The following is a 72089-nucleotide window of genomic DNA, read 5'->3' as shown; positions in this document are numbered from 1 at the left end:
AATTTAACTACGATTAATTAATTAATTTTTTTGGTATTTCTCTGTCAAACCAACGGCTAGGTCACTTAGGAATTTGAGGGAGGTTGTCCGTGCATGCACATTCTTTAATTAGAGAACCCCAAATTCTTTCAGTTTGTTAGACACCGTTTAGAATGAAGAAAAATAATTTTTTAAATTTTGTAATTTTTATAATACGAGTATTGTATTGTACTCTTGAGATAATAATGCAAATAATATAAAAAAATAAATTTATTCTACTTAACCTAGGGCGCGAGTCGCGATTTGTACTTTTATTTTATTTTTACTTTTTCGTAAATTTAATGGAGCGCGAGGCGTGCTTAAGAATAGGTCAAATTGGGCGTGGGTCGCGCCTAGGTTGTAATGCGTGGGGCGTGCTTAGTGAAGGCAAAATAAGGGCGCAGGCGCGCTCTCAAGTAGAAATAGTAGGGTGAACTTTTTAGGGTCAGGTCATGGGAGGGCAGTGAGTAGGTTGAGCAAATCGTATGCAGTTAAACAATAGCAGAAAATTTTCGAAAAATCCTAAACAGTGAAAACAGTAGAGGTGTTTTGTGAATAGTGAAAACAATTTTGTTATTCTAATCACGCTATACGTAAGAAAGCAAGATGGCAAGCGGCGCCATTTGATAACTATATTTTAATAATGTAAAAACAGTGTTTCAACAATTCTAAAACATGCATATCAATCAATAATAATACTCTCAAATATCATGTGATAAAGAGGAGTAATCGTGTTCTCCACTCTTGCTTGTACGTATTTAACACGAATCTAAACTAAACTAACTATTGCACTAATGAGAGAGTAATATAATACGATAAAAACAGTAGATTTATTAAGCTAAAATAGTAGATTAAAAGATGAGATAAAGGATTAGAGAAGACTTAATCCACTATGCAATTCGATTGACCATTAGGTAGATTATTGAATTGCATATTGATCCCTAGTGAACACCAAGTCCTCTAGGATCAAGACTTCACTAGCATGAGAGTTTAGCTCCACCACAAATCTCTTTGGTAGTGGCTCTAAAATCTTGTTCTCTGTTATGAGATCTATCTCTAGTTAATCATAGCAAAGAACTTAAAGTTTATGTAAAACAATAAAATCTAATGGTGAATCATCCTCACATGGCTTCATAAACCTCCTCTAATAGAGGTTTTAGCCTTTTGTCATTGGATTTAAACTAACTAAACAATAAACTAAAGACATAATTTAAAGAGAGAATTGAAAGAGAGATTTTATGAGGCTTTTATTGAAGGATTTAATGGAGGCTACAAACTAAACTATTCTAACCTAAACTAAACTACAACTACACTAAACTAATTAGAAACTAAGGGGAGGAAGGAGTGAGAGAGAGAATAAGTTCTGCCTTAACCCTTTTTAGTTTTTATATAGGAGAATATTAGGGTTACATTTTTGTGCATGGGCCAAAAAGGAAGACTTTGGGCCTCTAAAATGAGCCCAAAGTCCATTAGGTTAAGTTTAAAAGGGTCAATTCTACTATAAATTACTTCAGTGCCCTTTTCATCCACTTTTACAACTCTGATTGGGGAAAGGCCAGGTCGCTTTGACATAACGTAGGCCCAATTCCAAGGCCCTAGTTTAAAGATACGTCTATTTAAAATTATGTTGACTTTTCTATTCTTTTTCTATCCGAATTGACTTTGACTTCCCAGTTTTGATTGGGCTTGAAAAAGGCTTAATACACAAAAACACGTAAACACACTACAACAAATAGCCTTTTCAGCAATGAAACTTTTAGCGACGATAGAAAAACGTAGGCAATAATTACTATCAGGGACACTTTTTATCGCCGGTAATAATTTTTTGTCGTAAGGGTAACTGGTGACTTTAGCGACCATTTTATCATCGTAAATAGTACCGTGAGACATATGAAAATTGCAGTTAACTTTTGAGCAATGATAAAAGTGTAGTTAAGTTTAGGTGTTGATAAAATCGTCGGTATTTGTCATAGTATTTTCCACGCTTGTATGGATTGGCAGCTAATTGGGTATCTTTAGTGACACTTGTTCCATCGAAAATTTTCTTCCCAATTTTCGGGCGCTATTTATTTTGGGTATTCCCGCTTATTGTTTTAAGTTTTAAACTTTTGAGTCAAGATTTCAAAACAAATAATTCATAAAATCAATAGAAAGAAAAAAAAAAAGAAAAACCCAAACAATAGAAAAAATAGAAAGAAAAGGAAACATAAAAAATAGAAACAAATGGCTTCTTCCTCCTAACCCCCAACCTCAAAGTCTCTCTGAATCCCTCTATCAATAGCTGTATCTTTACATAATTTAAGGTAACCATTTCAATTTCGTTTAATTTTTTCTTGTAGTTTGCTTCATTATTTTTTGTCTAAATAGGATTGGAACAAAATGAGAATAGAAGTGGGAGATTCGATTTGTTCTACCTTCATCATTCGTTCAACCAAAGCTTGGTAAGCTCTATAATTAAACTTGTTAGTAGAAAGTTCATATTGGAAAGCTATGATTTTTTCTGTTCAATTTCAGTCACTTCACTGCCCAACGGCAAAAATATAATTGTATGGTTTGAATCTGGGTTGAGATTGAAGTAGAATAAAGGACTTAATTTTGTGTTGGTTATAATTTATTTTTTTGTAGTGGTGTCCTAGTAGATACGGATACTGCTTGACTGTATGTTTGCTTGCTTGTGAAATCCTTACTACTGTGCTTTTAATTTTTGTTGTGTGTGATGTTTGGAACAGCTTGCATTCTGGAATTTAAATTATGTGCTAGGCTTCAAAGTATTGGGACATAGTTGGTTTTGCATTCAATTTGTAAGTTAAGGTAGAATTTTCTCTCTAAATAGTAAAATCTTGTGTGGATTTTTTAGTTTGGTTGTCTACTTAATTGCATACCTTATATTATGTGGTGTGTATCACAACTCCCTATGGTGTTGTTTGGATTGTTTCCAGATTGTATGTTGACGAGGCAGAGGATGCAGTGCCCAATAAACAAGAATCAACGAGCACCAACATGCACTAGCTAGACTTCCTCTTGTCGAAATTTCAGGGTATGTAGTCCTTGATTGTAGTATGAATTCATAGTTCATTTGATTTTTCATTTTGTTGCTCACTATGTCATTCAAAATGGGTTTGTGAATTAGCTACTTACAAGATTCTAGTCAATCTAGGAATGTATTGAAAGGCTTCAAAGGTTTCCTTTCTGCATCCAAAAGCACAGCTAAGTATGTCTCCTTTTTACCTGTATATGACACTATAATCATGAAGATAATTGCTGACACAAACTTATACAACATGGTCGATGCAGCCTTAAGCGTTCCAGGAAGTTTCAACCAGAAGATAGGTTGTTTTCGTTGTCATCAGTTACCTCACCAACTGTACGTTTTCTAGATTTCAGAATAAACATCCAATGAATTTTTTTTCTATGTAATGTACGTTTACTGTAGTTGTTTCAAGAAGCACCTACTTCTACACTTGAGAAAGTACCATGGGAACAAGTGGTTGCAATGGCAGACCAAGTATCAAAACAGGCTACAATAGGTATTATTCTCTATTTTTTTTTTGAGAATTTGTGACTTGGGGGATTCTTTTCATATCTACTTGGAGTAATACCTTTAGTAACTATTTGTGGGGGGTAGGTATAGAAGTAATTTTGTTCTGTACTTTGTTAATAATGAGAGGTGAGGCATGAATTTAATTGATGGTATGATGGTTGCATGTGGATTAAGTAATTAAGTGTGGCTTCTTTACTGTTTTAGCTGAGAAATTAGTTGTGGGTGCGGGTTCTGCAAATGTAAGCATAGAGAAATGTGGTAGGATGTTAGGGAAAGTCTATGAGGGAAGTGCGCTATGTTGATTATAAAGGAACATAAATGTTGACTTTTAGCATCAGACTGTGTAGTCCCACACCACCGCAATGCGCCCTCAAAGTTCTATTAGTATTCTATTGTGAAGTGGTCATTAATTGTGGCTATTTCTTCATGCGGCTTTAAAGTATTCCATGGTCTCGGGCTGCTAACAAGTATCCCCATGTGTTGCTCCCAGTATAGCCTTCTCTCAGGTAAGAAAAAGTCCTAGCAGTAAGAAACAGTGTTATCCTCCTCTTTCTAGGACTAGTGTTCATCTTATGGAAATACCTTGGCACAACTTAGGGCCATCTCGTGTTACTACTCAAGATTACATTATTGGGTAGCGAAAAACTCGGGGACGCTCCTTATTTTATCTCATTACTTTTTATCTTATATTTTTAGCATAAAATTTAATTTGTTTTAGCATATAAATTGAGTGGGGACTTAATTTTAAACGTATGCTTGGGAAAATCAACATAGTTATATCTCAAGTTGATTTCCCAATTGTTATTGAGCTTAGCTTTGTACGTGGCATACATCACAATCATGTTGATGAAAAAGAAAATATAGGTAATTTCTAATGGTTCGTCTTCTCCCTATTTTATGATCACTTCCCATCTTAATCACCTATTGATTTATTTAAGTCTTTTTAGACAACTGAGTTAACCAGGAAAGTTACTATGTATACACAGGGCCGGCTCTAGGGGTAGCCAAGAGAGGCAACCAGCTGGGGCCCAAAAAATTTAGCCCAAAACTAGGGCCTCGAATTCGCTGACGACTATGGCCCTATTATCTGTATTTGTGTGTGATTGTTTTTTTCATTAGGGTTTGTATGCATAGTAAGGGGCCTCCACCTTAAGATCTTGGCTAGGGCCTTGAGAAACTCAGGGCCGCCCCTGTGTATACATGTACTTCTGGAATCAAGTCATTCCTCATGGTTGCAAGTCATTACGTACTCATGGTTGTTTTCTATGCAGCTGGGTTGCTCTGGAAAGAGGCAACGACAGAATTGCAAGCATTGGAAGAAACATGAGTGTTTACTTCAAAATGCTTCAGGGGCTCCTACTTTTTCATGGGAATAAAGTTGGTGTTGGACCTACTCTTTCTTCCTGTATCCATGCATTTGTAAAGAAAGTTGTTGAGTGCAATTTAACATTTTTGAGAGAGGCAGTCTTATCATATGGTAATATTCTCCTTCTTTGCCTGTCTTTTCAACAACATCTAATTTGTATAAATATCAGGAGATATAATAGATAGAATTGCATCTTGGTCTTTCATTCTTCTTCTCCTTTTCTTGGGTGCTTAATTGCTTTAGCTTTTTTATAGCATTACTACGTAGTAAAACTTTCTTCTTATTTTTTTTCGATGAATGCACTTGTTGTTGTCTTCAAATTGAATGTCTGAGACTTGTTTGTAGGAATGCAATGATTGAACTTTTAAAAGTTGATGTGCAGAAGAGCTTGAATAACCAGATTAATCAACAGGTAAATGATGCTACCACTAGAATATGGTAATAGCAAATTTGAAAGAGTATAGTAATATACCATCCTTATATGTCAATAGGAAAAAGCGAACAGGTTATACATGAGTCAGAGCTGAAAAGGAAAGACCTTCGAGCAATCAAAACTGACAGTGAAGCAGTCTAGGCAGCATGCTTGTTTTGGATTGTCTTAACACTTACTTTCATGACTTTTCTCATATTTGGTTAAGCTTCTTGGTCGGGTGGTCTAAACTTTATCTTGAATTTAAGTTTTAATTTATTTTTTTATTTACTTAATGTTGTGGCAGGCTTGCCCTAAGGACTTAATAAAGGAGCAAAACAAGGAGTCACTGATCTATAGGTATGTTGATTCACACAAAGCGCTTAAGTATGTATTGTTTTCAAAACTTTCATTACATGAAGGAGATTAAGAGTTTAGAGTGTGTAATGTGATCAAACTAAGAGTGACTAGTGTGGGTCATCTTGTATTAATCTTGCTACTATATAATTTATGTATGATGGACTTACAAGCTCTTAGCTTGTTTTATTCTTTACTGGTTCTTAATATATGGTTGTTATTTTTTTTTATGTCTTTGGCACCAAACTATTAAAGTCTGTAAAGGAATGTCTTTTATTTTTGTTTTTTGTTTTTTTGCAGATGGACTTGTAAAACTACTAAAGGTTGGTCTGACTATTACAAGAGATAGTTGTTTAATCTGGGCAGCGATATGATGTGACGTTCTACTGTTTTATAGAAGCGATTTAGACTGAATAAAATTAATTGGAGGTTGTTAGACTATTTTTCTATATTTTGACCATGTCAAAACTTATATATAGATTGATGTAAATTTTTCTTTTTATATTTAATAAATGTTTATTTCTTGTTTGATATTTGATGTTTTTGTGTTTCAATTGAATGTTAGAAAAAAATAAAAATGATACATGGAAGTGACAAAATAGTGGTTCAAATGGTTCGCATTTGCCGACGATATTAGTGCTGAAAAAATCAAAATTAAAATAATTTAGATGATACAACATTTTAAATTATTTTTATCTTTAGCGACAATAAATATGTTACTAATAACACCTATTTTTTTTTAAAAAAAAAAGGATTTGTAGCGATGATTATAACGTCACTTATAACACTAAAATTTTCAAAAAAAATTTGAAAAATTTTTGACCTTTACTGACGATATAAACGCTGCTAATAAGGTCTTGATAGCGACAATTTTGAAGACGTCGCCAAAAAACCATCTTTTGCGACGTTACTGTATAAATAATAATAAGATGATTTAGCAACGAAATTAAAATTTTGGCTACAATTATTATCGTCGGTGAAGGTATCCTATTTGGCGACGTTGTAAAATTGGGTCACTTTGTATCTTTGCCGACTATAGTTTTAGCGACTATCGGATGACGCTCCAAAAAACGTCGCGAAATCTAATTAACGACGTTTTTGCAATATTCAGCGATGATACTTATGGTCGCCAAAATCCCTATTTCTTGTAGTGACATTACTAACTCTTATTTATTATAAACATAATTGGCCTAAATAGAATACTATTAAGGGGTTTAAACTACACTTTTGGGTACTTATCAGGAATTTTCCCAACTTCTAATGGTTTCCTCTACATCCTAGTACCTGTAGACTATGTATTTAAATGGATTGATGTCATACCATGTCGTAACAATGATAACATAATAGCCATCGGGTTTATAAAAGAAAACATGTTTCCAAGATTCGGTGTTCCAAAAGCTATCATCAGTGATGGTAGATCACATTTTTGTGATTGAGTTTTTGAACATATCATGATAAAATATGGAGTAACCACAAGGTTGCAACTCCATACCATCGTCAAACAAGTGGTAAAGTAGAAGTCTCTAATCGAGAGATTAAATGTATCTTGAAGAAAACAATCAATCCAAATAGGAAATACTGGTCTCTCCATCTGAACGATGCACTATGGGCATACAAAACCACTTTTAAAATAGTTATAGGGATGTCCCCCTACAGGCATGTCTTTGGAAAACCTTGTCATCTGCCAGTTTAATTAGAGCATTGTGCCCTGTGGGCAATAAAAACCTTTAATTATAATCTCGATGCGGCAAGTGAAAAGCATAAACTACAAATAAACGAGATTGAAGAGATTCGAAATGATGCTTATGACCTTTCAAAAGATTACAAAACCAACATGAAAAGGATTTATGACAAGCATATTTTACGAAAACAATTCGAAGTTGGTCAAAAAGTTTTGTTTTATAACTCTAGATTGCATCTTTTTCCAGGAAAACTAAATACTCAATGGACTGGTCCTTTTAATATAAATGAAGTCACCCCTTATGGGACTATTACTTTAAATAATAATAAGAACAACAGTACATTTACAGTCAATGGTCAGCACCTCAAACATTTTCATGAGTTATTGTCTACGGATGTCGAAGAAATCCTTCTCCAAGATCCCATCTACGAGGATTGACTCCTCTTTTCCAATGTATTCCTTTCCCATTCCATTCCATTCCATCTATTACTTTAAGGGGATACATCAATAAGGTAACCGGACCTCTTCACTTTGAAGGTGTGGTTGTAAGTGTCGGAGCCTTAGTCCACAGTATATCTCGCATATTCTTTGTAAAACACTTTTTACTCGTTGTTGGAATAAGTGTAAACCTATGAAGTGAGTATACAATTTTTCTTTTCTTTATTTTACACAACTTTTTCAAAAATGTTTGTTTTCTTTGTGTTGATAATGATAGATTCTCGATACATCAATAGTTAAGTGATTTTTCAAAATGGGCAATGGATTTTACACAGACCAACCCCTAGAACAACGCAATATAGGGGGTGTTTGAGATTAGCTTTGCTTACTAAGGGTCACCTATATCACCGAGCTATTCGCCAGGTCAGGACATTCCATGTCTTGCGCAGTAAATCTCTTAACTCGTGTAGCTGAAGCTCTGTCTGTCTAGATTGGGTTCGCCATAGAACCGATGATAAATGTAAAAACTATTGTTTTACCTTCTCTTAACTAATTATGCTAAGAATAAGTAAAACTAACAAGGATTTACTCTATGATCAAAATTCTACTCTCGTTTATCGTGCAATATGTGGATTAGAGAATTCGTTCCACTCTTAGTTGGTTTAGACGTAAATTTCACTAGTTTTATCAATTCTAACAAAATCAATGAGAGTAATGGATTGTAATTATACTAATATGGTGATTGAACTAATTAATATGTTTTAACTTATACTATAGCAATTAAATATTAAGAAGTGAATATGGAGAAGGAATTAGGGGGATTTGATTTCACTAAGATAAATTCCAAATATGTTAGTGTAGATTATTGCAATCATAACCAATAAAGATTAAGTATTTAATCCATAATTATTCATGGCAATCTCTACCAACTAATAATTAGCATGTGAGGAAGTTTAACCCATTCTCATGGTGAATAAACTAACCTACTAGAGTGAAACTCTTAAATAAACAATAATTCTAACTAACACATCAAGTCTTCATCAAACCTCTCTAATGGAGGTTTAGCTCAGATTCATCAGACTATCATTAATAGAGAAATAAGAAGAAGACATAATAAAGACCAATAACTTGGCTTTATTAATCTAATGGAAGAGAGTCTAAGAATTGAAAACTATATTAAAAACTAAGCATTAAATAATTAACTAAATAAAATCTAGGATAGTCTAAGAGTTTGGCCTTAGTCCTCTTTATATAGGAGAGGGCTAGGTCTACAATTTCGTGTATGGGCATTGGAGTTATGTTTTGGGCCTTGAAAACAAACCCAAAACCTAATTACATATGTCCAAAAAGGGATTCTCTGTTGGAAATTACTGCAATAGCCTTTTTATCCACTTCTGCTCCTCTGATTGGGTCAAAGCCTAGACCATTAGAAAGCTCTTTTTCGAGCTGGTTGTTATGACATATAATAGGCCCAATTCCAAGGTATGAGTCCAAAGATACGGCCTGCGGAAGTTTTGTTCACTTTTCTGCTCTATTTCTACCAACGTTGACTTTGACTTTTCAGCTTTGACCGGGCTTTAAAAAGACTTTTTCTCCTTGAATCTTGGCATTTAGTCACATAACTTCTTAGCAACCAACCTTTGCTCCTTTATCTCACAAAAGTGACATATTTCTTCATTCTCATATTCGACTCCAATGCCTGAAATACACAAAAGCACTTAAACAATACTAACTTTTATTTAATAATCATATAATTGGTCTAAATGTAATATTATTAAGGGGTTAAAACTACAGTTTTGGGCTCTTATCAAACCACCCCCAAACAGCATTTTGCTTCTCCTCATGCAAATATGAGAAATTAAAATAAGTGACCAAAAATAAAGTTCTAACTAATCTCGTTTCGCTGAGTGCTATTGCATTGACCATATGCAATAAGGCCTTAAACCACTAGGAATTCCCTAATGGACGAGTTATAGCCTCGTGAGAGTTTTCCAGAGAAGGTGCTCACAAACTTCATCTAAACTAGAACGACTAAGAAATAAAAATTATTGTTTCCTAATTAATTCTCAGATATCTATACATCTCACTAGCAATAAATACAAAATAATCAATTCAAAATCTAAGCTAATACGTGCATAATAATCAATCATCTACGGATAAACATATATATAATGAACTATACTATGAAATGCAATAACAGGTTCGTTTTTGAAACTTTGAAATAGTGTCCTTAAGTAGGTCCTCACATATATGTTCAGACAAAAACACTCTGATTTTTCCACTCAAGTTTTGCTCACTCCAATGTGCACTGGACACACTTTACCTTACAATCTCAATGGCATACAAGGAAGCCGAGGTCGATCAAACACATCTGCCACTTACTATCATACTAACATATTCCTAATTGAGCTAGATGTCTTTATTAGGTGTTACGGGGATTAGCAAATGGTTTAAGAAGGAAAGAAATGGATATTCAAAAAGAACAAGTCTGAGATAATAGAGTCTTCATATTATGTAACTAGAGAAAACCTTGTTCTTACTTTGCTTCTACACTTTGTTTCCATCCTTAGTCATTTTTTTTTTCTTTTTCTTTAGCTTTTGACTCCTTTGATTCTATTTTTAGAGTTCTAACTTTTTATTTTATTATTTTTTTTCTTTTCTTGGGATGGAAACTTTCTTTTCTTATTTAAATCAACTAACAAATTCTTGATTTCACAGGTCTTTCTCTTTTCTTCATTTCATCTCTATTCTCAGACTCATTAAAAAATGGGTAGGCTGATTTTATTTTTATTTTGTTTTGTAAAAGGGTAAAGGATTTGCGGTTTATGAAAAGGCTAAAGAAATGCTCAGAGGGGCGACTAGCGGAAAATAATTTCATATAGGTTTGAATTTCTGGCTATATTGATCTAAAAAGGGCCTAAATTCTCGCTTAGGATATGGTATAGTGATCAAGTAAGTGGACGTGTGATTTCTCTATTCGGAATTTACTTCTCCCTTGTGTCATTTCTCAAATATTTCACTCATATAAGGCTTTAGGCTATATTCTCACATGATTTGTAAAATAAGTACTCTAGCCTAGATTTAATTTCTGAAACTTACTACCAATACAAACATAGATGCTCATGCAATATATTTATGAAAATATGCAATGATTATTACCTACATATTAACCTAAATTTCTAAAAACTATTCTAATTTAAAAGCTAACGTGAAACTTTTAGATTAATATCATTATGGAGAAAGAAACAATACCAATATTCCTAAGTGCATAGTATAAATACTTATTATTTATATTTTTGAATTTTTTATTAGAAAACATGTGCATATTAAACATATATATATATATATATATATATATATATATATATATATATATATATATATATCCTAATAGGTGCCTTAATTTACGCGTGTTTCTATGCCAGTCCCAAACAAGAACATGCTTTGTCCTCAAAGTATAGAAATAAAAAGGATGGGAAATACCATAGAAATGCGTGAAAATTTAAGAACACCTGCAAAATAAATTCAAAACATACTAATATAGATAAAATAAAAACAGATGCAACTCTATATGAGTTTCACCCGTTATAAGAATAACAAAAATTAAATTGTTTGGGACATAAGCAAACACTAACAAAAAGTAAAACTTACCTCATATCCAGCATTTAAGCGTTGCCCTCTTCTTCTATAAAGAAGTGAGGCTCCTTTGCATCTTGCCATGCCATGACAATTTGCCAGGCCTCACGCCTTTTATCATCTACAATTGCTAACCTGTTAAGCGCCACTTGGTCTGATAAGGTGTAAGGGGCAACCCAATTAGGGTGTAGCCTCCACCCCGGCCAAGTCATTGCACGGAATTAGCGTATTATGCAATTGGTGGGTCTCACAATGTCAGCTCCAACCCAATCCGTGAAACGGGCACAAAACTCAGGAAAGAAACATAACATTATTTGACAAACTAATATAGGCATAAGAAGATACTTATGCCTCATACTATGGGCTCGTGCTAAACTATAAACTAAGGTCTGGGGAAGGTCATAGAGCATACGTCTTGTAGCTAGAGCAAGGAAGACGTTATAAGTGGCGTCATTCACAGAAGAAAATTGTCATTCCCCTAAGATATTTAGCATTATAAAGAACATAATAGTGCCCACATTAAGGGACAAGCTACCAAGGGCTACGTTATATTGCCATTGGTCCTCGACAAGAAAAATCCCTGCCCCATAGGTCTCATGCAAAATCTCATAGTTGTAGATGTACATATTATCTACCCAATAGCCCCATGAGTTTTGGATTTCAGCAGGCATAGACAGTCTAAGAGCAAAGGCCAACAAAAACTTGGTTAAGTCCATTGTTTCATCACCAATGGTGATAGAGAACACTTGTTCTCCATCCATTCGATAAAATAACTTACAATGATCATAAAAATAAGTTGCAAGTGCAGGAGAATATAGTTCATCAGAACTTACCATTAGAGGCTGCTATCCTACCTGTATAATCAAGTCGCGGAACCAAGACCCATAGGTGTCGCTCGCGAACAAATCTTCGAAGGACTGCTCCAGAATGATTCTAGGTGATTTCATAGCAAACAAACTCACCATGGGACTCCTAGAAGTGACTGTGGAAGAACCCACAAATCAGAACTTGCGTTGTGATGAGGTGAAGGTGCGGGCGCGCTCTGGCTTGACAAGAATTCCAGTACCTTGAGGGCGTGCGCGCTCTGAGTATAGGCAAAATAAGGGGTGTGCACGCTCCATGTATTAGAAGTGCTCTGAAGTGAAAGTGACAGTAAAAGTGAGAGATGCAAAGTGAGAGGTGTGGTGTTAAGTTGAGAGTGAACCTTATATTTATAGAGGACTAGTTTCTAAGTTCCACAAGTTGCCCAAATAGTTAAGGCAACAAGATGGAAAAAGAAAATATCTAAATCCAAAATAGAAACAAACAAGATGCATACACCAAAACCAAACCAATATCTTTTTGGCTAGAATTAAAATAGCAATCATCTAATTACTACTCCTTGAGGTTGCACCAAACAACACTATTGAATTCTAGCTACACCACTTTAGCAACATACTCACATAAACCGATCATTATCGAGCAGGCAATAATATTTCGAAAAAAATACGTGGATATGATTAGAGACATTTCTAAATAAATAAGTCCACCCCCAAACAAGTTAGAAGGGTGAAATTCACGATACAAAACATATGTTGGAATTTAAAACAACTTCAAATTTAAAATAACAAATACATAATTCAATATTAACTACTTAACTAAACAATTCGGAATCAAAATCTACTAAAAATAGGGAAAATAATCTTAACACAACAATAATAGAATAAAACTAGCCACGAGATGAGGATAGGCCAGAGTCATCTGTCCTGCATCGACGACGCTCATGCTTCCCAGATTCATCAGAAGAAGAACCCTCATGAAGTGGTTGATAGGGTTATATACTAAAAACATTAATTTTGTATTAACTCTAATTCTTTATACTTTGAATGAGAATCATATGGGCAAATGTTATGCATATTATATATGTTATTAGTTATATGCATGTGTCTAATACTTTGTGTTGTAGATGATATGGTGTGTGGTGACACATAGAAGATCATATCATCAGTACCTTATAAAGTATAAGTAAACGTTCACAACCTAGATAGATTTGGACAAACCATTGGTATGGTTGCAGTATAATCTAGTATTAGTCTATCTTGACTACAGGATTACACTAGTACACTTTGTGTGTATTGAATAGGACCAAGTGAGGTTGTTTCTCTTTATACTGACTATGTAAGAGAACAAACACCTCTGTTATTATGGATGCTTGTCCTCTTAATCCGGATATAATAATGGCACTTACGTGCATTGTACATTGCTTTAAATCATCACTGAGTGAGATTCATTTGTGAATCAACAAACTCGATGGATTGGGTAATGACATTGTATGTAAGGTGTGATGTTGATTATAGAAGGAATCCGTGATCCGCAGGAAGTCGGGATGATGATGTCCCCTTGAGGAGCTTATAAGGATTGTCATGTAAACCCTGCAGGTGGATTTTAATCCGACGTGACAATAAGGTTGAGTGGTACTACTCAAGGACATAAGAAGTTGATTAATGTAGTTGTCAGTAACTTGATTTCATCAACGGGCATTCAATATCTTAAACACAGGGAGATCAACGAGCATATAATATGGAGCCCATAAACATAATACACGTAATTTGAAATTAGGGTGGTAGTGCAACAATGGCCTTTAGTGGAATAAGCCATTTGTTGACAGACTTGGGCCGTGTGTTCTAGGTGAACATGGGTCGCCCAAGCCCGTCAGGAGACCTAACCCTAATTTCTCTTCATGGTCCCTATTGTAGCCTATATAAAGAAACCCTTTTCTCTTGGCCGAAATTGATTCATTCAGTGATTGAAAAACAAAGGCGAGGAAAGAGCGAAAGAAAGGGCTGAAAGATCGTTTCCCACACAACGTCCATTCTAAGGATAGGAATACACCAGAAGATCAAGAGGTTGCTGATTCGTAGAGCTTGGATTCTCAGAGTTATCACAGCTGATCAAAGGTATGATTCTAACCAAAATCATGAACACCCTTTATTCCACTGCGCATGGGTTTTCACGGTTTGTAAATCATTTGATGCCATAATGGTTCTTACAGTGGCTAGCATCGTAGAACTTCTACTTGAAATCTTCATTGTTACTCCATAAATGCATTCATGGTTTCCCCACGCTCATTATCTCGCTGGACAAGAATCTCCATGTTAGCGTGAAGATCCTTATGACTATCAGCTAGCAACCGAAAATTGTTCTGAAGCTCAGTTTGGTTACGGATAATGCCCTTTCCAAAGCTCCGACATCAAAACATGATGTGTCGTCCTCATCTTCCTCATCTGATTCCCTCTCAGCAGCCAAAACCTCAGGCACATTCCACCTCTTCTGAATACATTCCTTGTAAATTCGTGCATTCTCATGCACCTTGAAATTAATCCTATCAGTCTTCGGAACACAACTCTATATCATCATAATCGTAGTAATCAATGTAGGTAAAGGGTCGGTATATACACCAACCGATCTAATCTCACTTAGCAAAAAGTCAAGGATACAAAACTTATACCTCTTCTTCTGAAGGATCTAGAGAACGTATAGGCAATTCGTATTGATGTCACTCACTTTCGTGGAGCTAGTAATATTCCTACCAACCCACTGAGTGATAGCCAATTGGTTCTTTCTCAGAGACGTCTGTCGAACACAATGCGAAGCCAGCATTGTACTGTCCTTCCAAAATAGTCTCCGTCATCAAGGGACCTATCCCACCAAATTGAGATTCCTGCATTGTGAGTATGAGTGGCCTTTGCTCAATGCAAAGAATCTCAGACAACACAACTGTATCCAACTCCCTCCTACTACCACTCACCTTCACAAAAACCCGACGACCCTCAATCTCACTCTTCTTATAAAAATTATACACCAAATCGGTGTGATAAAAATCATATGTTGAATACCACAAACTTCGCCACTTCCTACTAATCATCTCGTTACAGTAAAAGGGTGAGAATTGTGCCCAAGTAAAAACTTGTTCTGGAAGAATCTTTGGTTGTGTAGGAGCCATTGGGTTTTGGATTTTGAATTTGGGGTGAAGTAAGGTGGGGAAGAGTGTAATCAATCGAAAATTTGGAGTGGGTCGCGGTGGTTGTTGTTTTTTTTTTTTTATTTATTTATTTATTTATTTATTTATTTATTTTTTTGTTCGATATCGTGGAGGCGGAGAAGAAACTCGCGAGGGGTTTTCCTTTCACTGTTTTGGGTTTTGTAAAATCACGTGCGAAACACGTGCATATGTAGGGAACCCTTTTGGGCCTAAGCCCAAAACAAATTCCAAAATACCCATTCTGTCCTATGCCTCGTAAAATTAGAACTAAAATCTCAATTTGTTAACAGTCCGATTTTGGCGAATGAGCTATGAAAACGATCAGCAGAGAAAATACAATCCAATGATCTATAGAAAACTCAAATCTAACCGTGGTTGACATATAAAAAGATGGAAAACACCTCGGAACGCGTAAATAACATAAGTTATATGATCATAAGAAATCTAAATTCATAGATAGTGTCAACCCGAATCAAAATACGACAAAACGGCATAAACAACAAGAATAGGAAGCTGAGTGATCAAAAAAGGAAAGACCAAACACCCCACCCCCAAACAAATTTTTGAATACATAGTTTAGAAATTTTGTTTTAAAAACGTGGGTCTTTTAGAGTCAGATTCCCGAGACTTGCTATACTACTGTTTATAGGGTTTTAATATTTTTTTATTTTTTATGAATAAGTTGTTAATTTAAGGAAAACAATAAAATAATAAAGAAATAAATCACTCCATAGAGAAACATGACTCAAAAACCAAGAAAGCATGCAAGAGTGGAAAGCGTGATTTACGTTAAACGTGGACTTAGGATCCGGTACTTACAACCACATACTCCAAAGGAGGGCCCGGTTACCTTAATGGTGTACTCCCATAATATAAGATTGGAATGGAGTACACCGAAGAATAAATGAGTCTTTTATAGTCAGATACTCGAGATTTTATCTAAAACATGTAGTAACCTGCAGTTGATCATATATTAACAACCTAAAAAGTTGCGGGTCTGTCCATACATAATTAACACGTAATGCACCACCAAACAGAATCAAGCACCAAGATGTCCTATGACATGGTGAAGCAGAATGAGAGTGAATACTTGTAGATCTAGAACCTAACCTAATAGGCAATTTCTCCTGTTTTCCCCAACGAAAAGTTGGCCAAGTGAATGATTGTGCGAAAATGGATGTTTGTGGAAAATATGGTGGATATGGATAAGTTTTATAAGTAAGGAATGGAAGAAATGAGAATGTGGGTCTATCACAAAACTCATTGGTGGCGTGGGTTGGTATAATCACACAACTGAAAATAAAAGTTTCAGGTGTCTTCTTAGGTAGTATTTTCTTACTAGGAGAGTTTAGAAATTCATGAAGCACAGGAGAAACAAGAGGGTCAAGTGCAAACTCAAGGTTCCTTTGAAAAGGTAGAAAGTTAGGAATATTGGTGATGGAAGGTGAATAAGTGACATTAGGATGTGATGTGGGTGAATGGATGTTGATAGGGAGGGACTCGCAAGGTGGCAAAGAAGAGTTGCAAAAGAGTCGGAGGAAATCTTCCTCGATTTCATCTACGTCTAGGGAGTTGAAACTGTGATCTTTGTCTTCTACCATAAGAGGGGTATCTACTAGTGTGGGGACAAAAGCGTCGGAGTCGGAACTTCCGAAGGAAAAGAATTGGTGCATCTGATTATCAGGAAACGTGTTGTTGAAATAATCTTGAGCTAAGCTCTCAATCATGCTAACTTCTCCATCAATAGTCGTATCGGGTAACTGTTTCATCATTTTGAAAACATTTACCTAAACAAAAAGATGGCCAAAGGACATGGACATAGAGCCATCGTGGCAGTTTATAAGCGCATTGGCAGTTGCCAAGAAGGGACGCCCTAAAATGATAGGAATAGAGTCGTTAACGACTTCTATGTCTAGGATAACGAAGTCTTCTAAATAGTAAAAATCTTGAACTTTAACCAGCACGCTTTCAACCATACCCTTAGAATACTTAATAGAATGATCAGCTAATTGCAATGTCATTTTAGTTGGTTGCATCTCTTGTAGACCTATTTGTTTATATAGATAATACGGGAGTAAGTTAACACTCGCCCCCAGGTCTAATAGAGCAGTTGTCGTGTGAGTATCCCCTAAGGTGCATTGTACAGTAGGACGACCAGGGTCCTTGTACTTAACGATTCCATTATGTTCAGATAGGGTAGGAATCTGTTAAGTTAAAAAGGCATCTTTTGGAATGTTCTTTTTCCGCCTAGTAGTGGACAACTCTTTTAAAAACTTAGCATGTTGTGGTGGTTTTTTAATAGCTTCAAGAAAAGGTAGGTTTATCGTTAGATTTTTAAAAACTTCCCTAATCTTGTCAAAATTTGTATCCTTGTTTAACATGGCTAGTCTCTGGAGAAACGGTGGTTTCTCTCTATATTTAGCATATGGATCAACAGGAGTTGTAACCTTGGTCGCTTTCCTCTTGGGTTGTGGTTTAACTGGTACCTCTATAGGGGTAGGATCTTCAGTTTCTATTTTGGTATCTAGTAACTTTTCATTTTCATTGACCATTGGTGGTGTATCAATGGGCATAGTTACGGCGTTATCAACCACTCTGCCAAAACAGAGAGTGGTGATGGCTTTTAACTCACCTACGTTTAAATTTTCATTACTAGTATTACTGGTTACTACAAAAGCTGTGTTTGGCGTTCTAAGATTAGGTATAGCTTGACCTGGAAATACACCTTTCGGTTGGTTTTTCTCGTGGGTTAACTGTTGTATGGAATGATTAATGGATTGTAAAATTTGTTGGTTAGCTTGCATGTAGGCTTCGAAACGATCCGATTGTGAAGGTGTAGTTACCATAGGTGGTGTGACAAGAACTATCTCACATTGATTATTAACGGGTGGGTTGTGATAGTTATTATTAATTGGTACGATACCTCTATTGTTATTATAATTATTATAATTACCTTGTCCTTGTCCTTGTCGTGGTGGAGCTTGGTTATAGTTGTTCGGTGGCCTAACATTTTGATTATTAAACCCTGGAGGTGTAACTTGTTGATTATTTCTCCAACTGAAGTTGGGATTTTGTCTCCAAGTTGTGTTAGGTTCGCTATTAATGGAACAAACATTGTCCGGGTGTGCGGATGGTTGTTCATAGACTAGAAGACAATAGGAGTCGGGGTGCTCAGGACTCAAACAGAAATTACATGGAATAGAGTTGACGTTCATGATAGGAGTAGGCTTTCGTTGGATAAAAATAGCTTCTACGTTTTTAGTGAGAGATTCGATTAAAGTTTTAAGCTATGGATTTGATTTAACCTCAAACATACTGGCAGCCTTAACTGTGGAAGAAGTATTATTAGAGTGGGGGATGTCATTACCCCCAGTTATTTTGACGCTTAGATTGATCCTCTAAAAACCTATAAGCCTTTTAGGCACCTTTACTAAGGAAACTACCCCCAGTCATTATATCAAGAACCTCTTTATGGTAATGTAAAAGCCCTTTGCAAAAGGCTCGAACAAGTGTATCTTTTGCAAAGTTATGATGTGGACACTTGATGAGAAGATCAGTGAAACGATTCCAGGCCTCTAAAAAGGATTCATGAGGATTCTGGCGGAAGAAATGAATCTTTTGAAGCAATTTATCTGTCTTCAGCAGTGGGTAAAACTGTTCCATGAACAATTGAACGAGGTTGGCCCATGAGTCCACAGAATTAGGCGATTGGGCAGTTAACCAAGATGATGCCTTATCGGCTAGGGTGAAAGGAAACACCCTAAGTTTAATTTGTTCTGAACCTATGGTAGGATAATGAAATGTGGTAAGAACTTGTCCAATCCTATGCATATGCTGATAAGACTTCTCGTGGTCTAACCCATGAAAAACTGGTAACAAATTAAATATATTCGGGGGAATTTGAAAATCCCCGACTAGGTCTGCAAGAACGATGCAAGACTTAGGGCTATCGTTAAGGGCTTTGTAACAGTCAGAGAGAGGAGTCTCTGTTGTTTCAGCCATTAAAGCAGGTATAGTGTGTTATATTCTAGATAGGCGTGTGCATTGACGTTTACGATAAAGAACAGAAGATGGTTTACTTGTACTAGACCTTAATCTCATGCAAGGCTAAGTCTAATATTAAAGAAACACGAACAACAGTCAAAACAACACTGATATGCTAGAATTAAAAACTCCTTTGACATAATAGGCGAGGAGTAGAAGAAGGAGTACCTGAATGCCTCCTTGCTATGCGTTTGAATAACATCTTGTATACGCAATCTCAGTGTATGTAAGAAGTTGGAAAAACTGAATAACTTGAACGAAGAGAGTTGGAAACTAACCTGTGAAAAATTGGGCTTTCGTCAGAAGGGGCACGGGTGCACTCTTACTTGACATGGATTCTAGTAACATGAGGGCGGGCGCGTTTCTGAAATAGAGTACCTAAGGTGCGGGCACGCTCAGGGTAGTATTTAAAAAAAAAATTATTTTCTAAACCAAACAAACACAGTTAGAACCAAACAAGGGTGGGTGGGTTTAATGGGGATTTGGTAGGATCGAAAATACTAAAGGAAACAAATCTAAACAAAATTAACTAAGATGGCAGCGGCGCCATTTGATAAATGTAAAAATTATTGTTTTACCTACTCTTAACTAATTATGCTAAGAATAAGTAAAACTAACAAGGATTTATTATATGATCAAAATTATACTCTCGTTTATTGTGTAATATGTGGAGTAGAGAATTCGTTCCACTCCTAGTTGGTTTAGAAGTAAATTTCACTAGTTTTATCAATTCTAACAAAATCAATGAAAGTAATAGATTGTAATTATACTAATATTGTGATTGAACTAATTAAGATGTTTTAACTTATATTATACCAATTAAATACTAAGAAGTGAATATGGAGCAGGAATTAGGGGGATTTGATTTCACTAAGATAAATTCATAATATGCTAGTGTAGATTATTACAATCTTAACCAATAAAGATTAAGTATTTTATCCCTAATTATTCATGGCAATCTCTACCAACTAATAATTAGCATATGAGGAAGTTTAATTCATTCTCATGGTGAATAAACTAACCTACTAGAGTGAAACTATTAAATAAGCAATAATTCTAACTAACACATCAAGTTTTCATCAAACCCCTCTAATGGAGGTTTAGCTCAGATTCATCAGACTATCATTAATAGAGAAATAATAAGAAGACATAATGAAGAACAATAATTTGGCTTTATTAATCTAATGGAAGAAAGTCTAAGAATTGAAAACTATATTAAAAACAAAGTACTAAATAATTAACTAAGTAAAATCTATGAGAGTCTAAGAGTTTGGCCTTAGATCTCTTTATATAGGAGAGGGCTAGGTCTACAATTTCGTGTATGGGCTTTGGAACTATGTTTTAGGCCATGAAAACAAGCCCAAAACCTAATTACATATGTCCAAAAAGGGATTCTCCGCTGGAATTTACTGCAATAGCCTTTTCATCCACTTTTGCTCCTCTGATTGGGTCAACACCTAGAGCATTAGAAAGCTCTTTCTAAGCTGGTTGTTTTGACATATAATAGGTCCAATTCCGAGGTCTGAGTCCAAAGATACGGCCTGCGGAAGTTCTGTTAACTTTTCTTCTCTATTTCTGCCCACGTTGACTTTGACTTTTCAGCTTTGACCGGGCTTTTAAAAGGCTTTTTCTCCTTGAATCTTGGCCTTTAGTCATAGAACTTCTTAGCAACCAACCTTTGCTCATTTATCTCGCAAAAGTGACATATTTCTTCTCATATTCGACTCCTATGTCTGAAATACACAAAAGCACGTAAACAGTACTAACTATTATTTAATAATCACATAATTGGTCTAAATGTAATATTATTAAGGGGTTAAAACTACAGTTTTGGGCTCTTATCAGCCGACACGAAAGTTACCTAAAATTATCTATTATGATTTGTTTTCAAGTAGTAACATCTAGAATAACAGCTTTTGAGTATGAGTTTCTCAAAACATCTCTCCATAGTTTTCAAAACCAAAGGATATAAAAATGAAAGTTATACGTCCGGATTTTAACCAAAATGATACCGAATTAACTTATAATTTTATCTTCTTGGCAAAATCTCTATATGGATAGAGATATATTTTGAATGAGAAAACCAACTAAAAAAAAAGAAAAAAAAAAGATGAGGTGTCTTCAAACGAAAGTTAAACAAATAAAGTAACCCAAAAGTGATACTATTCTCTGTTTAATTCTATCTTTTGCCTCCACCTCTCTATTTTGTCTTGAGAATCTGACGTTAAAAGACTCAAAATTTATCAAAATTTTCAAAATTTGTTTTCTTAAAAATCTTTCCCCTCTTGTTTAAATCTTTTTCCCTTCTAAATCTCTCTCGTTTCTCAAAAACTTTTCAAAAATGTCTTCTGTAGCAAGCAGAAACCCTCCACCTAGCAAGACCAGATGGATCAGTTTCAATTATTGTGTGCAAACACTTCCTAAAAAATTACAGCTTAAGATATGAACACATATACCAAAAAACATTCGTGGTTTAGGTAAGAGTTCATACGCACGTAACAGACGAGCTATGAGAGAAGGCTGGTGCTCGAATTGTCAAATACCAACTTGCCCCGGTCTTCAACCTCATAATAATTCTATTTATAAAGTCTACATGTGTTATCCCCCAGTGTATTACGCTCGGTCTAAGAGAGTAATCCAGCCATTTGGTTACGATTAACTCAAGTTTTCAAAAACTTCCAAGTCATGGGGATCTAACTTAAAACGACCCACCTTTTTAAAATTTATGTCAAACTTATTCAAAACCCAAAAAAATTAATTAAACTTTTCTTTCTGTTATTTGTACATATTTCCATACAGTTCCTGTATAGTTCTTTCCATCATCTGTTTTTCATCCACCGTTGGATGTGAGTGTACCTTATACTATTATGTTGCATTTTTTATGCTAATCATTTTGGTACCTCACGGGTCAAGATTGGAGTAACGAAGCGTGGATCGGCTCTTGAAGATTGGCAAAGCACTGAGGACAAGATTGGAATTTCCTGATTTCATTTGGGCTTGGGCCAAAATTTCAACTTCATTAAAGAGGCATGTGCAAGGTACGTGCCATCAAACTACTTAGCCCACACGACTGCCCACATTCCATCTTCTCCATCACGAAAATCCCCAACCCTAGTTGCCTACACCCACTCGCGATCACCCCTATCCAACTCGCAACCGTGACTTCACCTCAACACAGCTCCACCCAATTTTTGTTTACAGCCTTCTCCATTTTCAACCCCCATTTCAACTTAAAACCCCAATTTTATCAATCCCTACTCTAAATGGCTCAAGTTCTTAAAATTATGCCAGAGTAAAATTTTCAAAACCTCTTCAATTCCAATCTGTTTGAAGTGCACTTTAGGGCTGAGATTAGAAGAAGAGAATGGGAACCCTTGGTTTTGTTGGGAGATGCGGCTTATTCTCCCTCTCTTACTCTTTCATTTTATAACTGCATGCTTAGAGGGGAGGATGACCGTATCACGGTTCTCAAGGACGGTCGCTCACTGGAGCTCACCAAGGAGGTGGTGAGTGGAGTTTTGGGGATTCTTCTGAAGGCTTATGTTCAGACGGAATAGTCCCCAAACATAAGACCATCGACGTGATGATGGTAGAGACACTTCTTGAGGTGGTTAAAACCCCAAGTCTCACTGCCTACAACCTGCTAGGCTCAGTAAGGCGATGCTTCATCTTTTATGGATTCTTCAAGAATAGAAGAATTGTTTCTGCATCGTCTCCTTTATCTTTGAGCAACTCTGCATATCAAAGAAGTTAACCGCCCCTCTACCAGTGCTGGTCACCAGGATCATGTAGCACTGGGGGTTCTATGCCACAGACGCCCTAGTAGAGGTCAAGGACGCTCTCACAGGTCCTATCTGTGCCAACTACATCCAGAAGTTATAGCTTCCGCCTAAAGCCAGAGCCGCGGAGCAAGCACGCCCAACTGAGAAAGTGGATTACTTCGCTGAAGATGCCACTCGACAGTTCACTCAGTCCATGGACGGAATTCACTTCCTCCATGGAGGCTAGAGGATTTTGCATTAGTATCTCCACCAGCCCAGGGAAACTCAAGGGAACACTATAGCTGAATAGCGGACCATCCGAGAGGAGCAGCGGTCCTTCCAGCAGAAGCAGCGATGTTTTCAGCACAGTGTCACTAGAAAATTGCAGAGCATCAGAGACACACTCCCGCATGGTGATAGACATGCCAGGTCCCGACGTCAGCAAGGAGAAGGATCTTCTAGATGTCGAGACAAGTCACGCACGGATTCTGACTAAGATTCTCCCTAGTGTCCGTATAGTTGGATTTATTTATTTTTCTGTTTCTTTCTTACGTGTATGACGTAGTATAAGTTTAATTATATGCTTAATATTATTTGCTTGTTTTGTTTTTCTTGTGAAATTTGGTATATGAGTAGAAAGTAAAACAAATACATCATGCCAAAATTTTCTATTTTTTTTTTCATGCATTTCATATATGTTTTCAAAAATACAAAAATCCAAAAAGATTTTATAGTAGAATAAATATCCATAGTATAATAAACAATGTATTTCTCGTTCTATATCAAACAACCCACACCCCAAACTTATTTAGGGGTGGCGTATTTTTATCATGAAGAACAAAATACAAGTGTATCGCCGTTTTTGCTCATGTTTCTATGGTAATCTCTTTCCTCGTCTCTTCATACTTTGAGGACAAAGCACAGTTCTATTTGGGGGTGGTATAGTAACATTTTGCAAAAACTAGACATTTTCTATATAGTAGATATAATAGTATATTTTTTCATTTCTAAATTTTTTTCAAAAAAAACCAAAAATATTTTTCCGTTTAGTATGAAAAAGTCTTGTTTCCTTTTTCTATGATGAATAAAAAGTTTAGAAGTCTCATTATAGCAATAGAGTAAGGACTTATTCTTCTTACTTAGACTAATATATGTACAATAGTTTCTACATCTTTTCATCAATGGCATGCATCAGCATTTGTTTGTATATAGCAGTGAGTTTCTGAAGCCAAGGTTAAAACAATTAAGTTACATATCCTGTGAGAATCTAGCCAAAAGCCTCATCTAAATGATTATTGAGTGATGACACAAAAGATACCCGGATAGAAAGACCACACATCCACTTGCTTGATCACCCCGCCATATCCTAAGAGAGAATTTAAGCCCTTTTTGGATCGATATAGCCAAATAAACGTTAAAAACCCAAAAAGATAGTTTTCCTCTAGTTACCCCTCTTGGGCCTTCACCTTTTTCTATAAAGCCTTTTTATTCTTCACCAAAAATTCCGAACCCGCTACAAACCATAATAAAAAGCTTACCCAGCTGATAAGTTGAGAACTGGATGGATATCAGAAAAAGAGTAGAGAAGACCTTGTACAAAAATAGAACAGTTATTTGCTTCAAAAGGAAATAAAATTTAAAAAAAAAAAAAAAGACCCATCGAAAACCAAAACTCCAAAAAAATCAAAGGAGTCAAAAAAATCAAATCTCCCAAAAGTTCAAAATCAAAAGGAGATGATATCAGAAACAAAAGCAAAGTTAAAACTCCCAAAATTCAAAATCATATGGAGTCACAAAGGTTAAAGGCTAAAAGAATGTATCACAATTCGGAAGCAAAAGAACAAAACGATGTTCTTCTCTGGTTACAAGTATCGTGAAGACCCAGTTTCTCGACTTATCAGATTTTGTTTTGTCCTTCCTTTTTCTTTCTAAATCATCACCCTAGCCCCGTAACTCCTAATAAAAGACCTCTAGCATAGAATGGTGTGATAGTAAGTGGCAAGCGTGATCAATCGACCCCGATTTCTTTGGACGTCATTTGAGTATGCGAGGAAAATAACTTCCCAATGCACTTGATAGAACAAACCTTGAGTGAATCTATCAGAGAGTTGTGATTGCAAGACACCCCTATGAGCACCCACCTTGAGGACGCTTTCCAAAAGCCTCGGAAACAATTCAACTCTACTTTTACATTTCATTGCTCATGTTTTGCACATTTATCTTTGGGGATGGTTATATGAACTCCACCTTATAGCGACTCCAAAGTTACTCCACTCATAAAAATGAACTTACAAAATGAACTGAGGACTAATTTTTTGTGGATGTGTACATCTCATGATGGAGAACACCCCCACCAAAAATCAGCTCAATTGAATATGTCTAACCTTGTCAAAAATTGTATCGAAATTAAAAAAATCTGGACCGTTGGATAATTTCATAACTTTCTAAATGATTTTTGATGAGGTTGTACATCTTCAAATGAGCTGATTTTTTGTGAGGATGATCTCTATTGTGTGGAAAACATCTCCACCAAAAATCAGCTTCTAGTTCATTGAGTTAAGTGGTGGAGTTCATTTGGAGTTCGTTTTAGTGGAGTTCATATAACCATCCCCTTTATCTTTAGATGATTAAATTACTATATGTATGTTATTCTAAGTTCAAATGAGCTTGTCTTTATTCACCGCTAATGATATGTATGAACTTCTGAGAATAAATAAGGAAACAAGACCCTTTGTACTAAATAGAAGAAGTTTGTGAGTACATTCACTGAAAAACTCTCACGAGACTTAAAGCTCGTCCACTAGGGAATTCCTAGTAGGTTAAGGCCTTGTTGCATATGGTTAATGCAATCGCACTTTGTGAAACGATATTAGTATAACTTATAATAAATCACTCATTTGTGAACTTAGTTTTTTCTCTTATCCTTGCTTGAGGACAAGCAAGATGCTATTTGGGGGTGGTGATCAGCTCCCAAATGTGCATTTTATTACCCGTATATTGCTTCATTACAACCCTACGTTTAAGAAAAAGACAACTCATAGCTTTTATTTATTGCCTTTTTCAGGTTATAGAGTATTTCAGATCACTTATCATAAAAGCTGCATCTTAACACCAAAAGGAGCCTTAATCACGCTTATTAGGAAGACCAGAAGTTGTTATGGACGTGTTGAAAAAGTCAAAGTCAACGGTCAAAGTTAAAAGTCAAGGTCAAAGGTCAAAACCCTTAACTCAGAAGACCAGAGATGGAGGCCCTTATCTCAAAATATGACATTCTCCCAAAACCTACCTTGGTCAAGAAGAAATTAATAAAGCAAAAGAAAAAGCAAACGCAAAAGTGAAGTGTGAGGTGTCTCATTTGTAATAGAGAAGGGCAAATCTGTAAAAGGCAAAAGTAGGAGTATATAATCCAAAAGTTAGGGAAAGAGAAAACATCCATTGTTTTAGGATCCAAACGATTTGATTTGTTTAATTTCTTGTCTAGTTTTTCAATTCAAGTTTTTATTTTATTGTTTTTTTTATTTCGTTTCAATCAAAACTTGTTATTTTACTTGTTCTTATATCAATCTTCAATCATGTCTTGTTGTTCTTATTTCAATCTTCAATCAATCTTTCTTTTAATGTTTTCAAGTCATTTCCATACCAACAACTAAAGCTTTCATGTTCTCATTAGCTTAAAACCAATCAAATACACACAAGAGTCTACCTTTCTTCTTCACAACTCCCACACTCAAACTCTAAACAATTTAGGATGCACCTTACTTCTACACAAACTCTTTTGAAATTACACACCACTTACTCAGCTATAGGCATAAAGTAGGGGATATAATCTAAAAGTTAGGGAGAGAGAAGGCATCCATTACATTTAGGGTCCAAACCAATTGGTTTGTACGAGTAGAGAATGAACCTAGACTTAATCTAGTGTCATGTAGGATTTATTTTCTTGTCTTGTTTTTCAATTAAATCATTTACTTTCTTGTTTTTACATTTTAAATCAATCAATCAATCTTATTTCTTTGTGTTATTTCTTCAATCAATCATTTCCTTCTATTTGCTTTCAAGTTTATGTCTTTTCAATCTTCAAAATAACTTTAGTTTTCAATGTTCTTCATAGCTTAAAACCAAAACTTGTCCTAACTAAGATCCTACCTTCCTTTCTTCAACTCCTAACCATTCAAACTCTAAACAATCTAGGATGAACCTCACTTCTTTCAAACTTTTGAAGTTACTACCACCATCTACATCTTCAAATGGCACCGCCGTCATGGATTGAAGGAGCAAGAATGCTTGGTTGAGCATCTAAGGAGAGAAGCAACCTTCTCATCTTTTCACTTCTTGTTTTCCTTATTTTTTCCATTTTCGTTATTTTATTGCATTATTTTTCTCTACTGACTTACTTTTTTGCGATACAAGGTTTAGAAATCAAAATATGGAGAGGAGCTGAAGTTGCTGCCGCGAGATGACACAACTTGGTCGAAGCCAGCGGATGACCGCGCTAGGGATTGTTCACGACCGCCGGTCCACCTAAGCACACCACCATCCAGTTTTTTCCTGTTCCAGATGTTTTTCAAAGTTGAGTTAAACTCAAAGCCTGGATTCTATAATAAAGTAGGATAAATCAGTGGAACTTGTTTTTAAGAGTTAGAGATAAAAAGAAAAACTAAAAAAAAAAATAGGAAAAATGGTTTTTGATTGATTTTTATGGATGAACATGAGTTGAACTTGGTTGAAGTTGTATACATACCAGGGGATTAGAGTTTTCATTGCTTTGGGAAGTTCAAGTGTGTGAGGCAAGTTGTGAATCATAGCTCACACACTTTGAATAGACTTGGTAATCAACACTCTAAGTCCATTTAACTCTAGTTAATCTAGATAATCAATCAAAACTAGTTAATCTATTAGATTAGTATAGTATTAATTTAGTTTTAAGTTTTGGGCCATTGAAGGCAAAGTTGTTTAATTATAAAAAAAAAACCTAACTTGTGGGCTTTTTAAGGGCATTATTTGTAACTTAAAACAGGGTAAAGCTCAAAAGGTTGGGCCTGATTCTCAGATCACGCTCCAACCGACGTAGCCTTCTCCTCAAACAGCATGTAAACACGGCTTGAAAGGTAAATTCTAAACCTCCTCGAAGCCCAAGTAAGAGGATACCTTATGTATTCAAGCATGCTTACGTGATTGTTTGAAATTTAATTTCCGTACTGTAATTTACATTCGCACATAAGGCTGAACCCAAGCCACATAACAACCATTGGGAAGTCATTCCCTAATGTAGGTAAATTGGACGTTGCTTGATTCTTGAAGCCCTATACCAAAAAAATGAATTAAAATCAACTAACTAAAGCGTAAAGTAGTCACGCTCCTCCAGAAAAGGACAAAAATATAGCCACGAGGATTTAGAGTAATCAGTTACCAGATTCTGAAGGACCAACTACCTTCCTCACTCCCCTCTCCCAGATTCATCATGAGTGAGATTCTTAGTAGCACACCACTTGGGGAAGTGACTACCTACTCTTCTGAGACGTGTAGTAGAGCCATTCTAATCTTGTGCCCAATTGTTCCTTTGAACAGGGCATAGTAAACTATAGACCATGCAAATATTTTCAAAAATCTAAAAAAATGAATTTCTACTATTCGTGCATCATCATTGATTGATCATTCATGTCCTATCAATATGCATCACTACCGTCATGGAATTACAATGCAAACCCAGAACCTTGTTCTTTTTGCGGTAGTCCTTATCACTGGTTATCTCATTGTCCATCATATACCAAATTCGAGTCTACTACAGGAAATCTTTTCGATTACAAACCTCAATTTTCAAACTTCCCAAGTACCCAATACACTCAAAAGTTTTCCAGTCATGCGGATAATTCATGGAATTCCACCATAAATAATCAACCACCATTCATCTATCCATATGGTCAATCAGAGTGTGGTTTCACCCAAAACCCATTACCATCCATATCAAATTCATATTCTACTACACCATCCATTACAGACCAACTCTACCAGGAAATGGCCAAGCAAACAATACTAACTCAACAAATAGCAACTACCTTATGTTTTCTCCAATCCAATTCAAATAATGCCACATCTGATACTAATATTCTTCCCTCCAGTTCAGAACCCAACCAACAAGATAAACAAGGTGTTACTATAACAAACCCCATTGCTAAAACACATCCTGATTTTAATGACCAATTAAAAACCCATCATCCTCCACCTGACTATAGTGTGACTTCCAGATCTTATGATGATGACTATATGCCTGAAGTCATAGTTTCTCTTACATGCCTTAATATATCATCACCCATAACTAAGAAAACTCTGGCAGAAGAAACTCAAGAGCATGTATTGGACTCGACACATTTGGAAAATGGCATTGAGAAAATTTATGAAGATCTAGGCAGAGAGGACAAAGAAAATGAAGTGCTTAGAAAAGAGGAAGTAAAATCTATGGTGGAAAATGGATCTCAATTTAGTTTGGCCGTTAAAGACCTATCGGTGGAACAAATGTGTGACATCCTTACTATTGTAGATAAGAACCATAATCTTGTGGAAACGCCAAAACTAGATGAAAAATTCTTAAAGTCCTCGAGATCATGTGAAGAACCACCACCCAACCATCATCATCCTTATTTAACACCTCTTGAAATCCAAACTCCATTCATAAAAAATCCACCAAATTATGAGGACTATACCACGAAACCATTTCAAAGAAACCTCAAATTCGCACTTAAGCCAATTGCCTTTGAGATCATTCATAATTTTATAAACCTTCCCAGTAAAGAGACTTTGCCCAATATACAAACGCAAGAGTCCATCATTTCGGTAGTTGAGAAACCTAGTGTGTCCTATTCCTTCTCATTTGAGCCTCATGAAAGACATATACTACCAACCTCTCACTATTTTGGACAATTCAAACATGATGGGTTATTGCATAAGTTTCATGACTGGTTACACAAACATTCTCTTATCATTCTGCATCTTACACTCCAAATACATCATTTCATTCTGTTTGGGGGTGTATGCTTTCATATGTTTTTCTATAAAGATCTCCAACTATTTTAACTATTAGTATATAGTTAACAACATATCATCCATCTCATATGCATAGCCTTGGAGAATCTGACTTAAAACGACCCCACATATAGTCTTGAATATCTTACTATAAAAGATTCATATTATGTTTTCTCGATGCATTCCATGGGAGTACATCATTAAGGTAACCGGGCCCTCCTCTTGGAGTGTGTGGTTGTAAGTGCCGGAACCTTAGTCCACGTATATCTCACATATTCTTTGTAAAACACTTTTTATTCGTCGTTTGAGTAAGTGTGATCCTATGGAGCGAGTATACAATTTTATTTTTCTTACATTTCTTTGTCAAAATAGTTGTTTTTCTCCGTTCTCATAATGAAAGATTCTCTATACATCAATAGTTCTATGATTTTCTAAAAACAAAACGGGCAATGGATTCTACCTAGACCAACCTTAGAAGTATCCAATCTCCATTATTCTAAGGGTGGTTTGAGGATCAGTTATGTGTTACTAAAGGTCGCCCATATCATCATGTACTTTCTGTCTCAGCTTAAACCATATAGATACCAATTGTCCCTTGCTCACCAACATATCATCACGTCAACCATCAAATACATTGAGACAAAGACAAGGTACCTACAACAATCAAAACAGAGCATTGGTTCCCATCCCATTTTAACCAGAACTATCAAAATCCACCAAAGAGACCTAGTTCCAGCACCCACTAATGTCCAATAAGCTAAACCCATCCATTATGTCTTGTGCAGTAAATCCTCCAACATAAATAACCAAAGCCACAATCTGACTGGATTGGGTTCAATAAAGAGCCGACGCGAAAGTTGCCTGAGATTTTGTTTTCAAAAACTAGCAATAAGAATCACGGCTTTTGAGTACGAGTATCTTAAAACATCTCTCCATAGATTTCAAAACTAGAGGATATTAAAAATGAAAATTATATACCCCAGAGTAACCAAAATGATATCGGATTCACGTATAATTTTATCTTCTTATCAAAACCTCTATATGGTTAGAGATATCTTTTGTTTGGGAAAACCAACTAAAAAATAATAATACGAGGCGTCTCCAAACGAGAATTAAACAAATAGAGTAACCCAATGTGATACTATTATCTATTTAATTCTATCTTTTGCCTCCACCACTCTATTTGCACTCCCGCGTAGTGATAGACACCCTAGGACCCGACGTCATCAAGGAGAAGGATCTTCTAGACGTTGTGACGAGTTACGCATGGATTCTGACTAGGTGGCTCCCTAGTCTTCGTATAGATAGTTTATTATCTTTAGTTGTTGTTTATTTTTCTTTATTATGACGTGTAATTATACGTTTAATATTATATATGCTTGTTTTATTTGTTTTCTTGTGGAATTTGGCATATGAGTAGAAGGTAATACAGATACATCATGCCAAAATTTTCCATTTTTCTTTCATGCATTTCATATATGTTTTAAAAAATACAAAAACCTAAAAAGATTTCATAGTAGAATAAATATCCCTAGTATAATAAGCCATGTATTTCTCGTTCTATATCAAACAACCCACGCCCCAAACTTATTTGCGGGTGACGAATTTTCATCAAGAATAACAAAATACAGGTGTATTGTCGTTTTTGCTCATGCTTCTATGGTAGTCTCTTTTCTTATCTCTTCATACTTTGAGGGTAACACATAGTTCTATTTGGAGGTGGTATAGTAACATTTTGCAAAAACTAGGCATTTTCTATATAGTAGATATAATAGTATATTTCTTCCTTTCTAAAAAAAATTTCAATAAAGACCAAAAATATTTTTCTAGTTAGTATTAAAAAGTCTTGGTTCCTTTTTCTATGATGAATAAAAAGTTTATAAGTTTCATTATAGCAATAGAGTAAGGTCTTGTTCTTTGTACTTAGATTAATATACGTACAATAGTTTCTGCAAAAAAGAAAAGAAAAGAAAAGAAAGACCTATCAAAATCCAAAACTCCAAAAAAATCAAAGGAGTCAAAAATCAATTCTCCCAAAAGTTCAAAATCAAAAGGAGACAATATCAGAAAGAAAAAGAAACAAAAGCAAAGTTAGAACTCCCAAAATTCAAAATCATATGGAGTCACAAAACCAAAGGGCTAAAAGAATATATCATAATTCGAAAGCAAAAGAATAAAATGAGGTTCTTCTCTGGTTAGAAGTATATTGAAGACCCAATTTATCAACTTATCAGATTTTGTTTTTCCATTCTTTTTTCTTTCTAAACCATCACCCTAGCCTCGTAACTCCTAATAAAAGACTTTTAGCTCAATTAGGAATAGGATGGTATGATAGTAAGTGGCAAGCGTGATCAAACAACCCCAATTTCTTTGGACAATATTTGAGTATGTGAGGAATATAAGTGGCCGCTACACTCGAGAGAATGAACCTTGAGTGAATCTATCAGAGAGTTATGATTGCAACACACCCCTATGAGAACCCACCTTGAGGACACTCTCCAAAATTCTTGGAAACAACTCTATTTTTGCATTTCATTGCTTGTGTTTTGCACATTTATCTTTAGGTGATTAAATTATTGTACATATGTTATTCTAAATTCAAAGGAGTTTGTCCTTAATCCCTGCTAATGAGATGTATGGACTTCTGAGAATAAATAAGGAAACAAGACTCTTTGTACTAAATAGAAGAGGTTTTTGAGTACCTTCACTGGAAAACTCTCACGAGGCTTAAAGCTCATCCACTAGGGAATTCCTAGTGGTTTAAGGTCTTGTTGTATATGATCAATGTAATCGCACTCCGTGAAACGAGATTAGTATAACTTATAATAAATCACTCATTTGTGATCTTAGTTTTTTCTCTCATCCTTGCTTGAGGACAAGCAAGATGTTATTTGGGGGTGGTGATCAGCTCTCAAATGTGCATTTTATTACCCTTACATTACTGTATTACAGCCCTTCTTACGTTTCATAAAAAGATAACTCATAGCTTTTATTGCCTTTTTTAGGTTATAGAGAAATTCAGACCACTTATCATAAAAGCTGCGTCTTAGCACCAAAATGAGCCTTAATCAAGCTTATTATAAAGATCAGAAGCTGCTATGAAAAAGTCCTAGAAAAGTCAAAGTCAAAGGTCAAAGCCCTCAACTTAGGAGACCAGAGATGGAGGCCCTTATCTCAAAATATGGCATTCTCCAAAACGTATCTTGGTCAAGAAGAAATCAAAAAGCAAAATGAAAAGCAAAAGCATAAAGTGAAGTGTGAGGTGTCTCAAATATAATGGAGAAAGGCAAATCAGTAAAAGGCATAAAGTAGGGCTATATAATCTATAAGTGAAGGAGGGATAAGGCATCCATTACATTTAGGGTCCAAACTAATTGGTTTGTAGGAGTAGAGAATGAACCTAGACTTAATCTAGTGTCATGTAGGATTTATTTTCTTGTCTAGTTTTTCAATTAAGTCATTTACTTTCTTATTTTTTTAATTCAATCTTGTTCTTATTTTTTCATTTTTAATCAATCAATCAATCTTATTTCTTTGTGTTATTTCTTTAATCAAACATTTCCTTCTATTTGCTTCCAAGTTTATGTTTTTTCAATCTTCAAAACAACTTTAGTTTTCAATGTTCTTCATAGCTTAGAACAAAAACTTGTCCTAACTAATATCCTACCTTCCTTTTTAGAACTCCCAACCATTCAAACTCTAAACAATATAGGATAAACCTCACTTCTTACAAACTTTTGAAGTTACTACCACCATCTACAGCTTCACCAACCGACGTCGCGTTCTCCTCAAGCAGCGTCTAAGCACGGCTTGAGAGGTAAATTCTAAACCTCCTCGAAGCCCATGTAAGAGGATACCTTGTGTGTTCAAGCATGCTTATGTGATTGTTTGAAATTTAATTTCCGCACTGCAATTTACATTCGCACATAAGGCTGAACCCGAGTCACATAACAACCATTGGGAAGTCATTCCCCAATGTAGGTAAATTGAATGTTGCTTGATTCTTGGAGCCCTAGACCAAAAAATGAATTAAAATCAATCAACTTGAGCCCAAAGTAGTCATGCTCTTCCAGAAAAGGACAAAAATATAGCCACGAGGATTTAGAGTAATCAGTTACCAGATTCCAGTGGATCAACAACCTTCCTCACTCCCCTCCCCCACATTCATTATGAGTGAGATTCTTGGTAGCACACCACTTGGTGAAATGACTGCCTACTCTTCTGAGACATGTAGTAGAGCCATCCTAGTCTCGCGCCCAATTGTTCCCTTGAACAGGCCATAGTAAATTATAGACCAAAGCAAAGTTTTCAAAACTCCATACTTACAAAAACGAATTTCGATTGCTTGGGCATACTTTGCATCGTTTGTGCATGTTAGGATAGTTTTGATATCTTACTAAAATTGTATGATACTGCGTTCAGGCACTACAAGTATTAGCAATAATAAAACTTACGTAGGAGAGCACATCGTCCTAAACAATCTCCTATTTTTAGTCTTCTATCTACTGATAAGCACCCAAAAGTGCATTTTAAACCCTTTAATAGTACTCTAGTTAAGCCAATTATGTTTATAATAAATGAGAGTTAGTACAGTTTACGTGTTTTTGTGCATTCCAGGACTTGAAGTTGATTAGGTGACTAAAAGCACCACTTTTGCGTGGAAAATGAGTCAAGATGATTGCCAAGGAAGTTCTACATTTAAAGCCCAAGAATCATGGAGAAAACATTTTTCAAGCCCTGTCAAAGCTGGGAAGTCAAAGTTAATCCGGGTAGAAAAATGATGGAAAAGTCAACAGAACTTCAATAGGTCGTATCTTTGGACTTGAGCCTCGGAATTGGGCCTACTTTATGTCAAAACAACCGACTCAGAGTCATATTTCCAATGAAATCGGCCTTGTCCCAATCAAAGATATAAAACTGGACGAAAAGGGCACGCAAGTAATTTCCAGCATCTATGGCCCTTGTAGACATAACCAAATGAACTTTGGGCTCACTTTAGAGGCTCAAAGTCCCCCTTTTTGGCCCATGCACGAAAATGTAACCCTAACCCTCTCTTATATAAACAGGGTTAAGGCTAAACACTTTCACTCCTCCTCTTCTGCCTTAGCTCTTCTAGCAAACCCTTAGTTTAATTTAGGTTTATGTTTCTTTAGTTATAATTAGGTTTAACATTATAGCCTCTATTATTTCCCATCAATAAAAAACTTTAGTTTAATTTCAATAATTGTTCTTTACATTATGTCTTATTATTATTGTTTAATTAGCATGATTCCTATGACACTAGGCTAAACTTCCATTAGAGGAGGTTTATGAAGCCATGTGAGGATGATTAATCATTAGTAATTATTGTTTTGCAATTAAGAATTTCAAGTTCTTCGTTATGAATAACTAAAGATAAAGCTCATAATGGAGAACTAGAGTATAGAGCCACCACCAAAGAGATTTGTGGTAGAGCTTCACTCTCTTGCTAGGGATCAATATAAGTGATTCGATACTAACTAACAGTTAATCGAATTGCGTGGTGGACAAACCCCTTCTAATTCCTTTATTCATTATATAAATTCACTATTTTTATCTCCTATCTACTATTTTGACTCTTATTAGTGAAGCATATTTGCAATCTAGATTCGTATCCAAGTAATGTACAACTAGAGTTTGGTGAACACGACTACTCCCCTTTATCTCACATGATTTAGAGAGTATTTATCTATTGTTTTTCACTTCTTTCTCTACTGTTTCTTCATCTCATATCTACTATTTTTATAAACAAATGATATTTTACTTATCAATGACGCCGCTTGCCATCTAGTTCGTTTACAATACGCGTGTTTAGATTACAAAACACTATTTTCACTATTCACAAATCACACACTAAAACACTGTTCGCAATTTCTTTGAAATTTTCTACTAATGTAAGAGAGCATACGAGTTGCTCAGACAACTCCCTGCCCTCCCGTGACCTAACCCTAAAAATTTGAAACCTAAGTTTTAAGTCACGAGCGCACGCGCGCTCTAAATTTGCCTTTTCTGAGTGCGACACGCCTTCCTCATATCAAACGCGACACGCGCCCAATATAACTAGATTCTAAGCGCGCACGCGCCCTAGGTTTATTACAGTTAATTAAGTTTTTAATATTATTTGTAATATCATCTCAAGAGTACAGTATAGCACTCGTATGCTAAAAATTACTAAATTTTAAAAAATTATTTTTCTTCGTTCTAAACGGCGTCTAGCAAACTAAAAAAATTTGGGGTTATTTAATTAAGGAACGTGCATGCACGGGCAACCTCCCTCAAATTCCTAAGTGACCTGGCTGTTGGTTTGATTAAAAATACAAAAAATTTAATTAATTAAATATTAATTAGAAAGCCCACCCACTACCAAAAGCCCATTTTCACAGGCCTGACATCTAGGCCCACCACGAAGCCCATATTAAAAAGTCTTTTCCTAATTCTTAAAATTTGAAACCTAATAAGGTTAATCTTTTTACAGGACTTCACAATCCACACTGTGTACCAGGACCAGTACTCGAATAATTGTTCAAGTAACGTAGACGTGCTTCAAGGCTGTTGAAGACATTATTTATACGTGTAGCAAGGACGCTCCAGGTAACACCTTTTTACATCCTCAAATTACTGTCAAAGGATTCTATTTCTAGCAATAATCAAGTTATTTTTGCATGCTCATTTGGACTTGCCTATTAGATTTAAAACTTGCATGAGATTAAGATCTCGTACGCATAAACCTACTATATTTGTTTATCGTAGATGCAGAAATAATCGCCTATCTAGAAATTCACCAATCACCATACACACCCACCACATACACCCACCAACACTACATATGTAGCAATGGGTGAAGAAATAGCAGAGATACCTCTCTTTGATTCTATTACCTGTTTTCCATGGCTTAGACCATGAAAAGCTTTATTAACACTTACATAGGATACAACAAGTTCTTACTACATTTCATCATCCTAATGTGAGACCTGAATAAATAAAGCTCAGGGTATTTCCTTTCACCCTAGCTGACAAAGCGGCTGCTTGGCTAACATCACAAAAGCCGAACTCTGTCGATACATGGGAGAAACTAGTAGAATTATTTATGGAACAATTTTACCCACCACGGAAGACTGATGAGATGCTACAAAACATTCATTTCTTTCACCAAAAGCCTTAAAAATCCTTTTCTGAGGCTTAGAATCGTTTCACTAATCTTCTAGTAGAATGTCCATATCATAATCTTGGTAAAGACACACTAGTTCATGCTTTCTTCAAGGGCATATCCCAACATCATAAAGAGACTTTAGATATCATGAATTGAGGTAATTTCCTAGGTAAAAAAGACACAGATGCATATAACTTTCTAGATAATCAATCCAAGAAAAGTAACAATTGGGGAGGTAACAATCACTCCCGCTCCATTCCTTCTTCTACAGCTAAGGCAGCCAGTATGTTTGAAATTAAACAAGATCCTGAACTAAAAACTTTAATTGAATCCCTCACTCATAAGGTAGATGCCCTTTCTATTAATAAACAAGAAGAGAAACCAACTCCCATCATGAATATAAACTCTCTTAGCTGTAATTTCTGTTATAGTCTTAAACATCCCAATCATTATTATCTTCTTAATTATGAACAACCACAATCACAGCCAGAAGATGTATGTGCTTTTAATTATATACCTAACGCACCTTGGAGACAAAATTCTAATTTTAGTTAGTGTAGTAAATCAAGGAGCACCTCTAGGTTTTAATAATCAAAACGTTAGCTCCACCAACAACTACAATCAATATAGGCAAGGTAACTATAATAATAATAATAATAGAATTTAGTCCGAATAAATAACAACTATCAAAATCCACCCGTTAATAATCAACGTGAGATAGTTCCTATTACTCAACCCGTGGCAACTCAACCTTCCCAAACTAATAAATTTGATGCATACATGCAAGATCAACAACAGATATTACTACCCATTTTGCCTTTATAAACAACTAGGTATACACGATCTAAAACCGACTAAAATGACTTTGCAGTTAGCCGATCCTTCGATGAAGTATCCTAAGGGCGTAGTTGAAAATATTCTTGTTAAAGTACAAGACTTCTATTATCCAGCCGATTTTGTCATTCTAGACACATAAGTCACCCATGACTTTGTTCCTATCATCTTAGGGTGTCCTTTCTTGGCAACTGCCAATGCCCTTATTAATTGCCACGATGGTTCGATGTCCATTTCCTTTAGAAATCTTGCTGTTAAGGTAAATATTTTTAAAATGATGCAACAGACACCAGACATGACTATAGATGGTGAAATTAGTATGATAGAGAGACTCACTCAAGATTATTTTAATAAAACTTTTCCAGATAATTAGATGCACCAATTTCTTTCCTTTGGCAGTATTGAGGATTCTTACATCCAAGAAGTACATGACCTCTTAGAATCTACTCCTATCCATGATATAGCTTCTGAGTTTAAAGAACTCATTCCTGATCAAATCTATGTTTTAAAGGAGGAAAACCTTCCTGATTCCCTCATTCCCACTCCTCCCACCCTTGAGCTTAAACTTCTTCCTACTAAGTTAAAGTATATTCATTTTGATCTGGATGGCATCCATCTGATTATTATCTCATCTCAGTTATCTGCTACTGAAGAGGCAAATTTGATTAGGGTTATTCGTGAACATCGTTCTGCAATTAGTTGGTCTTTAGACGATATTAAGGGTATTGACCCTAGTGTATACAAACATCGCATACATTTGGAGGATAATGTGAAAACCTCCCGTGAGCCACAACGTTTTTTGAACCCTGCCATGAAAAAGGTAGTGAGAGCAGAAGTTTTGAGATTACTCGATGCTGGCATTATATACCCCATTTCAGATAGTGAATGAGTGCCCAGTTCATCTAGTCCCTAAAACATCCGGTGTTACAGTCAATGTAATGCCAATGGAGAGTTAGTTTCCACCCGTATTCCTATAACGTGGTAGATTTGTATCAATTATAGGAAGCTTAATGCTATGACATGTAAGGATCACTTTCCTTTACCCTTTGTCGACCAAATGCTTGAACGCACAGCCGGCCATATACTTTTAGGCCACATAATCTCTAAAAATGGAATAGAAGTAGATAAAGCTAAAATAGATAAAATATCGTCTCTGCCAATACCATGGACTGTCCATGACATTAGAGCCTTTCTAGGCCATGCAGGTTTCTATAGACGTTTCATAAAAGATTTTTCAAAAATAGCTAAGCCATTAACACAATTGCTTTTAAAAGATGCCATTTTTTATTTTAATCATGACTTTAAACAAGCTTTTGAAACTTTGAAAGTCGCTGTAACCTCATCTGCACCTATCATCCAATCACCAGACTAGTCTAAACCTTTTGAACTTATGTGTGATGCTAGTGATTACGTTGTTGATTTTCCAGATATTATTTGTGTCATCACTCAATAATCATTCAGATGAGGCTTTTGTCTAGATTCTCACAGGATATGGAACTTAATTGTTCTAACCTTGGCTTATGTAACTCACTACTATATACAAACAAATGCTTATGAATGCCAAATGCTTATGAATGTCATTCATGAAAAGATGCAGAAACTATTGTACGTATATTAGTCTAAGTACGAAGAACAAGTCCTTACTCTATTGCTAAAATGAGACTTCTAAACTTTTTATTCACTATACAAAAAGGAAACAAGACTTTTTAATACTAAATGGAAAAATATTTTTAGTCTTTTTGGAAATTTTTTTTAGAAAGGAATAAATATATTATTATATAATATATAGAAAATGCATAGTTTTTGCAAAATGTTACTATACCACCCCCAAATAAAACTATGCTTTGTCCTCAAAGTATGAAGAGATAAGGAAAGAGATTACCATATAAACATGAGCAGAAACGGCGATACACCTGTATTTTGTTCTTCATGATGAAAATATGTTGACCCCCAAATAAGTTTGGGGCGTGGGTTGTTTGATATAGAATGAGAAATACATGGTTTATTATACTAGGGATATTTACTCTACTATAAAATCTTTTTGGGTTTTTTTTTTAATATTTTTGATAACATATGTAATGTTGAAAATTTAACATGCATGCATGATTATTATTACACTACAAAATGTAAAGTATGTAAACAACTATCTATACAGACACATGAAATGTGTGTGTGTGTGTGTGTGTGTGTGTGTGTGTGTTTTTTTTTTCTTAATTTTTTTTTAAAAATAATTGTTTTTCTCAATCTAAAGGTATCTCTAACTATATAGAGGTTTTGAAAGAAAGATAAAACTATACGTTGATCCGGTATCATTTTGGTTACTCCGGGGCGTATATTTTTTATTTTTATATCCTCTAGTTTTGAAAACTATGGAGAGATATTTTAAGAAACTTGTACTTAAAAAGTTGTGATTCTAAACTCTAATCTTTTGAAAACAAATCATAACAGGTAATCTCAGGCAACTTTCGTGTCAGCTTTTTTTTAACCCAATCCAGTCAGACTATGACTTCAGTTATGTGTGTTGGGGGTTTTCTGCCCAAGACATAATGGAAGGGTTTAGCTGATTGGACACTAGTGGGTGGTGGAACTAGGTCTCTTTTGTTGATTTTAGTTGTTCTGGTTAAAATGGGATGGAACCAATGCTCTGTTTTGATTGTTGTAGGTACTTTGTCCTTGTCTGAATGTATTTGGTGGTTTATTGAAACCTGGAGGTGGTTGGGTTTGTGAAATTTGGGTGTTGCCTCCATGGTGCATTGGTACATTGAAATCATAAACTCCTAGTTGAAGTAATGATATGTTGGTGAGCAAGGGACAATTGGTCTTTATATGGTTTAAGCTGAAACATAAAGTCCATGGTGATGTGGGCGACCCTTAGGAACACATAACTTATCTTCAAACCACCCTTAGAAGAATGGAGATTGCGTACTTCTAAGGGTTGGTCTATGTGGAATCCATTGCCCGTTTTGTTTTTGGAAAATCACATAACTATTGATGTATCGAAAATCTTTTATAGTGAGAGCGGAGAAAAACAACTATTTTGAAAAAGAAATGTAAAATAAAGAAATGAAAAATTGTATACTCACTCCATAAGATCACACTTACTCAAACGACGAGTAAAAAGTGTTTTACAAAGAAAATGCAAGATATACGTGGACTAAGGTTCTGGCACTTACAACCACACATTCTAAGTGGAGTTGTTCGGTTACCTTAAGGATGCACTCCCATGATATAATAATGGAAAGAAATGAATCGAGAAAACACGATGTGTCTTTTATAGTCAAGACTATATGTGGGGTTGTTTTAAGTCAAATTCCCCAAGACTATGCATATGATAATGGATGATATGATGTTAACTATATACTAATAGCCTAAACAGTTGGGGATCTTTATAGAAAAACATATAAAAGTCTACACCCCCAAACAGAATGAAATGATGTATTTTGAGTGTAAGATGCAGAATGATAAGATAATGCTTATGTAACCCATCATGGAACTTATGCAATAACCTGTCATAGTTAAATTGTCCAAAAGATTGATAAGTTGGTAGTATATGTCCTTCATGAAGCTCAGATGGTGGGGAATAGGACATACCAGGTTTCTCAACTACTGAATTGATGGACTCTTGTGTTTGTATATTAGGTGAAGTCTCTTTACTGGGAAGGTTTAGAAAATCATGAATGATCTCAAAGGTAATTGGCTTAAGTGCAAATTTGAGGTTTCTTTGAAATGGTTTCGTGGTGCTATCCTTAGAAATGGGTGGATATTTTATGAATGGAAGTTGGATTTCAAGAGGTGTTAAATTGGGATGGTGATGGTTGGATGGTGGATCTTCACATGATCTCGAGGACTTAAAGAATTCTTCATCTAGTTTTGGCGTTTCCACAAGATCGTGGTTAATATTTGCCATTGTAAGGATGTCACAAATTTGTTCCATCGATAAATCTTTAACACCCAAACTAAATTGAAATCCACTTTCCACCATAAATTTTACTCCCTCTTTTCCAAGCACTTCATTTTCTTTGCCCTCTCTGCCTAAATCTTCATAAATTTTCTCGATGCCATTTTCCAATTGGCTCGAGTCCTTTTCCAATTGCCTCGAGTCCAATACATGCTCTTGAGTTTCTTCTGCCGGAGTTTTCTCATTTATGGGTGATGATGCGTTAAGGCATGCGAGAGAAACTGTGACTTCAGGCAAAATAGTCATCATCATAAGATCTGGAATTCACATGATAGTTAGGTGGATGGTGATTGGATTTTAATTGGTCTGAAGTATCAGGATGGGCTTTAGCAATGGGCTTTGTTATAGTAACACCTTGTTTCTCTTGTTAGATGGGTTCTGGACTGGTAGGAAGAATATTAGTCTCAGATGTAGCCTCTTGTGACTCGAATTGGAGAAAACATAAGGTAGTTGCTATTTGCTGAGTTATTATTATTTGCTTGGCCATTTCCTAGTAGAGTTGGTCTGTGATGGAAGGTGTAGTGGGATATGAATTTGATATGGATGGTGATGTGAATTGTAATGGGTTTTGGTTGAAACTGTACTCTGACTGAGCATATGGATACATGGATGGTGGTTGACTATTTATGATGGAGCTCCATGAATTGTCGGCATGACTAGAAAACTCTTAAGTGTATGGGGTACTATGGAAATTTGAAAATTGAGGTTCGTAATCGAAATAATTTCCCGTAGTAGACTCGAATTGGATATATGATGGACAATGAGATAACCGGTGATAAGGACTACCGCAAAAAGAACAAAGTTTTGGGTCTGCATTGTAATTCCATGACGATTGCAATGCATATTGATAAGACATGAATGCTTAATCAATGATGATGCACAACCAGTAGAAATTCATTTTTTTGGATTTTTTTTGAAAATATTTGCTGTTGGTCAATATTTTATTATGCCCTGTTCAGAGGAACAATTGGGAGCGGGACTAGGATGGCTCTACTACACGTCTCAAAAGAGTAGGCAGCCACTTCACCAAGTGGTGTACTACCAAGAATCTCACTCACGATGATTCTGGGGGAGGGGAGTGAGGAAGGTAGTTGGTCCACTTGAATCTAGTAACTGATTACTTTAAATCTTCGTGGCTATATTTTTGTCCTATTCTAGAGGAGCGTGACTATTTTGGGCTCTAGTTGATTGATTTTAATTCATTTTTTTAGGTCTAGGGCTTTCAAGAATCAAGCAACGTCCAATTTACCTACATTAGGCAATGACTTCCCAAAGGTTGTTATGGCTCGGGTTCAGCCTTATGCGCGAATGTAAATTGTAGTGCAGAAAGTAAATTTCAAACAATCACTTAAGCATGCTTGAACACACAAGTATCCTCTTACTTGGGCTTTGAGGAGGTTTAAAATTTACCTCTCAAGCCGTGCTTACACGCTACTTGAGGAGAAGACAATGTCGGTTGGCGCTTGATCTGATAATCAGGCCCAACCTTTCGAGCTTTACCCTGTTTTAAATTACAAATAAAAGCAGACTTAAAAAGCCCACAAGTTGGGTTTTTGACAATTTATATAACTTTGCCTTCAAGGGCTCAAACTTAAAACTAACTAAAAGTATACTAATCTAATTAACTAGTTTTATATTAATTACCTAGATTAACTAGAGTCAAATGGACTTAGAGTGTTGATTACCAAGTTGATTCAAAGTGTGTGAGCTATGATCCACAACTTGCCTCACACACTTGAACTTCCTAAGGCAATTTAAACTCTAATCCCTTGGTAAGTCTTAAACTTAAACCAAGTTTAACTCCTGTTCATCATAAGAAATCAATCAAAAACCAAGTTTTTTCTTTTTCTTTTTTCTTTTTATCACTAACTATTACAAATAAGTTCCACTATTTTCTCCTACTCTATTACAAAATCCGGGCTCAGAGTACAACTGTGTGTCGCAAATGAACTGGACTACAAAAACAAATGCACGCACTTCTGGTGAGGTGGCTGGCCGGTCGCCCTCGCCACGCCCGCCAGCACCGGTGGACGGTGGTCGTCTTTTGCCTATTTGATCAGCTCCTCTCCACCTTTGTTGTCTTGCAACCTGATTTGTAAAAAAGTATCTCAGTACAGAGAAACAATAAATATAAAATAACAAAAAATAAAAATAAAAATGGAAATGGAGAGGTGAGAATGATGCTCCCTTCTTAGATTCTCAACCAATCACTCTCACTCCTTCAATCTATGATGGCGGCGCCATTTGAAGTTTTAATATTGTAGTGAGTATACTTCAAAAGAGTTTAGATTAAGAGTTGAGGTTCATCCTAAATTGTTTGGAGTTGAGTGAGGGAGATATGAAGAAGAAAGGTAGACTCTTGAATATTAGAATGGTTCTAAGCTAATAAACTTGTAAGCTTGATTATTTGAATGAACTGACTTGAAAACATGAAAGAAAGATTGATTAAAACGTTGAAATGACTTGAAAACATGAAAGGAAGGTTGATTAAAACATTGAAATGAAAGAAACAAACAAGATTAAAGATTTAAAATAAGAACAAATAACAAGTTTGATTGAAATAAAAAAAAAATAAAATAACAAGTTGATTGAAATAAATTAAAACAAACAAGAAATTAAAAACATGAATTAAAAACAAGTCAAGAAAATAAACAAACTGTTGGATCTCAATCACTGTTACATACAACCTCCCTTGTCACTCTCTTTTTCTTGCCTCCTTTTTGGAAACCCCCCCCCCCCTTCTCTCTCTATCACTATTCTTTTTAGACTCCCTTTCTCTCACCGCAGCCGTCCACCTGTCCTTCCATCCATTGCTTCCTGGCTTCCTACGTGTAGGGTTTTTACTGTACCAGTATTCCGCGATACGCTACTCTACTCCCGCATCATCTGCTTATCTTGAGTCGGTCCCCCTTCACAGGGATCTGCTACTCCCCGACTCTTGCTACTGCGGCTGGCATCGGCCCCTTGGACCCTTGATCTTCTATGTCACGGACCCCACCACTATAGATGCCCCTTCTCGATGCCGCAACCTTTACTAACAGGCCCAAGGTCGAGAACTAGCCTCCCTTTTCCGTTATCCCCCATCTTTTGGCCTTTCCTCAGAATTTGTGCGGACTATAGGACACTCATTACACGCACCATTTCTGCACCCCCTCGGGTTCTGTACCTCCACGTGTCGATCTCCTGTCGGTTCCCCTGCCGTCCCTTTGGTTCGCCCCATTACCGTCGCCATCCAGATATCGTAGACCTAATTTAAGTGCCATTAGGGCTGCCTACGGAATTCCAACGGACATTCTGATAGAGCACGTGCCTTTGATCACCCATTACCCCCACCTAGTTCCATCGCGGCCCAGATCTCTAGTAGTGATAGTAGGGCAGATTATTGCCGGGCTGCGGCTTCCCCTCACCTTGTTGGATATGGAGGTGTGTAACCATTTCAATATCCCTCCCTACTAAGGCATCGGCAATTTCTGGAGAGTCATGTATGCCGCGAACTACTACAACAGAACCGGTGATCCCAAACTAATAAGCCACGACATTGTCTCCCAGTACTTCATAAAGAAAAGTACCAAGGATGTCGGTGTGGGGTATCAATCTTTTTGCGTCCATCCCCAAAAGAAATCTTTCTTACTCCGCATCACTGCGTTTGATAAATAGTGGCACCACTATCCACTGTATGTTTCAGGGAACTTCTTGCCCGCGGATCTCCCAGCCAGGGTGACCCTTAATCATCTCGTTTTTCAGTCTAGTGGTGAGTCTCGTCGCTGCCTCTGTCTCTTTCGGCCTTGACTTCATAGACTAACATTCTCCCACTTGTATTCCCTTGCAGGTTGGCGACCCGATTTGGTATAGTCTTCAATAGACTCCGTGACCTTGGTATTGCACAAGCTGATCGTTTGAACATTCATCCTACCACGGGCACCCCTCTGCTGGAGTTTCCTCTGCTTCACAGTCTCTTGGGTTTTGTTGCGCCTTTTTTTATCATCCCCCTCCTCCCAAAGAGAGGAAACCTAGGGCCTCGCCTCCCCCCAAGAAGCGTTCTCATCCATTTACTTCCCATAGCCGACCTACTAGAGACTCCTCTGCCTCCTCCACTGCCCTTGAACACGGAGGCACTCTCCATCAAGCCGACCACGAACCTCTTCCTTCCTACAAATCCATTGCTTCCTGGGAAGATCAGTACATTGCTCCGCTCTCTCCCTCAGCTGACATGGATCTTTCGAAGTTGAAACTTTTTGAAAGTGATAATGAAGACGAAGTGACGGTGGTTGCTCCCACAGATGTGCTGCCAAGCAAGAGGCCCCGAACCATTGCGCCTGATGAACCGGCTCCCATTGTGAGATCCGCCGGCCCGAAAGCCCCTGCTGAGCCCACCCGTCACTCGGGAAAAGATACGGCCCTCTCCACGAGTCATGATACAGTCCCTGCCACTGCCGTGTTCGCCCCGACCTTCAAGGTGTGTAGCCGCAAAGTTACAGTCATGGACTCTGCTTTTGACAATCCTACAGTCGCCTCCTCCCTCTTTTACGGTTGCCATCTGCCGAGAGATATGGCCTACGCTGAAGGTGGAACCTTCGAACAGCATCACATCTCCTTATACACAAACTGGGAGAAGGTATTTGACTCCATATTCCACTCCTTTTCTCCCTTGTCTCCCTTCTGATTTGCTGCCTCTTTTCTCTTCAGGTGGGTCTTGATATCTCATATATGATTCGCGGTCTCTTCAGCGCCCGGACCAAGGTGGAAGCTTTGGAGCAGGAATGTCACGGCCCCAACGGCTTGAAAGCCACCTGTGACCGCCTTCGAGTGGAACTAGAGGCTGCGAATATAGCCAAAACTCAAGCCCAAGATGAGCTGTGGGTTGCGGAAGCCAACCATGAGAAATATATGGACTCCATCAAAGACCACTTGAGTCAACAACGGGTCACACTCCTCCAGCAGCATCAGGAAAGCACCGATGCTCTCACATCTCAACATGCAGTGAATATGGCCGCCCTTCAAGTCCATTACCGGGCCCTAGCGGATAAGTGAGTGACCAGAAAGATGCAGGAGGAGCACGCTCGACTCCTCAAGGAAGGCAGCCTCCTTCTTGAAAACCCACCCACTCCGGCCTCGGACCAAACTGAAGATGCTTCAAGAAACGAGAGGCTGACCGAGTCAGAGGAACACCCTGCTGAAGTTGTAGCGGACACTAGTACTGAAGCCATGCACCACCTTGGATGGCCCTGCAGTTAATGATTCTTCTCTGGAAACACCCTCTGACATCCTTTGAACCTATTTTGGTCCTCCGCCTGGGAATGATTGGTCTCTTTGTATTGTATAAACTCTAGCTTTTGTCTCTACAATAGGCTTTTTGATGTGTTGTATATGTTGTGTTTGCATGTGTATGTGATACTATGAATGTTCTCTTCCCCTCCTTATGCTCAAGTTATGTTCTTTTTATCTCTTCTGCTCTTGCTCTGTTGTATGTACCTTGTAATCTTGTTTATAATCTATTTGCTCTTGCCTTTGAGTTTGATTCGGGCTTGATGTTTGTGGTTTCTCTGAGGCTGGCTAGCCAGCTAGGGGCAAGTCCTTTTGCCCCTAAGTTTGATTCGGACATGATGTCCGCGAAAGGCTCCTCCCCCCGCTTCTCTGAGGCTAGAGAGCCGGTTAGGGGCAAGTCTCTTTGCCCCTGAGTTTGATTCGGACATGATGTCTGCGAAGGGCTCCTTTCCCATTTGTTTCTCTGAGGCTGGAGAGCCTGTTAGGGGCAAGTCTCTTTGTCCCTAAGTTTGATTTGGACATGACATCCATGAAGGCTCCTCCCCCCATTTGCTTCCCGAGGGTGGAGAGCCGTTAGGGCGCAAGTCTCTTTTCCCCTGAGTTTGATTTAGACATGATGTCTGCGAAGGGTTCCTCCCCCCCGTTGTTCCTTTGAGCCTGGAGAGCCTGTTATGGGCAAGCCTTTGCCCCTAAGTTGAATCTGCCTATGTTAATTCAGTATGCTCATTTCCCAAAAGTGTCATTGTATTATGTATGTGCAAACAAGCCAAGTCCCTTGCCTTGGACTGGTAGTACATTCAAACATAAAACTTTTTCAACATCCTTACATTCCACGGCCTATCTATCAGTTTTCCCTCCATGTTCCACAGTTTGTATGTGTCGGCCCCTCCAACCTCCTCCACCTGGTAGGGCCCTTCCCAATTTGACCCCAGCTTCCCATCCTTGACTTTCTTGGTGCTCTGAGTCACTCTTCGGAGTACGAAATCTCCCACTTGGAATTGCCGTGGTTTCAACCGCTTGTTGTACTGCCTTTGTACGCGTTTATGGTATTCTTCTAGTCTGACACACGCGGTGTCCCTTTTTTCCTTAGCCAAGTTCAAATCTCTCGCCAGTATGCCCCAGTTCAAACCCCATTTGACCGCTTTCGTGCACGTCGTGGATGCCACCATCTCCGAAGGAATCACGGCCTCTATACCATACGCCAATGAAAAAGGAGTCTCGTTAGTGGAGGTCCGCGGTGTTGTACGGTAAGCCCATAGCACCTGATTCAGTTCATTGACCTTGCCTGTTTTTTGTGTATGTAGATGATGTAGATGGATGATGGTCGTTGAACAAAATAGAAGCATATCAAAACCTAATTATCCCTCAATAAGTAAATGATGAGTAGGGTATTGTTCCACTTTTAAGTGTATGTTTATATGAAGGACAAAATTGGAAAGGGGGTTTGAGGGATTAAAAACTATGATTATAGATATTGTAGATTCTAATGCTAAACTAAACTAAACTAACTAAACTATTAAGAATTTATAAGAGAGGGAATTCAAGAGATTAGAATCCACCAATACTTTTGATTTGTGACCTTCTACTTCATGGTTGTTCTTACAAGTAAACTACAATTAGGCAATTGAGCGAGGGCCGATGCCCTCTTGGATGAAGCATCGTTAACGAATAACTCTACTTAAGGTTGTTCCTATGTTCATATTACTAGTATCTTCTTTCCTTTTATGTGAGCTTGGGCAGCTATTCAATGAATCACCATCTAAGGCAAACACAAGGAATACTTCCCTTACTCTAAAACACTACACAACCAGAAGAAAAGTAGAGAATAATAGTATAATATTCAATTACAATAAATAAAACCCTATTCTAGCATTATATTCAATTGCAATAAATAAAAGCATGTATCTAGCAAATATTCAATTGCAATAAATAAAACCCTAAACTAGCATGATATTCGATTGCAATAAATAAAAACCTTAATCTATACTTCCATCCCCTGGTCTGGGCAATAGAACTAATAACTAAAAACATAAAGAACTAACCTGATTGAAGAACACCATGAACCAAAAGAATCAACAAACCCTAAGCACCGGCTTCATCTCCTCCTTTGAAGGAGAAGATTAACCTTCCATAAAGAAGGCAGAACACGAAGAATGAGAAAAAGAAGAGTCGAAGAACATAAGACTACAAAGACTAACTTATTAAGACTCGGCTAGTTAAAACCGAATCTTTTATTATTAATCTCTCTCTGCCTCAATCTCTAGAGACAAGAGTATAAGTGAATTGGCCAAATACATGAGGCACTTAGGTCCTCTATTTATAGGGGTTACAATGAGTTCTAGAAGCATTCCAAACCGCCATTTGTTTCCTAATACAAATAGACTTCTTTCAGAGTCCAACTTTGTCTCCAAAACTGAGAAGGAATTACCTATAATATCATTTCATGCATCTGGATGCACGATCCATGTGTCTCAGACGCGAGAAATGCGTTTGGATGCACGATCCATGCGTCCCAGATGCATAAGTCTATTTTGTCTTTTCTACTCTATCCTTCTATCCTCTTTTACTGGCTTTGGTCCAAGCAACGAATCCTTTGGCCTTGGGATTCTAAATAGGCTTTAAAATAGGTCCAAGTCGCATCTTTAATAGCTTCAATTCCTTGGCCTTCTCCATGATTGTCCACGGGCTTCCCATGTGATCCTTAATGCTCTAAATTGCTCCGTTTTTCCCTTTTTTCTCTAATATTCCACAAAACTCTCTTTTTCACCTGTAGAATCATAAAACTAACTTACAAACATTATTAGTCCACTAAGATGGCTAAACAAGAGGCATAATCGAGGGTTAAATTGCACTTTTTGAGCACTTATCACAACTCCCAACTAACCTTTTGCTAGTCTCTTAGAAAATAAGATAAAAAATAGATAAGTGATCAAAATTGCATCCTAATAACAAAAATAAAATATTAACTCACTTTCAAAGGCATCGCGATTGCATTTACCATATGCAACAAGGCTTTGAACCTTTAAGTTCCCCAAAAAGGACGAGTTATAGTCTCGTGAGGGTTTTCAGGTGATATACCCACAAAATCAATCAATAGCATGTTCAAGAATGATAGTATTTTTTAGAGAGAGAAATTCCTTACCCACTCAGTGCTTACTCCAACTGACGGTCTCCATTGCTAACTACATTGCTGCAAATACTCATAGATTATGATAGGGGATAGTAAAAATTGACAAAATTCTCAATCAAGGCTTATTTGTGTACTTAGTCAATCTCCTATACTATCCTATCCAAGAAACAGAATCCCTAGTTTACCATAGGCAGATAATCTCGACTTTCAATCCTCACGGTCATACTCTTAGAAAAGAATCTCTCAGAAGATGGTCAACTATTTTACCTCATGTATGTGGGGAAAAGAATAATGAATACGAACATCCCACATACTACCTTGAAAAACAGACTTCTAGATGACAGTAGTCTCATGGAAAGAATGTCAATCACATATGAAGTGTCGGGTCCTTCACTTTAGCATCCTCTCACCTATTCTAGACTTTGTACCATACTGTAGTGATAAGCCATGGGTTGTAACTAGGCTTGGGTATTGGTTTATGAAGGAAAGGTTAAAAGGATTCTAAGGTTGTTTCTGAAAACACAAAGGGTTTTTCTTCATTCTTTGGAAGATTTCTTCAAATTCTGTATTGCAGAGAAAATCCTTCCTTTGTCTTAGCTTTTCCATCTATTCTGTTCAACTTTTTTTTTTAGCTCAGTGGTATATCCTTGATTAGTACTGGATATGCTTGTTTTTTACTAGCTTCTTTCACTTAGAACAGAATGATGGTCTTTATTGTATCTCTCTAGTATTTCCTTGTAATCTTCCTTTTGTGTTATTTCTTCCTCTTTGTGCCCCTCGTATTCTCATAAACATATGGGTATGGCTGATAAAGATTTTGGCTATACTCCTTGTCAGGAGTTGGATAAAGGGTAAAGGGTTTTATGAAAGAAAATGGCTTATTGTAAGGCTCAAAAGGGTTTAACATGATGGTCCTACTAGGTGGGATAAAGGCTGAATAGGTTCACTACTTGACTTATCAAGATGATACTGTTTGAATAGACTACAAGACCTAATGGCTATCTCCCTAGTTGATGTCTTCGTGATTAACCAAATCAACGAATAATGAGACTATATTACAACGACATAAAGAACTGAAAGATGTTGAGTCATTAAGACTCGGATTTTTAAAGAAGAACTCTCCAAAGAATGGGTATAAAGCTCAAGTCTCACGGGCTAAGTCTAAAAATTCTACTTCAGGTTTACTAGGGTTTAAATCTCTTTTCTAGCAAAAGTACACAAACCCGACCAAGTACTATGGTGGTGCCTTGATAAAAAATTCTATCAACAAGAACTATGTCCGAGCATAATAAATAGTCTAAGCGGTAATGAAACTAATAATATCAATTATCTATCAAACTCAACACTAAGCAGTATAGAATATATATCCGGACTCATCATTAAAATTCATTTTTTCTCATGCTATTGATATAGAAACAAAATATTTTTGTTTTGAAAACTAATTTTCAAAATTCATTTCTCAAGTACACCCTCCCCCAACTTGACATATGCATTGTCCTCAATGTATAGAAATTAAGTAAATGAAATGAATGAGAAAAAAGGAAGATGTTACCATTGATGCTGAATATCAAAATTAATCCCAAAAATAAGAACATTTCCTTTTACCAAGATTTTTTTTTTGTTAGGTATTTTTAAGTCAGATCCCTAAGACTATATATCATGCATTATCAATTTGGAGTGAGGAGATCAGATTTTCTTACCCAAATCTGACGAATGTTTGGAGGACGAGGAGGTCTCACCTTGTGGGTTGTCAAAAATACTCCTTGATATGCTGGAAAGATTGTTGGTGAAGTTGTTTCTCTACCTTGAACTATTTTAGGTCTGATGATTGTGTGATAGGCCTTGTGGTTCCTCTGTGTAAAAGATTGACAAAAATCTTTCTTTCTAAAGGGACAATAGTTTCTGATGTGCCCTTTACCACCACAGTAATGATAATGGATGTCTGGCTGACTGCGCTCAAGGTGGGCGGTAGACTAGTTCACATACTTCTCTCGTTCAAACAATGATGGTGTAGAAGAAGCTTCAGCAGTGCAATTCTTCTTATCAATATGGTCCACTTTCTGCTTCAAAAGACTCATTTCAGTTTCTAGATTCTGTTGTTTTTCCAAAACTTCTTTAAGCTGATTCTCTAGTAACTAATTTTTCTGGGCAGAAGTCTGTTGTTCATCTTGAAATGTAGAGTTCATCTTCTCAAGATATGATACTCTCTCTGTCAATTTTTCATTCTGCTTACTTAAATCCTGAATTTTCTGCAGAGATTCCAAGAACATGGCTAGCAACACCTCTGTGGTGGGGTTCTCAGGTTCATCAGAGTTTTCTGTAGATTGAGCACTCTCAATTGTATCTTCGAATGGGAAGGATTCTTGTATCATGATATTAAGGAAGTACACCTCTCCACCTTCAGTGTCATCACAACCCTTATGCAACAGGTGAAAGATATTTATGTCTATGGACATCTTAGCAAAGTTAATCTTCATTTCACCGTTGTGACAATTTATCAAAGCTTTTGCGGTAGCGAGGAAAGGTCGGCCTAGAATAATTAGAATTTTATCAAAGGCCTCCTGGGTGTCTATCACAATGAAATCCACTGGATAGTAGAAATCGGCTACTTGAACAAGAACATCCTCAACTATGCCTCTGGGAATCTTAGTAGAACGGTCAGCTAACTTCAATTTGACTTTTGTAGGCTTTAGGTTCTCCAAGCCCAACGCTTGGTACACATGATATGGCAAGAGATTAACACTAGCACCAAGGTCTAAAAGAGCATTACCCGTGAATTTTTCTCCTATCTTGCATGATATTGTTGGACTTCCTGGATCTTTGAGCTTGACTGGAGCTTGTCGATGAATAATAGATGTTGTTTGTCCAGCTAGAAATGCTCGCTTTGGAACATGAGTACTTCTCTTTATGTTGCACGCATCTTTCAAGAATTTGGCATATGATGGAAACTGCTTGATCGCTTTGAGAAAGGGGATATTGATGTTATATTTCTCAAATGCCTCTTTCATCTCTAAAAATTGCTTGTCCTTTTTGCTTTGAGCAAAAAACATAGGAAAAGGTGCCTTTGGTACAAACACATCAGCATGTGTCTGCTCTTCTTTCTTTTTGTCATTCTTGCATATCTTGTCTTGGTCATCTTGATAGATGGGAGTGGAAAGGAATTCCCCCACTTCCTTTTGAACTTCATTTGAAATCTTGACTGATTGCTCTGTAGCCATATTATCATAAGAAGGTAAGTCAACCTTGTTGTCTATCTTCAATCCTGATCTGAGAGTAGTAACTAAGCTAACATGATCATAGAGGTGATCAGTACTAGAAGTTGTCCCAATGTGGCATACATCTTCACTCCTCAATATTGGTTCCAATAAACTAGGTTGAGTGGCTTGTGTCTTTACAGACAAAGCAGTAGAGTTGGTCGACCTTAGCCTCTGGAGACTCCATTCTAGAACATTGACTTGCCTGAGATTGCTGGAGATTGAGCTAAGACAGTGCAAGAAGCTCTAGAACACTTTCAAACTTCTAATTTTTCTGTGATAGCAAAGTAATTGCATTCTCCAGGTTGGTAGTTGTGGCATAATTTCTCCTAGGATCAGGCACTAACTCTTCACTTGTATTAGAATTCTGCTGAGAGTAAAATTATTGTTGAGGAACCAACTATGAAGCTTGACTTGTCTGTGGAATATAACTTTGATCTTGAGAACCTGGGGGTCCAGCATTATGTCTCCAATAATTACCTTGAAAGTTATTACCACCTTGGTTGGGCCTCTGAAATGAGTTCACATTGTACTCTCTAACTGATGTATGTTGATAGTAACCAGGACATTCTAGAGTTGCATGGGAAGTGTCTGAACAAACTTCACAGTATCGGCTAGCTTGCATGACTGGGAGAGATTTAGCTTAAGAATTGTTGATCTTGGAGGGATTCATGGAGAACTGGTTGAATTTCTTACTCAGAGTTTCAATGTTGGTGGCCAGGCTGGCCAATGTAGACTTCAGTTCTTGATCTGATTGTTCATGTGCTTAGTAACCAAATTGCTTTGGCTCCCCCTCCATGCTAGCGACATCCTCATTGCTAGTAGTCCATTGTTGTGTTTCTTCAGCTAAATTCTCAAGAAAGTTGTAAGCCTCCTCTCCATCCATTGATGTAAACTTGCCTTTGTGCATTGACTGTATCATCTGCTTGTTCATCATCGAGAGTCCTCGATAGAAAAAATGAGCTAGTGTGCTCTTGTCGAATCCATGATGTGCACATGAGACTAGCAGATTATTGAATTTCTCCCAGCTTTGATGATATTCTTCAGTCACCTTCCCTTTAAAATTGCTGGTGGCTTGCTGCATGCCATCTGTCTTCTGGGGTGGGTAGAACTTGTTCATAAACTTTGTTCTCAACTTCTCCTAGTTATCTATTGAATTGATTGGCTGTGCAGTTAACCATTCGGAGGCTTTACGTTCGAGTGAGAGTGGAAAAAGAATCAACTTGATACTCTCATCTTTGATATTCTGGTTCTTGAAAGTTCTGAGGACTAATAGAAATTTGTTCATGTGAACATATGGCTGAACATTGTCTGAACCATTGAACTTTGGAAGCATAGAGATTACTGATGCTCTAAGTTCAAACTGGTTAGCTTCTGTCTCTGGAAAAACAAAACTGCTGGGTGGGTCTCCAATGATTGGCGAATAGAAAATTTCGGCTTCTTCTTCCTCTCATTGTGCTTGCATGGGTGGGATAACTTCAGGATTATTGGTGTCCATAACACCTCCATCATTGCGTGTGGCCATTGTATCAATCTTGTCTAGTATTCTTGCTATGCGAAGATGATGAAAAACTATCCTACTATGCTTGAATGCAATTAAACTAATATGCAACTATTCTAAATTATACTAATATGCAAAACTACTTTCCTTCAACTGGGATGGGCTTTGCAGCTAGTATCTCGCCCGTTGTCTAAAGCTGTCTCTTCTAAGGTTATGGTGAATCACTTGGATTGCTTAAGTACCACGGCCCACGGACGATAGTCCATTTGTCAAGATTCAGACAAGAAACACTAGAGTTTGATGTTTCACTGTGTTGGCTTACAACTTCAATTGTTGAAAAGGTCCTAAATGCAATTATACTAGAAAGCAATAAAACTAAACTACGATGCAACTATACTAAGAAAGCAATAAAAAGAATGAAGATTCGACTAACCTGGATGGTAGATCTTGTCTTCGAGATGTCTTTCAAGCTTCTCTCTTTCTCAAAAGGATGAATGATGCGGCTAAAATTACCTCAAGATCCAAACTTCTAATCTTGAAAGAAAACGTTAAACATAAACAACTTAAAATGGCAGCGGCGCCATTTTACCTTGCCTCTTTTTTGTGTATGTAGATGATGTAGATGGATGATGGTCGTTGAACAAAATAGAAGCGTATCAAAACCTAATTAGCCCTCAATAAGTAAAGGATGAGTAGGGTATCGTTCCACTTTTAAGTGTATATTTATATGAAGGACAGGACTGGAAAGGGAGTTTGAGGGATTAAAAACTATGATTATAGATATTGTAGATTCTAATGCTAAGCTAAACTAAACTAACTAAACTATTAAGAATTTATAAGAGAGGGAATTCAGGAGATTAGAATCCACCAATACTTTTTATCTGTGACCTTCTGCTTCATGGTTGTTCTTACAAGTAGACTACAATTAGGCAATCGAGCGAGTGTCGATGCCCTCTTGGACGAAACATCGTTAACGAATAACTCTACTTAAGATTGTTCCTATGTTCATGTTACTAGTATCTTATTTCCCTTTATGTGAGCTTGGGCAGCTATTCAATGAATTACCATCTAAGACAAACACAAGGGATACTTCCCTTACTCTAAAACACTACACAACTAGAAGAAAAGTAGAGAATAATAGTATAATAATTAATTACAATAAATAAAACCCTATTCTAGCATTATATTCAATTGCAATAAATAAAAGCATGTATCTAGCAGATATTCAATTGCAATAAATAAAACCCTAAACTAGCATGATATTCGATTGCAATAAATAAAAACCTTAATCTATACTTCCATCCCCTAGTCTGGGCAATGGAACTAATAACTAAAAACATAAAGAACTAACATGATTGAAGAACACCATGAACCAAAAGAATCAACAAACCCTAAGCACCGGCTTCATCTCCTCCCTTGAAGGAGAACATTAGCCTTCCATAAAGAAGGAAGAACACAAAGAACGAGAAGAAGAAAAGTCGAAGAACATAAGACTAGAAAGACTAACTTATTAAGACTCGGCTAGTTAAAACCGAATCTTTTATTATTAATCTCTCTCTGCCTCAAGTTCTGGAGACAAGAGTATAAGTGAATTGGCCAAATACATGAGGCACTTAGGTCCTCTATTTATAGGGGTTACAATGAGTTCTGGAAGCATTCCAAACCGCCATTTGTTTCCTAATACAAATAGACTTCTTTCAGAGTCCAACTTCGTCTCTAAAACTGAGAAGGAATTGGCTACAGTGTCATTTCATGCATCTGGACGCACGATCCATGTGTCTCAGACGCGAGAAATGCGTCTGGACGCAAGATCCATGCGTCCCAGATGCGTAAGTCTATTTTGTCTCTTCTGCTCTATCCTTCTATCCTCTTTTGCGGGCTTTGGTCCAAGCAACAAATCCTTTGATCTTGGGCTTCCAAATAGGCTTTAAAATAGGTCCAAGTCGCATCTTTAATAGCTTCAATTCCTTGGCCTTCTCCATGATTGTCCACGGGCTTCCCATGTGATCCTTAATGCTCTGAATTGCTCCGTTTTACCCCTTTTTCTCTAATATTCCACAAAACTCTCTTTTTCACCTGTAGAATCATAAAACATAACTTACAAACACTATTAGTCCACTAAGATGGCTAAACAAGAGGCATAATCGAGGGTTAAATTGCACTTTTTGAGCACTTCTCATTCATCAGCCCATGCTCCTTTCCGATCCTCTAATTTTCTCTTGAGATTGTTCATGATAGTTTTGTTAGATGATTCGGCCTGTCTGTTACCCTCTGGATTGTAAGGAGCAGAAAATCCCTATTTCACATTATAGGCTTGCAAGAACTCTCGCACTTTCGACCCCGTGAACTGGGTTCCATTGTCCGTTATGATAGAGTGCGGTAATCCAAACCGGCAGATAATGTTCTCCCATAGAAACTTAATCACTTGTTCCTCCTTTACCTGCTGCAGAGCCACGGCCTCTATCCACTTTGTAAAGTAATCCATAGCAGCCAGCATGAACCTTCTCTTTCCATGGGCCATCGGCAGCGGACCCACAATGTCCATGGCCCACAGAGCGAATGGCCACGGACTGGATACATTGGGCAGCAGCTCCGCTAGTGCAAATATTGGCTGAGCAAACCTCTGGCATTTTTCACACCTTTTGGCGAACTCCACTGCGTCCCTTTTCATGTGAGGCCAGAAATAACCTTACGACAACAGTCTGTGTGCAGTTGTTCTTCCTGCGGAATGACTTCCACAGTCTCCTGCATGCAATTCTGCTAATACCTCTTGAGCCAGGCTCGGCCCTAAGCACCTCAGCAGCGGTCCATCAAAGTTCTTACTGTACATCTTTCCTTCTACCAGAATGCATCTTCTCGAAGTTTGTTCCAACCTCATTCTTTCTTTCTTGTCACTCACCTCCCCTCCTAACAGGAAATGTCTAAAAGGTCCATCCATCCTCCCGCTACCTCTGCGGCCTGGCATACCTCATCCACTCTCTCAATGGTTGCCTTCTCCAACCTTCTCACTTTTAAAGTTCTCTCCTCTGACCCCGGCATTGTGGCAGCGACGTAAGCCAGCGCATCCGCGTGTCGGTTCTCCCCGCAGACCAAATGTATGAATCTAACTTTTTTGAACTTGGCCACTCTGCGGTGTACAATCTCCAGGTATTTAGCCATTCGCACACATCTAGCGACAAAGCCTCTATTTGCTTGACATACCAACAAGTTGGAATCAGAATACACCATTAATTCAATCCGGTCTGATATTTTCTCTGACTCATTGTTGGTCAGAATACACCATTAATCAGAATATTTGCTCTGACTCATTGTTGGTGGCCGCGAACCTGAGCCTCATGGACAACTCAATCCGGTCATTGTCTGGGTTAACCATCACGACGCCTATTCCGTTACCTGCATCTATTGTGGATCCGTCCGCGAACACTCTCCACCCATTCCTTTTATCCCAGGGATCCAATCTGTCTGGCTCCCCCCCTGCTCAGGCTCCATGACCATCTCCTCCCCCCATGTGGGGTCTTCCACTGGGAACTCTGCCAAAAACTATGCTACTGCTTGTGCCTTTTCAGCAGTTCTTATCTGATCACTTCATAGGAACTTAGCATTACTGCCCATTTCAGCATTCTCCCAAACTTCTCCGTTTTCAGCGCTTGCTTGAGGGGTAGGTTTGTCACCACCACTACTGCGTGTGCCTCAAAGTAAGGCTTCAACTTCAATGCAGAGAATATCAGTGTCAGGGCATATTTTTCCACCTTACTATATCGGGTCTCTGTGTCCAACAAGGTTTTACTCTGGAAATACATCGGTTTTTCAACCTTGTCCACCACCCGGACGAGAACCAAACTTACCACATATTTTGTAACTCCCAAATATAAGTACAGCCCCTCCCCCTATTCCGGTCGCGATAGCAACGGTGCCTTGCCCAAATATTTCTTTAGTTCATGAAAAGCCTCCTCGCATTCCGCCGTCCACAGAAAGTCTGGCGTCCTCCTCAATAGCCGATACAAGGGCCTACACTTGTCAGATGACTTAGATATGAATCGATTTAATTTCGCGACCCTTCCTGCTAGCCTCTGTACTTCTGTAATATTCTGAGGAGACGGCATCTCCACTAGTGCTCTTATCTGCTCGGGATTGGCCTCTATTCCCCAATGGGTCACAATGTAACCCAGAAATTTCCCCGTGGTCACCCCGAACGTGCATTTTTCTGGGTTCAACTTCAAATTGTGCACCCGCAATATGCCGAACGTTTCCCCTAGTCCCTCTAAGTGTTCCTCTTCGGACATGCTCTTTTCCACCATATCATCGATATATATCTCAATTCCCTTCCGGATTTTGCTCTCAAACATTTTCTCCCCCAGCCGCTGGAACGTGGCCCCAACATTCTTCAAATCGAATGGCATTCGTGTGTAACAATAGGTACCACCCTTCACTATGAAAGATGTCTTTTCCTTATCCGGCCCATACATCGCGACCTGGTTATATCCCATCGACGTGTCTATGAAAGAGAAAATCTTGAATCCCGCCGTTCGATCCACTAACTCGTCCACCCGCGGCATTGGGTAACTGTCTTTAGGGCATTCAGAGTTGACGTCTATGAAGTCGACGCACATACGCACTTTCCCATTCTTTTTAGGTACCGCAACGACGTTAGACAACCAGTCCGTGAACTCTACTTCCCGTATTATGCCCGCTCCTTTTAACCTTGCAACCTCTTCGCGGATGCCTTCTGCATACTTCAGCCTGACGCTGTTTAGCGTTTTCCCTCATGTCCAACCGGTGACATGCGAAATCTGGATCCAACCCCATGATCTCCTCAATTGTCCAAGCAAAGACATCCTTATTCTCTGAGAGAAACTATACCAATTTGTTCTTCCACTCTTCCAGTAAATTAGATCCCACTGAGGTAAACTTCTCCTCCTCCCCTATTCCCACATTCACTGTCTCGACCTCGTCCAGTGTTTTTGGTACCGCCGCCGTCTCTGCCTCCACTTCTGCAGAGGCACACTGTAATTGCTATGCCTGTCTCTTTCTAGGTTTCGAGGCCTCTCCTTTGTCCCCTCGGATCAACCTCTTGACTGTTCCCTAATAACTGTTCTTCGCTATCACTTGATCGCCACGAACTTCATACATCCCTGTCGGGGTGGGAAACCTGATCACCTGATAATACGTGGATGGTACCGCCTTCATCTCATGAATCCACCACCTCCCAAGGATGGCATTGTACTGTGAATTTGCGTCTATCACCTTTGAATCGAGAGAACACTGTCACTGGTCCCGTGGTTACTGGCAGCAAGAGCTCCCCTAGAGGCTCGGTCATACTTCCGTTGAACCCGTACAAGTTCGTCTGCGAAGGCCTCAACTATCTCGTGTCTATATTCATCTCTTCCATCGTCCCTACGAACAACAAGTCCACTGCGCTGCCGCAATCGATTAACACCCTCTTCACCATGTAATTCCCCATTGCCACTGTGATTACCAATGCATCCTCATGCGGGGAGTCGACTATCTTCAAGTCCGCGTCGGTAAACACTATACTTCCTTTTCCGGGCCGCGAGTAACCTGACTCTTCGTTAACCTGCTGTATGCTAGCCATCCGTCGTATCCTATCTTTGTGAGCATTGTGACTCAGGATCTCCCCACTGAATATGACATTTATGGTACCCAGTATTCTCCCTTGGTTTGGCATTTGCTCCTCTTTCCCTTTCTCTTTGGTGAACTCTTTCAGTAGCCCCTTCCCTATCATTCTTTGTACTAGCCATTTGAGGGCGTAGCATTGATTCGTCTCATGGTTTTGTATCTGATGATATGCACAATACGGCTTACCCGGTATTTCGTCTAGTTTGCTTCGCAGACCTTCATAGCCCTGCAAATTCTGAATCAGCGGCAACAGTTCACTCAACGGCCGGTCTACCGGCGTCGGCTCCATTTCTCGATAAGGCTTCCGTTCTCTATTTTCCCTTTGGATTTCATTTCTCCCTCTTTCTAACCGCAAAGCGTAACCCCTATATCAGCTGCTTCCTTTATCTGATGCTTCATATCTTCTGCGGTCCTCACTTCGCTCCAAAGACAACACGGCCTTACCCGGCCTCCTCGTTTCTTTCTGCATTGTATCCTCATACCTAATATATTTTTCCACCCTTGGATATAAATCCTGTAGTATCTCTATCTCATTCTTAGCCACGGATTCGTGCACCCTGGTTCCAGGGCGCAGCCCCCTCTCAAATGCAATTACCACAGTCCTTTCGTCCAAGTTTTCCACCTTTAGTGTCTCCGCCTTGAATCTGCATAAGAATTCTCTTACTGACTCCACAGTCCGTTGTCTTATATTGAACAGGGCCGCGATATCCACTACTCGCCTTTTCTGGTGTATGAAGTGGTCCACGAAAGCTTGCTCTAACTCAAGGAAGCTATTTATACTCTTCGAAGGCAACCGATAGTACCAGTCCGAGGCTCCCCCCTTCAAGCTTACGGGGAACATCACACACCGCAGAGCGGCATGTACTGCCGGAAGTGGTGGATGTGGTCCGCCGAATCTCCTATCCCATCATACCTCTCAAATCTAGGCTGGTTTAACCGCTTTAGGACCTCCGCCCTCCAAATTGCATCCGCCAACGGGTTGCGGTTCAATCCCGCAACTACTTGGTTCGCCGCTCCACTTATGCCTTTCGCTTGTTCCAAGCTTGCTTTTAGATCATTGGCGATCATCTCCTTCACCTGCTCCATTGTGAGTCCCAGCACCCTGTTCTCCCCCAAGTGGGGCCTCCCCTCCTCCTCTCTCTCCCTCTCTGACACCTCCCTCTCCAATTCCTCTATAGTCTCCCTCTCCCTCCGCAGTCTATCATTCTCTTCCCTCAGCCTCACTATTTCCTCCTTCAACTGTCTCGTTTCTTCTGATGTCGATGCGGCTGTCTCTTCTCTTCCTTGCTCTCCCCCATCATCCCCCACTGATTCTGCCTCCTCCTCCACGACCGCCACTTTCCTTGGTCTTCCCACACCTCTTTTTGCCATATCTACTAATGCCCAGCTCTCGTTCCCCACAGATGGCGCCAAATGTTGGATCTCAATCACTGTTACATACAACCTCCCTTGTCACTCTCTTTTTCTCGCCTCCTTTTTGGAACCCCCCCCCCCCCTTCTCTCTCTATCACTATTCTTTTTATACTCCCTTTCTCACACCACAGCCGTCCACCTGTCCTTCCATCCATTGCTTCCTGGCTTCCCATGTGTAGGGTTTTTACTATACCATGGTGTTCCACGATACGCTACTCTACTCCCGCGTCATCTGCTTATCTTGAGTTGGTCCCCCCCCCCCTTCACAGGGATCTGCTACTCCCCGACTCTTGCTACTGCGGCTGGCATCGGCCCCTTGGACCCCTTGATCTTCTATGTCGCGGACCCCACCACTACACAAACCAATTAGTTTAGATCCTAAGACATGGATGAGTTCTCTTCCCTTGCTTTTTGTTTATATACCCTAACTTTTGCCATTTATAGATTTGCCCTTCTCCATTACAAACTAGACACCTCACCCCTTTCACTTTTGCTTTTGCCTTTGCTTTTGCTTTTTGGTGCCTTCTTGACCAAGGTAGGCTTAGGGATAAGTCTTCATAATTTGAAATAAGGGCCTCCATCTTTGGTCTTCTTATTTGAGGACTTTGACTGTTAACTTTGACCGTTGACTTTGACTTTTTTAGTACTTTTCCATATTAGCTACTAGTCTTCATAATAAGCGTGATTAATGCTCCTTTTAGTGTTAGGACACAGCTTTTATGATAAGTGGCCTGAAATACTCCTTAACCTGAAAAAGGCAGTAAAAGCTATAAGTTATTTTTTCATTAAACGTAAAAGGGATTGTAATACAGCAAAATACGGGTAATAAAATGCACATTTGGGAGCTAATCAGCGACAAAGAAATTCAAGGCTACTGGAGTGATGAGAACTGAGTAGGAGAAAAAGATACGGGAATAGAAAAGCACCGAGGAGCCTAAAACAATTGGCCCCAATAATCGTCTCTCAAAGCTCGTGAGACTTGGAAGAACAAAGGCTATGATGTCATACAAAATGATTGGACTCCCTAATAGCAGAAGCAAGAACTAAAATGGAAGCTATGACTATGAAGATGGAGGATGGGCCTGAGAGAGAAAGGATTATGCAACTCTAGAGTTTAAATATCGAAATAAACATGAAGACTCTGAAGCATTGCAAATGGGAGAGAGCGGAAGAGGGAGTTCATAATTTAAACACAGATGGCATGCTTCAAGGCACTGAAGGGGGATGGGCAGCGGCAATACGAGATGGAAGTGGAATTGTACTTGCAGCAGCATGTGGGAAGACGAAGTATAAGACAATAGATTTGATCGAGCTAAATGGGCTTGAGAATGGGCTAAGACTAGTGGTGAGACACGTGCATAAAAAAATTAGAGCCCAAACGGATTCAACTACTGTAGTCAATTTCTTCAAAGAACCGAGGCAGCACCCATGGAGAGCAAACCACATGATGGAAGAAATACAAGCACTTATCAGCGAGCTAGAAGTTTTTAATTTAGTGCATGTATATAGAGAGAGAGTCAAATAAATTAGCAGATATCTTAGCATCTAATATTCCAAATGTTAGTTTTATAGAGTTGTAAAGAAGATCATATATGACGATGCCATGGGCAAAGATCATATAAGAATGTAACCGAGCCAGTTTTTTTTTTATACAATAGGAGTAAGGGACCTCTCAAAAACCCTGCTTGCCTTCCAAAAAACAAATAGCAGAAGCCCATAGTATAGCCAGATACCTGCCATATAGTGTTATTTAAGACATTACAGTAACCTACCTGCTGTTGATTGAACAACAAGAGTACACACAGAAAAAGTTAGCACTTCACCTTACAAAGAATCATCTAGCAACACAGCTCATCAGCTACACACACACAGCAAGCTGCACTAGCAGCCACCACTCACTACACCTCTCAACAACCATCACTCTAACTAACCTCAAGACACCAACCATGCATCGCCACCTTCACTTCACCATACACTAGCAAACACAACAGCTCTCTCTCACTTTACTGATGCATGACTACTCATCATCAGGAAGACAGAGAACCTTAATCCCTTGACAATAACCACACTTACACACTCACAATTAATTCAACCAGCTAACAAAACCAGCTCGTCTCCTCAACTCACTCATATTGATTCTCGACCTCTCACTTTCACAGCCTCATTCTTCCTCCAGTATACTTACTTCTCACACACTTACATACTCCTCCAATCATCACCACATAGCCGCGGCATCACACACCCAGCCACCTCACAATAGTCGACAATTTTTTTATAAAAAATCGTTTCAATTTATGGTGGTTTGTAAATTTGGCGATGGGAATGGGTTTTGATGGTGGATATGATAAGGAATTGATGATTGACTATTATTGATTGATGTTGGTGATGAGGAGAAGAGGAGTCACAGAGAAGGAGAAGAGCATAAGTGAAAAATGAAAATGGGGAAAGAAGAGAAGAAAGAAAAAGAAAAAGAAATAGATGGGTGCGTGTGTGTGTTTTTTTAAAGAAATTGAAGTGTGGAAAATGAAAAATATGTGGAGGGAGAAGAAATGAATTTGATTAATGTATATGATCAAATTAATTATTTTGCAAATTTTACTTCCTTGGCAGTGGCACCACTGATCAGTGTGTAACACAGCGGTCGGGTTTGTCATTTCGTTCACATTTCAATAAAATTGCAAAACGTTATTTATAAACAAAACTAATCTGGTCACGTGAATTTATGTGAGAAAATGATGAAAATAAAAGAAAATAGACTTTGATTTCAGAGATAGAAAATCCGTTTGAGCGAATCATATCTCCATTAAAAGAGTTAGTTTCGATTTTTTATCCCTAATAACGACTCTTCATATTTGAACGAGAGTTATTAGCGTATGGAATCGATTCAGAACCCCATTTATGGGTGAACTTACTCGATTCCTAATCGTTATAATTATCGAAACACCCTCCCTAACGGAGATAATCCTCACTTGGGCAGAGTTTCTGCTCCGAGATCACAGAACTAAAGTGTTATTCTAATTAACATAAAATAAAACTGAATTAAAAATATTTTAATTAAAAACTGGAAATTAAATTCTTCATTACACTAGAAAAACTGTAAAACTACTCTAAATCCTATGATTGAATATTAACCATTTAATGAGAAAAACTAAAACTAAACCCTTCTATTTATAGTTGAATGGACGGTTGTGATCGAATCTCAGAAATATGATCCAACGAATGAGATTTGATCACTATTCAATTTTTTGACTTTAAGGAATAGTAATCACTATTCAACACTATTTGACACTATTCGGAACTATTCATCTTTTGACTTTACAAAAAGTTAAATAATAAAAAATCTAAAATATCTACGTCGTCTTCGATGAATAGTGATAAGTGCCCAAATATGCCTATTTTTATATATTATTACGATGCCTTATCAATCTTCTTTTATGCATAATTTCCCACTTTCACACAAAATCATGCATTTTTATTATTTCATTGTGAAGTACTTATTTTCATGAGTCCAACGATATATTTGCATGTTTTGTGTGTAATTTATTGTGCCACGCTAATGTGACATTGGTATATATATTCGATTAAGTTTATTTGTAATTGCAGGCCCAAGCCCGAATATTAGAATGGACGGCCCAAATTATTAAGTGACTTAGTGAGGTGGCGGTCAAGAATATTAGATCAGATATTGTTTGGGAATATTCTTGGTATCTTTAGTTTACACCAATTCCTATTCACAAGATCATATCTTTATATTATTTCCAAAGTCAACTTTCCTTGTCTCCTATCATTCATTACCACCAAATCATGAAAAATCTTAGTTGCAAACCATATATATTTTTTCCTTCCATTTCCATGCAAAAATCTTTCCCACCTAAATATTTTCCTTTACCATTATTATTAATTCTCAATATTCCCCATTCCATAAACACCATGATATTATTGGAGAAAATAAATAATGGAGGAAACAATTCAAATTAAAGATCAAGGGCAAGCAGAATTGGAAAGTTTCTACAAGATTTTATACAAGAGAATATTTTGCTTGGTATCTAAGTATTTTGTTACCATTTCAATTTGTTTTTAGAGGGAAAGTTTCCTATTGTTCGCACATTGTGAGCCTATAAATAAAGGTATTTGGGGAGGATTCAAGATATTTTTCACTCTTCATTCATTCCTTGGTTTATTCTTAGATTTATTAGTAGAAATAGAAGTTTTAGAAAATTCATTGTAGAAGAAGTTCACGTAAGTTATTTCATTATGAATAAAATTTATATAGCTTCTTCATTCTACATGTCTCTAGCTTAATTTCTTTTCTAGGATTTCAAGATATAGTCAATATAATGATTGTGCATGTTTTTTCTTAACTTCATTCATTATTGTTTTGCATGTCAAATAATTTTAGTTCCAATTACGAGAGTACACCTTTAATTTTAAATGTTTAATTAATATCTTTCATTGTGTGTACTTAATTTGACACATTATACTTAGGTTGAGTCCTTTGATAGTGTGTACTTATTTTGCCATGCAATAGTTAAATTTAATTTATTGAAGGTTAAAAAGGTGAGGAATTAAAGTTTATATATATTTTACGTTAATATTAGTGTATAAAGATATATTCTCCAAATTAAATGCATGTAGCCATGATTTAATTTGAGTCATATAAAATGAAAGAAGTTGAGAAAATTGCGCATGAATTATATAGATGAAACTTTGAAATCCTAGACTTTAGTTATAATCGTTTAAGTACCAATTATTTTTCTCACTTTATTTTCATTAGTTAAAAATTTCACCAAAAATAAATATTAAATTATTGTTCTAGTGGGTAAGTCATTTTAAATAGAGTAGAAATTAAATTAGTCTCTGTGGATACGACCCAACTTAGCACTATACTATTCATTGAATATTAAGTAGGAAATTAAATTGTTGATTTTAAGAGTGTTTTACAACGATATTGGGATTAACCAATCATTTGCACTCGATCAAATGGTGCTGCTGTCGGGGACTAATACTCAATTTTTCTCCATTTAAAATTGAATTTCGGACTAGTTAATTTAGTCATTTAATTTCTGCAATTTTATTATAAAAAAAAGTTAATTGTGAAATTCTTTTTTACGTGTTGGTATTTTTTTTTTCTGTAGAGCAGACGGACTTCTAAAATTCTGATTAAGCTGAAATTTTGATAGGAGCATCTTTGAACAAGTTGCGATTTTCTAGAATGTTTGTGGAATTTTTGGAGTATTTTAGTTGCCAAACCAGTAAGATCTTTCCACTCTAGTCATTTTCATTTTTAGAATTTTTTTTAGGATAAAATATTTTTACATTCTTAGGACCCCCTTGGAAGAAATAATTACTAACAAATTCACTAAATTCTTTCTATACTAAACGGTGTTTACAAAACTTTAAGAATTGAGGTTATTTAATTAAGGAACGTGCACGCACGTACAACCTCCCTCTATTATTAAGTGGCCTGGCTGTTGGTTTGGTAAGATTTTAGTGGTGAAACTAGTAGTTTGATCTGAAAAAGAATAGAAGTAGTGTATGGTCAAAACTCGGTCTACAAAAACAGAATTTATACAATTTGACCCCGAGATTGAACGTACTTTTCATAAAAGACTTAGGAATCCAACCAAGTTAGAAACGCCCATAACTTTTGTTGGTAATATCTCGATCTTTGTCGAGATGGCTGAAAAAATCTTAATAATCATAATGTTCCTCCAAGCAATAATGGGCTAGTTAATAATCAAGTTAGATCCATTAAGGATTTCATTGACCCTACTAGAACAATCTGACAATCTTGTATTGTGCCACCACAAACCAATGCGAATCACTTTTAACTAAAGCACAGTCTGCTTGGGCTACTTCCCAAATTTAGGGGAATAGAAGAGGAAGATCCACACCTTCATATAAGAGAATTTGAAGATATTTGTGGAATTGTTAACCTCCAACAATTGAGTGAAGAAGCAATGAAATTAAAATTATTCCCATTTTCTCTTAAAGAAAAAGCAAAGAGTTTGTTTCATAGTCTTCCGTCAAATTCTATCACAACTTGGGAAAAGTTAAGCATTGTGTTTTTAAAAACATTTTTCCCTCACCATAAGGCAACCGCATTTTGAAAAATCATATCTTCTTTTTGCCAAAATGAGGGGGGAGTCTTTCTGGAAATGCATGGAAAGGTTTAAAAACACGCTTCTGCAGTGTCCCAACCATGGTCTTGAAAAAGATAGGCTAGTGCAAATTTTGTATGAAAGTCTAGATTTTAATGCTAAGGTGATGCTTGAATCCATGAGTATTGGGGACTTTTGTGATAAAATGAGGATGATGCTTGGTCATTTTTAGAGGAAGTCACTGAAAAGGTTCAACAGTAGGAAATTATTTGTGAGCCTAAGAAAGTTGCTAATAACACTGGTAAGAATGGTTTGTTTTATGTTGATAAGGATCTTGATATAAGTGCTAGAATGGTTGCCCTTATTAAAAGAGTTGAGGCTCTTGAGGAGACAAAATCTTTTGCTACATTTAATAATAATATTGAGACCCATGGTTGTGTTTTATGTGACAGCCTTGACCATGTAATTCATAATTGCCCTGGCGTGACTGAACAAGTTAATGCCTTTAACACTTCTTACCACAGGTCAGAAAATAATCCTTTTTCCAACACATACAATCCAGGGTGGAGGAATCACCCAAATCTTTCGTGGTCCAAAGGTATACATCAAGGAGGTCCAAATGTTAATCCCAACCCAATACAACAATATATGACTCAACCTCCAAAACCATCACCATTAGAAGATGCTCTTACACAATTGATACAAAATACATCAAAGTTTCAAGAGACCACCCAACAATTTATGCTAAAAATGGAACAGACATTGCAAGCCGCACAAAGTGCTACACGAGTTAATTTCCAAGCCATTCAAAAGCTTGAAACTAGTGTTGGTCAGTTAGCTAAATCTATTACTGAGAGAGAAAAAAGAATGTTTCCAAGTCAGGCAGAACCCAACCCAGCTTTCAGTAACAATGTTGATCGAGAGCACATTAATTCCATAACCACACTTAGATCAGGAAGAGTCGTAGACAATAACGTTCACATGCCAAATGAGAGTGACCAAACCTCAAACTCACCCAAGCAAAGATCTAAGTCGCCTAATGTCGACAAGGAAACTGGGCATGTCTCTAACAATATAACTGAAAAGGAAGCCCATTATATTCCTCCTGCCCTATTTCCAGAAAAACTTCTCCCTCCTAAGCAATGAACTCAAGCTAACGAGATTCTCGAGGTTTTTAAACAAGTGAAGGTTAATATTCCTCTTCTTGATGTAATTTAACAAGTTTCCTCTTATGCTAAATTTTTAAAGGATTTGTGTACTGTTAAACGTGGCATGAACAAACAAAAGACAACCTTCCTTGCTACTCAAGTGAGTTCTATCATAACCCATAAAACCCTTCCGAAATATAAAGATCCTGGTTATCCAACAATTTCTTGCATAATAGGAAACCAAAAGATGGAAAATGCATTGTTTAACTTAGGGGATAGTATAAATTTACTTCCTTACTCAGTATATAAGCAACTAGGACTTGGGAATTTGAAACCTACTAATGTTACCTTACAGTTAGCAATTCGGTATGTTAGAGCTCCTAGGGGGGTGATAGAGGATGTCTTAATTCAAATTGATAAGTTTTACTACCCTGTGGACTTTATAGTCCTTGATATTTAACATGTTCCAGAGTTGGGAAGGCAAATCCCTATTATCCTTAGTCATCCATTTTTGGCAACTGCAAATGCCATCATTAATTGTAGAAATGGGATAGTGAAATTGTTTTTTGGTAACTTTAAGGTCGAGTTGAATGTTTTTAATATTTCAAATTCACACCATAATGCAATTGAGCCTGTTTGTTTTATTGATTCTTTGTACTCGAGTTTTGAAGAGAGCTGGAGAGAATGTTTCACTCTCCAGTCTGATTCTGATGAAGAAAGTGATTATGAGGAGATTAATGCATTATTAAGAATTACACCTTCTAGAACTAGCCATATAGAGAAATTGGAACCTTTACCTTCTCTTTTCCATGAGAATAATGCCTTAGTGTCAACTGAGAAAGAGCAAATTGCTTATACTGAACTTTTAAGGGAAAATAAAAAAAATTAATTGAGGAAAATAAGAGACTATCCAAGAAGGTTACATCTCTCGAAAGTGAAAATTCTATTTTGGCTGAGAAGAATAAAAGTTTAGAAAATCAGTTGCATTTAGTTTTCGAAAAAAATAACTCTTTGGAAAATGAAATTTCAAATTTGAGGTTGGTTACCGAAAACTTTTCAAAAAATGTTAAACCAAATGTTGATATTTCTAAGTCTATCAAAACTTGTCATTATTGTGGAAGAAAAGGTCACATCAAGTTTAGTTGTCCCATAGGAAGAAAATCTTTAAGGAATCTTTAAGAAAAATTGTTTCACTTGGATACCAAGGAAACCACACCTATCCAGTTTGCTTTAGTTAGAATAATTTTTGAGTCATTGTAGTATAGGTCCTAGATTTAGTTAGATAATATTTTTCTTGGTTAACTCAATTTTTTTCTATTGTCTTAAGAAAGTACATGTTCTTCGCACCCCATTCATGGTAATATTCTTCCTATCTTTTCAAATATATCATCATTTGTCCATTATTTTTTCTTGCATTTCTAACATTGAGGACAATGTTTTATTTAGGTTTGGGGGAGAGAACAATTAGATATTTAAGTTTATTTTTCTAAAAAAATATAAAAAAAAGGTGTTCTAGATTTCAACTATGAGACTCTTTTGATAATAATGGTTTGATACCCTTTCGATGATGAAATAGGTCTATAAGTCTCAATTTGGTTGCTTTGATTCCTCGAAATCTGAGTTAATTAGATTGTAATAAACCTTGCATTAGTCTTGGGTATCTTTGCACGAATCATGCATTATTACATTTTATGAGTAATGAACTTCTGGAATCCAAAAGTCAAATGAATGAACTAGACAAATCCTGTGAGTCTAAGCCAAAAGCCTTCATTATGTGAATTTTCTTGAGTGATGACACCAAAAGTGAAGCTCTTTCGAGTAGAGAGATGCACACTTTTATCTTGCTTGATCACCACACAAGCACCTAGGTAAGAATTTAGGCCTTCTTTAACTGTTTGAGCCTGATATATCCCACCTATATATATATAATTTCCCTAGAAACCTTTTTGAAGCCTTTGCTATTAAGCTTTTTTCTTGTGAACCAAATCCCTGCACCTATATATTTTAACCATAATATAGCCTACCTAAGTTATTACTTGAGAAATAGGATGATGGTAAAGAAAATAAAGAAAGTATGTACTTAAAATCAGATGCTTCCAGAACCAACAGTGAAAGTTTCAAAGACCTTGCCACAAGTCAAAATGGCAGGAAGTTTTGCCCTAAAGAAAGAAAAAAAAAATCAAATCATGGGCCTCGCTGAAAGTTACAATTTGAAGAAGCACCAAAGTTCGAAGATTCTCTAAGTAGATATGAAGGCCCTATTCTCTCAAGTAATAGTTTTTTGAAATATCCATTCCTTTTCTTGTTAACCCCTACCTAAGCCTCATTACAACATACTATTTAAGACCTCTAGCTTCCTAGACCAAGTGTGGTGTGAAAGTAAGTAAA

General features: G+C 37.2%; 1 protein-coding gene, 1 long non-coding RNA gene and 1 other non-coding gene across 13 annotated transcripts; 2 read left to right on the top strand and 1 right to left on the bottom strand.

The window, feature by feature from the left end:
* The first annotated feature begins 1936 nt into the window (after positions 1 to 1936).
* On the top strand, positions 1937 to 6224 carry LOC147516139 (uncharacterized). 11 transcript variants are annotated; one of them, XR_015213594.1, is made up of 11 exons: positions 1937 to 2321; positions 2386 to 2459; positions 2748 to 2829; positions 2958 to 3055; positions 3176 to 3229; positions 3313 to 3382; positions 3452 to 3545; positions 4831 to 5036; positions 5271 to 5337; positions 5642 to 5694; positions 5992 to 6224. It is a non-coding gene; the product is annotated as an uncharacterized LOC147516139 (long non-coding RNA). The 11 variants fall into 11 exon arrangements; XR_015213593.1 differs by having other exon boundaries at positions 3149 to 3229; XR_015213596.1 differs by having other exon boundaries at positions 2408 to 2459; positions 3149 to 3229; positions 3313 to 3545.
* Positions 6225 to 18990: 12766 nt separating this feature from the next.
* Positions 18991 to 19097, top strand: LOC147516138 (small nucleolar RNA R71). Its single transcript, XR_015214571.1, has one exon. It is a non-coding gene; the product is annotated as a small nucleolar RNA R71 (small nucleolar RNA).
* Positions 19098 to 60761: 41664 nt separating this feature from the next.
* Positions 60762 to 61328, bottom strand: LOC147516137 (uncharacterized). Its single transcript, XM_086593174.1, has one exon. It carries the CDS (start codon positions 61326 to 61328, stop codon positions 60762 to 60764), a length of 567 nt encoding a protein of 188 aa, XP_086449300.1.
* Positions 61329 to 72089: the final 10761 nt, after the last annotated feature.

The sequence above is a fragment of the Coptis chinensis genome, chromosome 2 (genome assembly GCF_015680905.1).
Source record: "Coptis chinensis isolate HL-2020 chromosome 2, ASM1568090v1, whole genome shotgun sequence".
Lineage (NCBI taxonomy): Eukaryota > Viridiplantae > Streptophyta > Magnoliopsida > Ranunculales > Ranunculaceae > Coptis > Coptis chinensis.
This window is presented reverse-complemented; position numbering and strand designations above follow the sequence as displayed.

What these genes read in the sequence shown, in the direction of transcription:
- LOC147516137 (XM_086593174.1), bottom strand. Translation starts at nt 61,328, where the DNA reads ATGGAGCCGACGCCGGTAGACCGGCCGTTGAGTGAACTGTTGCCGCTG.